This window comes from Harpia harpyja, chromosome 12 (assembly GCF_026419915.1).
Source record: "Harpia harpyja isolate bHarHar1 chromosome 12, bHarHar1 primary haplotype, whole genome shotgun sequence".
NCBI lineage: Eukaryota > Metazoa > Chordata > Aves > Accipitriformes > Accipitridae > Harpia > Harpia harpyja.
In genome coordinates, this window is record NC_068951.1 from 40,355,155 (window position 1) to 40,414,972 (window position 59,818).

Here is a 59,818-nt window from a genome sequence, read left to right on the forward strand (position 1 = left end):
TCATCAATGATTTCTTTATTTCACGGCCTGACCTCTATGAGATTTCTTTAGGGTGTAAAGCAGCAGCCTGGTTCTACTCAATCTTCTGGAGAGCTCCCACTAGGTGGCACCGACTATCTGACAGTCATTTTCTCTCCACCCTGCATATGAATTTCCCTTGCTTTGCTCCAGGTCTTCTCTCCCTTTTTGCAGCATTTCCAAACACTGAGCTCATCGGTTTTAATAACTGCAAAAACAAACAGCTCCTGGGATCTTTTTTCCTGTCCTTACAGTGCTGCACGGATCCAAGCCAAAAGACAAGCTATGCTTTTTCACAGACAAAAAGATCAATTTCCAATGTCATTTCTACAGCTAGTTCAAGAACCTTACTGGTATAACCATTAATTACTTCTTTCAGGACCATCTTCATACAACAAGTCCTTAGTGGTTCTTTACTTTGTCATCCTCACTTACATGGGCATGCATAATAAACCTAACCTCTGCAAGAATACCCGTTATCCCAGACAGACTGATGAGCTGGACAAACAGGGAAAGCTGTGAGGAAAACCGATGTGGCAGTGACTGAGAGCTGCCAGCAGGCATTTATCTTCTGGTAAATGGGAGGAGGGGGAGAGAGTCCTACACAAAACCCTTTGAAGGGAACTCAAACAGAAACTGAATCTGGCAAAATGTGGCTCAATGAGCTTTTGGTAGCAAACAAAAAAATACTACTTCTCTCAAGAGGAAGCAGTCAAGAGTAATTCCTCACCAACAAGACTGAAGTAATTTTGGCTATCTTGGGCATAAAATATTCACAGTGCACAAAGATGAACAATTTAAAACACAGTGAAGAGTCGTACTTCTATCAGCAAAATGGAGAAAAGGTTTGCAAACCTGGGGACCGGAATCATCGCATCTTGTTAAGGTGTCCAGTCATGTGCATTGAGCCATCTGAACACCAGGACCATGTTAATCCTACAGCAGCTCACGTGGTAAAGAATTCCACTCAAATTCTTCAAGGCATTTGAGCTACCGGTAAGATAAATACTTGCACAAAAAGTAAACGCTAACCAAAAAAACAACCAAAAAACCCCCCACACAATGAAGTACTAAAGACTGGGGGAAAAAAAAAACAGGGGAAATTGCAGAATTTTCTGAAACACAAGAAATGAATAGCGTTTTCACTTAAATTAAGAACTTCTTTTCTTTAGCAAGAGCTCAGTGAGTTCCTAGATAGCCTTTTACAAATTGAGGCCTAGACACTGCAAACAAGTACGTATAAGTGCAACCACTCCTACCAAATTCAACAGTGACACTTGAAACACAAAATTTTACAAATCTTTCAGAAGAGCTTAAGATTTTTCTGACAGGTCCTTCTCATATTCAGCTATTTTATCCACTCCTCTATACTCTTTTATGTTCCCAAACAAATCTGTAAAATTCCTTTGCACTGGAACTAATTTTAGTTTGTAATGTAAGAGTAAAGCACTTCCAAGACTAACAATTAGGACAGATAGTCATGCTTTGTGAGACAAGCCTGCACATATTTTCCTGGTGTATAAGAGCAGCAGAAAAGGTAGAAGTAAATAACTAAAATTAAAATAAAACTACAATCCAGGGATAATCCTGTAACTGACTGGAAAAGCAGTTTCTATTTCTGAGTCTGGCAGGCCATGATAGTATCACTAATGGAGATGGCACTCCTATGAAGATGAAAATGAATGTGAATATGGCTGTTAAAGTCCTGAGTCCATTTTAATCTCATTTAAAGTTCTTTATCTGCATTTCTTCAGATTTTATACATAAATTCCTGAGTGCTTGTTTTCTCTCCTCGAATTAACTCTGCAAGTAAACAGTTCTTTCCAAACTTTGCTTAAAAGTCTCCATTTCAGATCCTTAAAAAATCACAAAGATATCATGGATATAAACATCAGTGAAATGTACATTAGTTCATCAGTCACTACCTTATCTTACAGTGCAATGATAATGGAAACAATTATGAAGACAAGATTTCTCTTTTCTGGAAGGCCAGACAGTTTTACAGCTGTAGGATATCAGACCCTGGCTTTTATTCAGGTGCTGGAAAACCAAAAGACTGTGAAAAAAATGGACAAGTCTGACAAGACTGGAAAAAGCAGGGAATGGAACAATTCAAAATTCACTGACCTATTTACTCCTCCACCTGCCATGGCCTCCAGTCTGGACAGCCCAATGGGAAATGCACCAGGAAAATGTAATCACTGGGGATTACTCCATGTATCAGAAAAAACAATGTCTCTAGTCAGTGTTCCCAAGTTCAATATTTTCCTCTAACTCATAAAATACGGAATGCAACTGCTATCTTTTGAAGCAGTAAAATGGGGAAGCCCACTTCCCTTGCAGAATTTTTCAGCTAGGACACAGGATTCCCCAACGCTTTACCGTGCGGAAAAACCACCAGGCTGATGTGCCCAAACCGTTCTTATGTTTGCATGGTGCTCCCTAGAAGTTGGATTTTTCTCCTGTTCCCACCTCACTGCAGGCACAGCCCCATGCCTTTTATGTGTAGCTGCCCATGCTACAAAACACATCCACCTGCCCAGGGCCAAGTGAGCGTTATTGTTGTTTGCATTTCACTTAGTGGTTCAGATTGATCTGTAGTAAAAACACACAGAAGCAAAATACACACAGATCCCTGTCTCAGAGCACTTCTGTTCTATGCAAATAACATGCTGTTAGGTAAATGCCTAAAGGCTCAAATATCCAGCCCCTTAATCCTAAGAGCATTCGTATTATCATTAGCACCCAAACATTATTATTTTTCTTTATTGTAAACCACCATCCCTCAGGAACACAGGGTTTCCAATTGCAAATTTCTTATAAGGTGGATCATTTGACCATTGTTTAAAGTCAATTCATGATTTAACATGGTATTTAAATGATTTGGGATCCTAATATTTAAGTGTTTACTATCAGTTTTTATGGTAGCTGTCATGTTAAGAACAATGAAGCATGTAATGGTATGAGTTTTTTTCTGGGGATTGCAGCAAGAAGCTGATCAAATTCTAGTGTTTCTTAGAAGTTGTTCTGCCTTGACAGGCAACTAATAGCTCCTGGAGTACTGCCCCTTGAAGTTCATCTGTGGTGACTGTATGGCAATGATGTAATGTACGGCAATTCCAAGTGCGTCCTCTATGACACACGTATAGTGAATTTGTAGATCTGTGGCATACATAGCTCCATTACTTCCCAGTCCTATTAAAACAACTGTACATTTTAGTGCATCTGCTTACCTGCATTAATTATTTACAAAGGATAATGTTTTGGAGCCAGTAAAATGACGAGACTATTTAAGTCAGGAAGCACCAGAAACAAGATATTCAAAGTCAAAGTGTAGTCTCCTTACTCATCTCCACTAGTAACCACATTTTCTCACCTAAGTATGGAACGCTGTTTAAATTATTCTATGTACCTATGCAGAATTTTCTGACCACGTGTCTTCCCCATTCCTACCGTGAATGCTGAGTGATTTAGAAAAATGTATCTTTATATGCATCGATGAGGTAGAAGTCAGTCATCATCTACTGTTCTACAGCCAGAACTGAGGCACCAGAAAACAAATGTCAAAGCTGTGTTAACTTTGAGTGTCCAGTTTGGGATACCTTATGTTTGATTTTTTTTTTTCAGAATATTAAGTAGCACAGCACTTTCTATATTAAAACACAGCTCTCCTTGTCCTCACCTCAAATTAGGACATCAGCAAACAGAGTTCAACCGATTACTTAAGCTGGACACTCGGACACAGGCAGCTGATAGGTCAGCTATAAAAAGCCCAACTTCCCCGAATGTCACAAAGTATGACCTCGGGCAAGGATAAATTCAATTTTCCCAGGAGCATTCACCTCTTCAAGTCCAACCTCTTTATTCCTTCAGTGTCTGACCACTAATAAATGACACTGAGTGTTAAAACAACCTTTGTACGCATTAGTAAGCTTCAGTCACTGGACAAAAAGGTCATTCTTGCCTAACATCTGCAGCTGGAATGTACTTTGTAGCTGGAGAGGTAATAACATATGCATTGCCAGTACATTCCTTAACTTCTGGCAATCAAATGAATGGCCTGTGACTTGTATGGGACAACCTTCACTGTACATTTCCATCACTTTGGATCCCTGATCCATTGATTGGTAGGATTTAAAAAAAAAAAAAAAAAGACCTGCTGCCTGATCTATTTAACTGCTGTGTTCATTGGATCATTCTGGAAAAACTCGAAGCTGTTCAATGATCATTTTCATTAGAAACTGGTATCCCTAGCTACAAAATAATCACGGAATCAAGCTTAGTAAAACTGACAGCGAAAAAACGGAAGAAAATACAAGAGAATTACATTAAGCGGAGGAAAACAAACACAGGAGATAAAAACCCATGTAGTTCTGTGATGTCCAAACTTACTGAGGACTGGCTTCACACATCTTGTGGTTGTCAGTAAGAACCCATGTCCCAAAGAAATGGGGTATTTCTAACATCTTTCCCCTGAACAGGTTCTCTGTTACCCGACAGAGTCTGAGCACGTGTAGCCTTTCCTTCTGTTAGTGAACTTACAGGGTTATACTTCATAGGTTGCTCCTCTAATTTCTCAAAACCTATAGGAACTTCATTTTGCTCAACATTTCTACAACCCGGTTAAATTTGTCTGAAATTGGCCAATGCATTGGCCAACGGCTTGTACTACAAGGTGCAAACTGACAGACGGTTTGATTGCACAAGCCTCATTTGCTTAGGAAATTAAGCTAAAGATGATAAATAGGTGTGTATAAATGCCTGCCCATGAACTCCCTGTTGCAGCCTCTGAGCATGCTTCCCATGGTACAACATGGCTCAGAAAGCACTTATCCCCCAACTTTTCTGATTATATCAGTAATTTATTCAGTGATCAGTCAAAGTAATGTTCCTCTCCTAGCAACTAATTTAATGCTTTTTAATATATTACAGTCTCTTTTAGGTCCAAACCTTTCTATTTTGGGACTTGCAATTCAAATTTGCCGAATAGCTTTGCATAATAGTCCCTTGTTCCCAATAAATTCCTCATTTTAACTCTAATTGGTTTGCTCGGGAAGAATCACAATTTACATGAGCTGAAGAGGAGATATATCACCAGCTATTACTGAATATAAGTAATATTTGATTAAGCAAAAGGAGATACCAATTTGCTTTTTTTCTCAGCATTTGTTAATGGTACTGCCAATTTCTACAAGCAGATAAAGTACATTTACAACATAATCAATTGAATGCATTTGGAATAGGTATAAAATAACATCTATTCATCATAATGATAACCCAAAGTGACCACCATATTCAGATGAAATTGCTGGTTAGCCAATTGTTCTCCAGCACAGCGATCAAAACTAAAGGCGTAGACTGGTTTTACGAAAGGCAACGTAAGCAACAAGTGGAAACACAAGAAATTAAATACTTTGAATAGCTGCAGCACTGAAGTATAAATCACCTTCAGTGATTTCAAAGTCTCAGTCTAGAAGTAAAGAATTGTCTCATTCTACTTAACTGCGGTCAGCCTGAGGAGCCTGGTAATGCAAAAATGCACTGGACGTCTCTGAAGGAGTCCAGGAGAGGAAGGGAAGCTGGAGTTTGGGTGATACTAAGAAACCTAGTCCCTACTGGGACTACTTTGTGAAAGAAATGGATACTATAAACCTGCATGAAGACAAGTCAATTTGAAACACTCATGGTTTTGAACAAAAGTTTTTAAATAGAACTTCAAGAACTTCAGGAAGCTTCTTAAAGGCAAGGGAAAAGAGTATGATTTTTTTTTAAAGTATCACTATTTCAAAGCAATTACAATTTCTTCCTGAGTGTCTAACTCATGATTTTGAACACTTCAGTCCTCAAACGGAGAGCAAGGCATTCTGTTAAATTAAAAGACAACGAATACAAATTTGAAATACATTTAGATAGAAGTCATACCAGCTTGCGGTACTGACTGCTATTAATTACTGGTATATGTAGAATATTTGAATAACAAATTTTAAAGCCTCTTTGATGTAGTTTTTCTTTTAAAGCCAGAATAATGCCTGTGAAAAACACAGATCAATGAGTTAGATATTTTTCGAAAAAATAACTTTGGAGTATGTCTTTGAATTTTTTGCTTATTATTACTTCTAGTTCAGCTTGAGTCTTGGTTGTGGGGTGGGTTTTTTTTCCTGTAATAAAACACACTAGTAGAGAGAACTCTAGTTACGCTAATTCTGAAATCATGCCGATTAAGGATAAACGCCGTAAGACCTGTCTCACCTTTTTACGCACGACAGTGGCATTTGGGAGCACTGCGTTAGCAGAGACAAGCTCTGCCCCTGAGTTAAGATTCACCAGCGGCCTGAGCTTGGAGAAGGACAAGGCAAAGAGCGGCGAAGGCCGTGACGCGCAGTACCTCTTGGGTGCAGCCAGCACCCCGAAACAAAGGACGGCCAGCGACCTACGAGAAAAATAAACGCGATGAAGAGGGTAAATAAATCAGGTGCTTGGTTATAAAAACAGCCTCTTTGGGACTTCGCCTTCTCAGTACGAGACCCCCCCCACCCCCCCACGAGCCGAGCCTCCCGCAGGCCCCCGTGGGCCCTGGTGTGGCTGCGGGGGCCGGGTGCCCTCCAGCCGCCACAGGCCTCGTCGCCCCCCGCCCCAGCGGCTGTCACAGCTCCACACGCCTCGTCCCGCAGCGCGTCCCACGCCCCCACTCGGCCTCCCCCCCCTCCCCGGCTCCCTCACACGGGGGCCGGGCGGGCACACGGGCCCCGGCCGCCGAGGGGGACCGCCCCGCCGCCACCCCGGCAGCCCCCCGCGCCGGGCCGGGCCGGGCCGGGCGTGAGGAGAAGAAGGCGGGCGGAGGGAAGCGAAGCGCCCCGGCCGGGCGGACGGACGCGGCGGGTACCCAATGCGCTGAGGCGCTGCCGCCCCGAAGGGAGGAGAGAGACCGGCGGTTGGGCCCAATGAGGCCGCGCCCGGAGCGGGACTTCCTTCGGGGATCACCGCGGCGGGGGAGCCGCGGCGGAGCGGAGGTGACACGTAAGTGCGGGGCCGGGGAAGTTGCCTTTGTTCCTCTCAGGATAGCGGCGGCGGCGGAGCAGCCACCGGCCGGGCGGGGCCGGGCTGGGCTGAAGGCGCCGCCTGAGGAGAGAGCGGGGAGCCGCCCCCGCCGCTCCTCTCCTCCCCTCCCCTGCCTCAGGCCGGGACAGTCAACCGGTGGCCGCCCCCCGCTCCCGCCGCCGGAGGGGCGGGCAGCACCGGGCAGCCTTGCGGCCGCAGCATGCGGCTGGGGAACCCGCCCGGAGCCGCGCAGAGTCCCGCCGGCTCCGCTCCGACGCGCAGGGCCCGCACGCAGGGGGAAGCCGCCCGGGGCGTCGCGGCCGCCGCGGTGCCCAGGGGCTGAGGCGCTCGGCCGGCTCCTCCCTCCCTCCCTCCTCTTCCTCCTCCTCCTCCTCCTCCTCCCGGCGCGGGCCCGGGGCCTCCGATGCCGCCGCCGCCTCGTCGTCGTCCGCCGCCTCCAGCTGCCCGCTGCTAAAGCCGTGAGGGGCGGGGGCCCTCGGGACCCCGCCGGGGACATGGGCAACGGGATGTGCTCCCGAAAACAGAAGCGGATTTTCCAGACCCTCCTGCTCTTGACTGTGGTGTTCGGCTTTCTCTACGGGGCGATGCTCTACTACGAGCTGCAGGGCCAGCTGAGGAAGGCTGAGGCCACGGCGCTCAAGTACCAGCAGCATCAAGAGTCCCTCTCAGCTCAGTTACAAGGTACTTACCTCGGCAGGAGCCTCTGCCGCCCTTTCCTATGGCTTGCAGAATACCCTCCTTCCTCCTCTGGGGAAGTCTGGGCTCCAGCTGTCCAGCCTCTCGCAAAGATTTGCTCCTTAGGCGCTTCTAACCCTTCTCTCCCTCCAGCCTGTGGGGTTTTGATATCTAACCGCGGGTAGGAAGCATCCTGGCCCTGCTGAAGTCAGTGTGAGTTTTTGTCGCGGACTGCTAGAGAGCTCGCGTTCCCCCTCGCTCCCACACATTTTATAGAGTGACTCTTATTCCCAAAGGACTGCGCATCACTTTGGAATTCCCGGTATAAACGGAAAAGGCAAGCGTGCTGCCCACCGCTCATCTAACGGTACAGACCACGTCTAGTTGTGGGACTTTTGCGTGCTTCTCCGTTGTCTTAGCAGTATTAATTTTATCCTGCCGAGAGAACATTCGGCTGCAAAAATGCAAGGCTGCAGTTCCTGGGCAGCATAAACCTTAAATAGCTCCAGGAGGGAGGAGAGGAATATGCTAATAAAGCATTTTTTTAAAGGGTAATTTGAAAGTAAAGTTCAAATAAGTTATTTGGATAAGGCTATTCTATTGCTTTTGGCATAACTTTGAATTTCTTGGCTTAAAGGTGCCACATAAATACAGATCCTTGTGTATCTTGGTTTGAGGAGGCTCCAAATATGGGCATCCTGTACTTGAAGATGAAAAGATGCCGATGTCTGACATCTGCGTGTCCAGAAATCAGATGCAAAGCAGCAGGTGTATATGTGAAGCATCAGTGCTCTAGGAAGTGCAAGACCTCGGCGCCTCTCTAATTGTCAAGTGCAAGGTTATCAGGTCAGCATATACAAAGTCCAGAGCCAACTTTCAAAACTCTTTAGAGTTTTATTTCTCAGAACTCTATAAATCAAGAATAAGAGTGGTCTGCTGTAGCAGCTGTAACAGTACTTAACTTCAGGGTGATCTTCAGCCATACTTTTCCCTGTGAAAGCATACATAAAAGCGTGCATAGAAGCATACAGTTCTTATGCAGAGAGTGCAGAATCAGGCTTATGCTGTTAGATTCTTATAGTGATTTGTTACTTGAATATGTTTAGCTATGATCTGAGACCATTGTTACTTAGTATTTCATTTTCAGGACATTTCCAGGTAGTGCCGTGGAAACATTGGACAGAAACCTTCATTTTAGTCACAAAAAAGATGTAAATGTTTGGCCAGGAGATGGGTATGTGGCAGATGGCTAAAGGGCTACTTTTGCTAGTCTGTATATTTGCCAACAGTATTTGAAGAGGACACAGGAACATCTTGTTCTCAAGCTAAAATTCAACAACTTAGCTTTTTCTGTTGCTCTGGCTATACCGAAGAGGAACATGCAACAAACTTTATCCTAACACAGAAGAGAGATTCTCTTGATCAGATTATATCGGGTCTGGACTGTTAGTTTAAACTTTCCACATCTGAAACATTATTTTGAGTAGCCATCATCTATCCCAGCAAGTTCATGGAAGCAGCAGGTAACTAGTAGTTGATAAATGCGGTGACAGTGCTGCGTTTTATATAAGTATTCTCTTACTTGTTTCAGTATAGCAATGAGAAATGTAAAATACGGACCAGAATCCAAAAACATTAATACGTTTGATTATCAATCAAGCCTATTAAGCAGGAGATGTTATCTATGCTAGTATGGTAGCAGTAAACCTTGTTTAAAGAAAAATAATTACTAGCAATTAAGTCACAGAATACAGGGAAAAATACAAGTAACAATAAAATTGGTTCTTTAAATTTGCCTGTATTATGGCAATAGCTAATATACCTAAAAGAGGGTGACGCTGAGAACCCAGAGAGACACTAAACACAGCAGCAAGCGTTAGATGCCTAATCTCCCACTAAAGTAAATGGAAGCTATATGCCTAAGGACTATAGAGGATTTGGGCCTAGTGTGCTAGAAATAAACTTTTCTTACCTGTCTGTCCCTGTACCTTTAGTGACTCTTTCTGGGATTGCCTTCCCTGTATAATTGCTTGGATTTTTGCAGTAGGAGTTTATTAGTGAGGAGAACATAGATAATTCAGAACCTGTGCCTATGCGCAACTCACCCAGAGATACGCAAGCACCATGCTAACTGATGATGTACAACACCAAAACCATTTCTGAACCTTTCCTATTTAACTCTTGATATGGAACAACAGGAAGAAGTTTTCTTTAAACACGAGACTTTGAAACAACATAAAATGCTGACAGAAAATCCTGTGTTTGCAGGTGCAGTATTTGACTGCACTTTGAACTTTTGATTTTAAATGGCCTGGATTTTAAATCAACAATGTTTCTGTTGCCAAAGAAAAAAAAAAACCTCTAAGAATTTCTAGGCTACATCTGTTTGCTGTCCTTAACAACATGAGAGATTATTCTTTTATGAGAACAATAAAATGCATCACTACTAAAGCAGTGCAACTTACCTTTTCCATGCAGTGTAATCAGTTTCTCTATAGATACTGGTCTGGAGGTAACTTTGGGGTGTGGAGTATGATAGGAGCACTCTGAAATCTTTTAAACAGGAACCAGTTAAAGGGCAAGGTCACTGACATCGCATTGCCAGGAGGAAAAGAGGGTGCAGTATCAACAGTGGTTGATTTCTTAGTGTTTACAGCTCTCTTCTGGGTGATTAAATAAGACTTCACAGCTCATTAAAAGCTGAGGAGAGAACTGAACCTTGGACTTCTACTTCCTGAACAACCGTTTCAGTAGGCTTTTATTGTTTTAAATAAAAAAAAAAAAAGGCAACTCTTTAAAGTTGATCTTTTGAGGATCCTGGAGCTGTATTGTGCCAGGCTAGCTCTGCGCCTGGAAGGCCAACTGGATTGAAATGCTTGGATGACAGTGAAATATCACCTGTTTTCTGAATTTTGGTTGGGTTTTGTTGTGACTGTTGGTGCCTATAAAGACATTTGTTTTCCTGTTTGTACACAGAGGAACGCTCTCAGGGCTTCTGGGTGAAACTTGAGTCAGTTTGTGAAATGCTTAAGGATCATAGGCCACTCCTAAGTTTATGTATAAGGTCACAGTTTTCCACCTGAATGCCTTTGGTCTGCCCGAAATCTTAAGAAGGATCCTCAGATGTAGCTTGGAGTGCAGCCTCCCTTCGCTTACTACTGTCCCCTCTACTATTTTTCTGTCTTTGTACATACAGTTTTTTAGGTTTTTCATCTATGTAGGTGGTAAGAACCTTCTTTTTGGTACTTGCCAGTTCTTCATGCCTGAATGAGCAGCACTTTCTGTTTTTGCTTGAAAAGCCAGTCGTCTTAGATTTTTATCTTTCTCATTGACTCGTTTTGCTCAAACGCAGCACATGAAGCAGGCTAAATCTTCTATATATGTGGGAAAATAGCACTCTCATCCACCAAGGGAAAATGTACAGATCACTGAAAAATGGTGCAGGAAGAGGTCTCAAAATCATTTAACCCATGCACCTGAACTGAAGAGGGCTGCATATGACTGTGGTTGTAGGGAGTTCTGCTTTTTCTGGTCTTCACAGCTTCAGCTACTCAGCTGAGGAGTATTTGGGCCTCTTGAAGTAAGACCAGGGTGCGAATGGAAGGATGGCAGACTTGGGGAACATGGTAAGAACAACCGGCTTGGAGAGGCTGGGATCTTAAGCTCACCTCCTTTAGACAGTTCACGTTGTAGAACGTTTTGTATTTGAAAGTGAAACTTGCCACAAAAAAGAACGTCAAACTTTGGCATTTTTATCTCTTTAACAAAGTTCTGATGGGCATGGAGAAAGTAGGGCTGCTTTTGTAACCCACAAAAGGAATACCAGAGGCAAAATTTAGAGATGACACAAAATTTCTTGGCTGCTAAGAAAACTTGAAGTCATTCATATCTATAAGGTCTTTCATAGAGAAGCTGATCTTCCCAGTAAGCCGATTGTTTTTAAATCTCATTCTCTGAGCATTATATGTTCAAAACATGAAGATAATCTTATTTAGTATTTCTTAAAATGATAAAAACAAAATTTGACACTCTTTGCCTCCTACAAAGGTGCGTCAAACTGAGTCTTAAATTATCGGCCATATAGGAACAGACTTCAGTTGCTAGAACAGAAATGCATTAACAGCTGTAGATGAACCTGATCGTATCTTTGACTGCTTCAAGGTTGAATGTATCTACAAATGTCTTTTTAGCCCTTACAGCTTCTGTCTTCTCATCCTCTGGGTATTAAGTAACCCCTTGTGTACATTTTAATCTGTTTAATCTGTTTTAATCCCTAATCCTAATAGCAGCCTACATTTAGTGCCTTTTACTACCTTAATTTTCTTGCTCTTTATCTTGGAGTCTTAACGAATCTGGTGGCTTCAGGCAATCTCTGTGCAGTCTGAGACCATACTGTAATCTTGGGAGCCAGCCAGCAGGGACTCTGGACTTGAGAGTTCAGAGTTTGTCCTACTGTAGACAAGGTGTGGGTTTCCTCAAAGCTGTCTGATCCAGTGCTACAAAGCACCAGCTGAAAAGCAAATGTAGAATTCCTCTGTGCCTGTTGTGCCACTTGTCCTAAACCGAGGCCCCTCCTTGGAGGTGACCTGCTAGAGGTTGATCAGATCTATAGCAGCTCTATGTATAGAGGCTTGCGTAATGCATCATGGTTCACAGTTCACATCACACATCACTAGATCATACTTCCGTGTAACTTTATTGGTTAATATTTATTATGTCTGTCTGCATGCTAACTACATAGATGCGAAAGCTGTTCTTAGTGAAGTCCATACAGATGTGGATGTACTTCACTATCTCACCCCTCTTTTAGAGTACTCTATTTAAACTTGTACCATAAGTTGGCAGAGCTAGGAAGAACTAACAGTACTTTTGATGGCTTATTTTTCACATGCGTCATACAAGTAGAGCTACATCTGTGCAGCTCCTGTATGGTTTGGTTGTTCTCCATAATAACAGCAGCCTGAATTCCTGTCATTCCTATTGGTTTCAGATTGCACGTAACACTACAGCGCTTATTTTGATTGTGTTTTGTTGCTATCTGAGATCTGAAAGATCTGTGGTAGCACTGTAATAGTAGAGGTTAGTCCTCTGTGTACTATTGGCACGTGGGTCTACTTCAACACCAAGTACAGTACTGCAGGAAATGGTGAATACAGCATCCCTAATTCTGCTACCTGGCTTCCTGAAATGGTATGCTTTGGTTTGTAACCTCATCTAAGAATCTGTCTTTTGTACTTCCATTCACATTTTCCACTGGGTATTTAATGTTCTAAATGCTTAAAACACATTAAATGTTTGAAATTATTTGTGCAAAATTTTAGTATGGAAGATCTATATGTTGTAAATGTGTATGTATATATGCATTTGTACGTACATATATGTATGTATAAAATGTATATTTTGATAGATATATGTCTGTTTTGCAGCTCAGCCTGAAGATTTTGGGTTTTCTGGAATTACCAACGTTTCTCAATAATCCGGGTACAGAAAAGGTGCTAGAGCTTTGTTTGGTTCAGTTAACTCAGGGAGCTGGTTTGTTACTTCTAGGTCCATAGTAAGTGAGAGTCCCAGCAGCTGAATTTTATGACTGGAAAAACAAATTGAGCAAATGCCCGTTTTTTGGTTTTTTTTTTTTCATTCCTGTAATCTGTGCCCAAGTACCCTTCAATCACTTTCCTTGCAGACGTAATAATTCTAGGATAAATTTCTACCAGTGCTGCAATGTTACATCTGCACCCAAGTTGGAATCTGGGCTGAAGATCACAGAGCATGTAGTCTGAAGGAATATTAAGCAGCATGAGGTAATAGGGTGGTTTTGTTCCCTGGGTTTTGTTGTTCCTTCTCCCCAGTTTAATATTGGGCCTGGTAGCTAGCAGACTGATGGAAGATAGAGCCAATATCCTGGAACTATTTGTTACTGATGATGATTTAAGCCTTTTAAAGCTCCTAAGTGATTGATCTGTCTGTGATTATGAAGACTTTGGAGCTGAGAGAGGAGGAGGGAGGCAAGATGGGTGGATGCTTTGGTGAGTTTGCATTCTGGCTTCTTTGACAGTCGACTTCTGTCACACGTTCCTAGCAGGCAAAGGTTTGACAGAAGCTTCTGCATCACCTAAAACATCATCAGCTTTGTTGGAGGGAGACCAGTAGAGAGGCAGAGGATGAAACTGCCACGGTCATGATCTGACAATTGTAGCTGCAAACTGAGCCAGAAATCCTGTAGGCAACAGCGTAGCTTAAGCAATGTCTGGCTGTGCTAAGCACACAATGTGGGAAGAGTCTTAGGAGGGTTGTGACTTTGCAATTGTACTGACAAAACTTTGAAGTTAATATCTGAGAGTTAGGCACTCCTGGTGTGGAGATTGTTGGTTTACTGTTAAAACCAAAGCCTAAACAACAGAGTGGAATTGCTTCCTTACTTCCTACGTGAGCAAAACTGCTTGAATTCTTAAGTTTTAAATGTGATGTTCCAAACGCATTGTCTCATTGGGCTGGTTGTTTTGCTGGGCAGGGGTATGTATGTTTGGGTGGGGCAACCTTATGAGTAAGGTTTCCACCCACTCTGAGATCTGAGTACACATTATAGCATCTCTTACATAGTGGTGAAGATATTGCCAGCAATTTGTGGCTAATATAGTTCACTTTGCTCATTTTTGGAATAGGATCCTTGCATAGAAAAAGTAATTAAATCTGTCCTGCTGAAAGTCAGGTGCTGTTTTGAGGTTTAATGGTAATGAAAGCTAAATAATTCAGATTACTGAAAAAAATGAACTATGCAGAACAACTAATTAAGGCAGAATCTTTTGTTAGGTGATTTTTCTTGGGATTTTTAGGATTCAGGGCATGAATTTCTAGCCGTGTTGGAGCCTAAGGTAAGCACTTAAGGAATTCAGCCTTTTTGGATGCTGTTCCTTGTTTAAAGAAGGGTCTTCTGAGCTGGATGCAATTCTGATCTTTTTCTGGTGATCTAGCATAAACCAAACTTCCCGAGATTTTCTACTATGTATCATTCATTAAGAAATAAAAGAAACTGCAATTATTCCACCTCTTCCTCTGCATTCCACCTGCCCCCCCGCCAAGGTATCTGAAATTAGCCTAGTGTCTTATTTTCCTGAGGTGACTCAGATCCCTGAATTTGGCAGTCATTTCCAGGGCTTAATTACAGAGATGTTGTGCCTGCTTGTGCTCCTGGAGGGCATAGTCTATTCCTATCCATGCCATGACGCTGAAAAATGCCATTTTCAGTGTTTCAGTTAATCTGTCATACTTGGATGCATATTTTGAGGTTTGACAGTGATATTCTGTTACCAAAAAAATAAATAAATTACGAACCACTAACTCAAACTATTGATTTCTGTATGCAGTTTTTCAAAACATACAACTGGAGGTGACTCCAAGTCCCCTGTGTTAGAGTTCTTGAGAACTAATTTAAGGAAGTGGTTTAGCAGTTTTGTAAGGTGATAACCATAGCTATTACATCAGTTTTTGCCATATTCCATTACAATAAAAATGCAGATGTATGTTTCAGTTAGGAGAGACCGTTAAAACAATGTGTGTGTGTGTATATACAGATTACGCCGCTTTTCTTGATTTTGCACTAGTTTTTTAATATATATATATTTACATAGATCCTAACACCATGTAGATAGAATCACGAGACTTCTGCATAAAATTGAAAAAAAGGCTAAAACAATTTTTGAGAGAAAGAACAGGCCCTTGTTTCCTGGAGCTGAGAGTGGAGTAGACTCAGACATTCAGAGATGATGTGAGAAGGAAACTTGTCTCTGCAGCTCTTCTGAATGTTTGTGTGTTTTCTTCAAAATGATCTGGTGCGTCATGGCAAAAATGGCAGAATAATGGAGGGAAAATCATAAAAAGAAAAGGGAATGAAATTATTCTAGAAGTAAATCTGCTAACCTTAAGAATTTAAGTCTAAAATCACTACACAGGTTTTGTTTGAACTATTTGCATTTATCATCACTTCAGAAGAAAATCTTTAGCATAGATAGGTGTATAGAAAACAGCATATGCAAGGTGAGATGCTAATCTGACCCAGCATGTCATAACCGCGGGTGGCATCAAAGATTGGAAGAAATCTTTTGTGGAGTGCGCAGGAAATCTTTTCTGGGATGGAAAACGTCATCTCTTTCCTAATAAAAGTCATGTCTGAAGCCTAACTGTTAGGGATTAAATATTTAATCGCATTTAATACTGCTTCTCAAACTTTTATTTTTAGCAGCAGCTATTACAGTTTACTGCTTCAACATGATAAATACCTCCCTATATCCCAACATATCTTGCAATTTGTTTTTAAATCTCTTGTTTCCTAGAGGTGTTATTGACTTCTGAGAAAGGGAGTACATGAGGCAGGGTGGAGTAAAAGGATCCTATTAAATGTAGGTGTTTACTCCCGTTTAGAAATTAATTTTCATGTCATCCTTATAATTGAATAGAGCTGACAACTATTTCTCAGAAATATAAGCATGTGTTTCTGGGGCGAACTACATCAGTGTGCCAAACTCCCTAGCATTCCCCCATTTCCAGAACTGCAGTCAAAGCAAAACTTTTAAGATCTGCAACACTTCTCCACGTTGTGCTTCAGATTTCCTCTTTGCTTTTTGAGGATGCAAAGCTGAAGGTTTGATAAGCATGTGAATATTCTTATATGCTTATCTGAACTCTCCACACATTCCAGAGCTTTTTGAAGTTCTCTCATGATTCTCTCTCATGGCTCTGATACCTTGTCTAATCTGTTACCAAGCTCTGCAGTGTTAGTGTGGGGAAAAAACCCTTGATAGAAAGCAAGTTTCATAGAGAGCATCAGTGATAATTCTTGTCCTGGGCAAGACACCAGGGACTGAGTTGGAGTTTGTAGAGCCAAAAGCAGGAGTCTCAGAGCTTTAGTTAAGGAGTCAGCTATGAGCTTTAATGGATTCCCAACACTCAGTGTCATGTCAACTACCAGGATACAGGTAATTCCAAAATTATTCTTTGGTTTTTCAGGTATATTCCAACTTACCCAGAAAAAATTCCAGTGTTCCAAGATGGAAAATACTACCTAAAAATGCACATAGTCAGTTCTCTGTTATCTTTGGGTAGATCGTATGTAGTTCACGGCTAAACTTTGACCTAAGTGCAGGCACTTGATCAGTCTCCGTCTACAGCTCCGTGTGGAGCTGTTTTAGCAGCAGTGGTGCATCTCGTTCGTGTAGAACCACTCTGTGCATTGGGAGCACGGTGCGGCAGGACGTCGCTCTGGTGTACAGCTAGCTGCCTGCACTCAAGCTAGTCAGACCCAAATCTCCATAATTTGCTCAAGTCCCATTCTCCAGTTGTAGTTTCTTACTGGAGTACTGACTAACCTATTAGAGGAACAGGTTTATTTTAATTGATAGGCTATTTTTGGTGCAGGATCTTTGAAAGCAGCAGATGTTATGCTTTCTCCTTGTGCAACTGAAATCAGTGGTAGGTCTATGACAGACACTACAAAAGCCCTGAACGTGAAGATCCAGGTATTAAATACAAACTTCTCTCTTAAAATTATTAATACTCTGAGCAACATAAATGCCTAGTGAATTAAGTCAAAGCAGTGGTTATTTTTAAGCACAACTGCTGATGCATGGTTTAGTTTGCTAGGAGGAATTCTGCTCTTTTGCAGTGACTGGCTGTAATTTGACAAAGCTATTACCTGATCATTCTTCATGTGAGTAAATTGAAAAGTGTAGGAGTTTGTTTTAAAGTAAATGTAATTGTCATGCAATGCTAGTTGTGGTTTTCAGTGAGCAAAATGAGAGCAGTCCATCCCTGCTGTATGTAAAATTGTTCCATAATTAAGCCAGAAAAATGCTTGTTTTTCACATGCAATCAGTTTCACATTATGTTGGCTTCTATTTCTGCCCTTTTTGTATAAATTCAAAACTGAAAACTTCAAGGGTATAAAATATGAAACAGCTTCAATATTTTGTTCAATATATTGTAAATGTATGGTTTCTGTAATGTTATTTTCTTGCGCTATACTTAAACCACAGTTTTCCTAGTCTTTATTGTGGGAATACATCCATTGTTTCTTAGATGTTTGCAATATCACTGGAATATCCATTTATTGCTAAACTCTCAATTGAGAGTCTTTGAAATAGATGGAGTATATGCTGTGACTATATGGGTCGTACTGTGGTAGGGAATCCTGATACTTGTCCAGGAGCTACCCACAGTTTGATAATCTGTTTCTGATAAGATTATTAGTAGTGAAATAGTGGATCTCCTTGTTTGAAGCCAGATTCACTGACTTAATCTAACACAGAGCTGGAAGCTTGGGGAAGAGGTCTTGTTATATTAATAATGTGTTCTCACAGCATGAAACGTTAGCATCAGATGAGTCAAGAAATATCTTCTGAGATCAAAATTTTAATTATTGTCATTGGACTACAAAATCTATCCTACATGCCATATTGAAGGGATTCTTCCTTGGCTCATGGAAATGCTTTGCACTCAGCAGAAAAGCTATTTGCATGGGTTCACATTTTAAATGGTTCTATTTGCAGTGACAAGAATTGGAAATTATCTGTATTTTTATAACAAGTCTATGTTCTACAGACCTTCGTAGTGTTACTAGAAAAGTGCCAGTGTGGCTTACCACACGCTGCTGGTTCAGTTCAGCTCTGCCACAGTCTGTGAGAAAGCAACATTGAATGTTGCCAAGACTACTGAAATCTGCTGGTTTTAAATGAAAGGTATTACTCTAAGCTCAGAGAAAGATTGCAGAATTGCATAAGAAACAATAACATTGAAATTAATAAAATTTCTTGCATCATATATATTTAAATCCCAATGTAAACTTAATTTTCCAGTATGTAAGATAGTGGGAACTGAGGTATTTTAGACTCTGGAATCATGCTTCTGGCAGACCAAAATACCAAAGTAACACAGCTGCAAAATTGCTGGTAATGTAAAATAGGAGATACTTTCTTTTAAATGTACAATAATGGCGTATTTTGCTCAATAACAGTTTTACTGCTTAGATGTGCAAAGCAAAGATAAGAGGAAATAACCATGACTGTTAAATAAGCTTGCTTTCATCACATCGCTTGACTCCTGTGTTGCAGTTAACGTTCGGCAGTGGTCAAGGTGGTGTAATCTTCTGAGAACCTACAGGGCATCGCACCCCCCGCCCCCCTTCTCCTCCACTTTCTTTTCTGTATGAGAAAAATCTTAAATCAAGGACTTGTTTTAATTGGGATCAATTCAAGAACTGTTAAATATTTCCTTGTTGAAGGTGAGAAGGGTGTTTTAACTAGCTGTGATGTTACCAGTTCTGTTTCTGGGCTCTGCTCTTTGAGACTGGATCACCTTTCTGTGAGTTTGTTGTTCTTTGTTCATTCATGTAGGTTACATTATATAGGTAACTTAAAGAATAAACCGAAACCTGCAGTTGTTGCAGCTTTGGAATAGTGCCTATTAGCCATTAGATGACCACTGTACCATTCTATTAAATACAACATAGAAACGAAGTTCAAGTATTTGTGCAAAGATCAGTACAAAATTAAGAACTTACCCTAGGAACAAATTATTTGTGAAGTTGAAGTGCCCTGTCGGTGCATCACACCAGTAGGAATTTGTCAGATTCCTTATATAGGTTCTGCCCCCCAGCTGGGAAACCTATAATAGAAAACATGATTTTTAGTGTATTTATTTCTTTGAGAATTTTGCTCAGACATCTTATATCCAGGTTGGTAGTGAAGAAAGAGAAATCCCCTGCTGTAGTAACAAGAGCCTTGTAGTTTGGACTCTTCTTGTCTAGGAAGTTCCTGACTGGTGGCAATAATTTATGTTTATGGGAGATAAACTCCTATATGTACTTAAAAATCTGACCTGCAACCTACTCGCCAAAAGAGCAAGTGAGAAAATATGGAAGTCATGCTTTCTTAATAATTATTCTTCATCAAAATCTTCATTACGTTGCACATTATGAACTTTTATCGGAGAAAAACATTGCTGAACCGACAAGTAAATGAAGTAGAAGGGGAGAGGTGTAGGAAGAAGTTTTTCTTAGTCCTTTTTGGCCATCTGAAGGGCTATTTTAAGAGCTTGCCAGCTTTGTTCCAGTATTTCAAAGGTTAGCCCGCAGAAGGTAGCAGTGAGGATGCACTGCCTGGGAGGGATGTAGAGACATTGCTTGAAAGTGCAGGGTGAAGACAGGAAAGCCGAAGCTCAGCAGAGATGCAATTAGCTGGGAAAGGTACAGAACACTGCGGTCCCTAAAACGCAAACTATTGCATTCTCTTTCTCCTTTCTTCCTGCTCTCATGGGTTTGTTGTGCAGGGGAGCTGAGGAAGGTAGGCTTGCAGAGAAAGAAGTGAAATGCAAAATATTACCTCTGAATCTGTTTGTGGTTTAGTCTGTTTGCCAAAAAGCCTATTTCTGCCCCTGATTGCGTGGGAGGGGAAACCCATTATGGATTTTCATTTCTGTCCTGAGTTGCTATGCTACAACTACTGTTCCTTTTGCAATGTAATTCAGCATTCACAATCTTTGGTGCCTAGATAAAACCATTACTGTAGTGCTGCCATTTTTTTTTCCTCCTCTGAAAGCTTACTTGCTGGTGACTTTGTGAATATTCATTACATGCTTGTTTTGTTGCAGAGGATGTTGATACATTAGTTCATCTTGACTGATGCCCTTGACTTCAGAAGATAAATAGCAAAGTAGAGATAGGTGACAAGGATTGATTAGCAATCCAGCTCCTAAGCCAAAACGTAAACACTTGTAGATAAGCCAGTAGCAAAAGAGCCTGCAGAATACACCTTGGTGGAATTAAGAACACATTTTAAGGTGCAAGAGGAGTTTTCTGTGGCTGGTAAGATACAAGTCTTTATTTGATGCTTCCTGTTAAAGGCTTATGTTCACCAACGGTTTACTTCTCAGAAAATGAGTTTCCTAGTTTTGAAAAATCACACATTCCATTAATACAAATTAATAACTCTTTAAAGGAGTGCAAATTATAATTTGGACAGTGAAATGTACATGTGTTAAACTGAGCTTGAACCAATATAATTGTACATTTGCAGGAGTTTTAATTAATATCTTTGCTTTACTGCAAACTTGGTAGGCTATTTCAGAAAATGATCCTTCAGTCTAGTGAGTGGTGAGGAGAGGGTAAATAGGGACTGATGTGCCCCATCACTTGTGAGAAACTAGATGTTCAAAACACAAGCTGAATGAAATGCTGCTTTACTGGCAGCTAAATGGTAGGACTTCCTGCCAGAGGATATTGGATGTCCTAAATACACATGGATACAACAAACAATTAGACAAATTAATAAATGTAAAATCGATTTTGGTATGGTGTACACAAAGGACCTGCGGGCACCTCGGACAGTCTTTGGGAGGCATAAATTGCTGGGAGACAGTGCCAAAGAAATACTGTAAACTCATTGTGTAAATTCTGTATTAGGCATCTGCTCTTGTCAGGTCTTGAGAGATGGCACGGTTGGTCCGTTGGACCGTTGATATGACCAAGAGCGGTTGTCATACCGTAAAAAAAACTAGAAATAAGGTTGTCTCTGCTTTCTGTGATCAAACCTGGAGCAGTCCGTCTCCTGCCGTTCCACCCAGAGTTCCAGGTCACTGCCAGTCATCACTACTGCTCTCTTATGAACTGTACAAGCCGGCACTGCCACCAGAAATCGTTACGCACCCTGTCCCCGGCTGTTAGGTCCTGCTGTCCCATCGCCCACAGGAGTGAGAGCGAAGGGAAGGACAGTACGAGAACAAGCAGCAGAACCACCTCTTCTGGTAGCAGTGTCAGCTCAAAGGGCTTGTAGAGTTTGGCAAAGACGTCAGAGCATCTTTTCAAAAAAACATACGCATTTTTTTGTAGTCAGTGACCCTGCTGGAGGGGACAGTGACACACCGCATGCCACACTGCATGACTACTGTTACCTGGTCCGCTGAGGATGTAGCGGGTTTTACTATGAGTAGTGCCCCTAAAACCTCAGCTTTTGCTGCTGTTGTTGCTTTTTGGTTGAAGCGCTGTACGCAGACCACTTCTTCATTCATCTCTAGACTATCGTATGGGTATTTTGACTCCATTAAAGAAGATGCATAAATGCATTTAAAAATCAGTGAAAATTAAATTTTACTCTCAAACTGACATGATTTCATGATGAGCAGTCTCATATACCCTAGCCTTACAGAGAAACATCCAGTTTAGCTTTATACTTTAGCTATCCTAGCCCTTCAGATGATGTCTTTTGTTCTTCCTGCCTTATCTCCTTAACTGGGGCATGAAAAATCCCTCAAAACCGCCCCAAATCCTCCTCAGATTACATGGATATTGTGAGTACAGGGTGCTTTAGCATACATATACTTGCTGTCAGCGCATGCTTACTAAGAAATACAGGACACTATACCTAAGCATTTAATTGTGCAGTCTGTGGGTCTTCAACCGCACTGTGGTGTGAAAGGCCACTGTTACCCAGGCTTTACAGAAGAGAAGGTTGCAGAAAACTGAGTTGTCCAAGTTTTTGGAAGAATTTAGGAATGGATCTCAGGTTCTCCGTGTCTTAGTCTAAGCAGCCTGTCTAGTGTACTTCTGCACCTTTCTAAGCTGCCCTGCTCTTGTGCATCTCTCTTCCCTCCTTGTGACAATTTGTTTGCTGCAGGGATTTACGCTGGCAGTAAGGTTGTCCTGTCTTATTTCCTTGTCTCTTTACAAACAAGGCAGGAGAGAATGAAAGCATGGGAAAATGTGTACCTGCATACCTAAGAAGGAAAGAGGATTTGGTAGCTTTCATGTAGATCCACCATCGCTGACTGTCTCTGTAAACAAATCACTTACATGGTTATCCCATTCTATGTTTATGCAATGGAAATAACCCAGAATTCAGGATCAATAAAGCATGCAAAACAGAAAAAAAGTTACCGTCCCAAATGACACAAACAGTCCTTTATCCTATGACCTCATTCCACTTGTATTTTCCTGGTACATTCTGTGCCAATGCTCTCTGGGGATGCTGGGGGTGGGTGATGTTTTATGTATGTATTACTTTTAAAATGAATTGTGTACAAAATTTCTCTTTTCAGTTGTATATGAGCACAGGTCAAGATTAGAAAAGTCATTACAAAAGGAAAGGCTTGAACATAAGAAAGCAAAAGAAGGTAAAAAAGTGCTTTTCACTTTGACATTTAAGATAACTTGATTACTTTAGAAAGTAACTTCAGATGTATTTTGTTCCATTTTAAATGAGTTACCAATATATAACACGTTAGCAGGACCACCTTGGCAGATCCGTGGTGGTCTTTTTAGTACATCTCTTTAATTTATTTATTTTTTTAACTCTTGAAAAAGTATTCATCATTTTAGTACTGTTTACAGATCACTGCAACATGGCATAGTATACACAGAGAATATGTATATATCGATGTACATAAACCTAACATGTATGTGGAGTATGGGCATGTGTAAATCCTGTTCCAGCATGCTGAAAATTTAAAACTTGTACCAAAAACATGGGATCTTTTCCTGCATTCCATCAATGTGAAATTAGACCCTGAATCAGAATTTTTACACATTTTTAAGGGTAAACACATGCTTACATTCTTTTTCCAATTAAAACTAAGTTCTAGGTGTGTGTGAGGGGGAAATGTTGGCACACATTGTATTTCTTACACGTCTGCCCTCTATGAAACTTCAGCAGAATGCAATCCTCTGAGTTCTCTCTGAGTCTTTTGTTATGTTGAATTCACTATGATTTTCAGAGTAAAGCCTGAAACTTAGGCTAAACTAAGGCTAAAACTGAGAACTCAGCCGCTGAATTAAAACAACTACTTCAGCAGAGATTAAGAACCTGTAAGAAATTATTCTTACTGTGCAGTTCTCGATAGCTTTCTGGTGCCATCTAGTGTAGAGCTGTCCCATTGCTATGCAAGGGTGAGTTGGCATTTTCAAATCCTGAAAAGAGGATCAGGGAATGAAAGGGGAAATTTTTGTTTTATTTAAACTTAGTCTAGACTTTCACACTTCTTAAAGTACATTTTTTTTATCCTAATACAAGAATACACGATTTATAAATGTCTTTTTACTTTTGAATGATGCTACTGGGCCTCTACTGAGAGAGTTCACATAACAGATTTAATTACCTGTCCGTAGTCTTGAGCCTGTACCCCCTATATCTCACACTAAGATATGAAAATATTTTATGAAACTATGAAACTCTTTAATGAAAATATTTTGTCAAAATTTGAGCATTTGGTTAAACTCCCCGTAGCTTTTTTTTTTTCAAGATCTTTTGGAAAATTGTAACTGCTTAAGTATTCAGCTCTTAAGAGAATTTATGTACGCAACAGTTATGTTATTTGAGTACAGATTCTAATCTTCGTCAGTTTTTTTAATCAGTATTTTCCCTTTTATGTTGCAGATTTTCTTGTTTATAAACTAGAAGCACAGGAAACACTAAATAAAGGAAGGGTAAGCCATCACTCCTAGTACAAGTTTTTAATAGTTGATGCTATTTGCGTCGCAAGAAAAAGGAAATACTTTGCAATTATAACTGTTCAAAGGAAGAGGTCTTACAAAATACTAATTGAAAGAGCTCTCACTTATCCCATTTCTACTCTGCATGCATAAGTGCTCTGCAATTCCTAATCATTTGAGCTGTAGTAGGAGGTATTAATATCTTTCCAGAAAATTAATTTAGAAAATATCCTCCTGTTTATATTATGGTAATTCAAACGTAATGTTACTATTTTTAAGGGGAAGGGGGGAATAAGAAGGCATTAGAAATCTTCTTGTAGCCTAGTCCACAGGGAAAAGGACAGTGACAACTTTCTAACACATGGTCTTTGAACTGGCAAGTATAAAAACATCAAGAAACTTTGTTTTATATACCAAGTGCCAGAAGGAAAGCTGTATCTGGCAAAGGACTGAGAGACCTGTAGAGAACTCTTTATAAAGTGAGTAAATTAGGATTTTATGGCTTCTTCATGTTGAAACCGGGGAACAGTTTGAGAGCTGAGTAACCCAAGTTAAAATACATTGTTGCTGCAGTAAGCGCAAAGTGTATATGCTTGCTATGTTCCAAAGCAAGTGGAGAGATTGATTTGTTTCCTGGGGAGTTAGGTCCCTTGGCTTGTGACTCCTAAATAACTGCACGTACAGAGGTTAGAGGAATTGACAGTATTGTTCTGTTTAACACTAGTGTTTTTATTTTACAGCAAGACTCAAATAGTCGATACAGTGCACTCAGTGTACAACACCAGATGTTGAAGGTAGGTAACTGAGAAACCCAGTTTCACAGGACATTGGTATTCTGCTGTGTCAGGGAGATACAGCCTCACTGGCTTCTGGTAATTCGCTCCAGAATGTCAGTACATCGATGGTGCCTTCCTCTTACAACAGTACCGTTAAAAGATGATTTACTGCAGTTTTTCTTAGTCAGGCTTCCCAGTGGGTAATTTAATCTTATCAAATGCAATTACTTGTATGGTATGCTGACTTATCAGACTTTACATAGTTTGGCATGTAAGGAATTTCTTAGACACATTCAGCAGCTCCCAATGGGACAATGCAACTGCAGGGTGAGGTGACATAGCCCTAGAACAGGAGACTGCTCATCACAGAGATCATTCTGTGTTTGAGAGGAGCTGCAATATGCATGCTTTGAATAATAAACTTCTTGTTATGAACGCTTCCTATTCATCTGGACTTATTTAACAAATTGCCAAAGACAATATTAGCCAGATATGCAGATACAGAACTGTTCCAGTTTCCAACTTGGTATTTGCAGAGTCAACATGAAGAACTAAAGAAACAGCATGCTGACCTTGAGGAAGATCACCGAAAACAAGGAGAAGAGTTTAGCAGAACATTCAGTGATCACAAGGAGAGATACTTGCAGCTGCAGCAGGAAAAAGAGCAGGAGATCTCTAAGCTGAAGGGTAAATGCAACCTGTATCTGGCTGTCTATATTAAAATGTGTATTTGTCATTGTGTTTTGTGTGATGTGAGACAGAAAGGCATCATCTCTGTTCTCACTAACAGGTCATTCATGCATCTTATCCCTCCTGATAAGTTACGTTTTCTTGATGATTTTCTGTGGCCTCTTTCTGAATTCATATGTGCACTTTGTGTTTCTATCTAGACTAGAGAAATAGTAAGAAACACAGCCCTTAAAAGCCCATCAACTGTCAGAGGATGGCTTATCCAGTCTTTCATTTTTAGTTCTAAGACTTGTATAAACCTGGAAAGATAGACGTGCCTCTTTGCCTTTCATTTACAAAAAAGGGTACTCTAAGAATGCCACTTCTATCAGAGAGTTAATTGTGCCTCTTTATGAAGTGACTTTACATACCTTATTTTTAGACCTAATTTTCTCATATGTATCAGCTTCTCTGAAACATGTTGCATCTGTGTACGTGGATGATGAAGTATTAATTTTTTACTCTTGGCGTCCAGTTTCCTATTAAAGAGATTCTTTGCAGTTTGCGGACCTCTTCAATCCTAATTACACAATTGCATAGAACAAAAGGATGAGGCTTTCTCCATCAAGGGCCTTCAGCCACTTTCTGCTGTGTGTCACTAACACATGAGTGAGTTAGTTTTGGAGCTGTCTGCCGTTTTGTCTGCACAGTATTTTGCAGGCAGAGGCTGTGTTTATGGGTTCTGCCTTGGCACCACACCAATGAAGTCATACAGCTAGCTCTTGGGCTGAGCTGGATTGCTGCCTAGCAGCTTGGAGTGTGGGAAGAGCTTGCCTGTGTCTGCTTGCAATATTCCACATCAACATAATGTAAGAAGTGGGAAGAGAAGCCCCTCTCCCTGGTCCCAGAATGTAAAGCTTTTTAAGTATGCTGGCCATCTGGGCACCTCTTCCAAAAGAATAGCTTAGTCCTATGACATAAAATTCTCACTCACCAGATGCGATGTGGGGGAAGAAAGGAGGGTGGCTTCCTCTCTGCCTTTAAAAGATTCAGATTACTGTAATGAATTTTGCCGTCTGCAGTCCCTAGCGTGAACAGTGATGCATAATTCCAGTTGCAGACTGGGGGCACTAATATGAAATTTTCTGCTTGAAAATGTAAAGCTTTTTATGGGGCTGGGGAGAGATGTAATGTAAACAAACCATACAATTACTCTAATCCATTTTTACTGTAGCAATTGTGTAGGACTTTATGTAGTTTGTGTTATAGTCTTAATTTTGGCCTTTAATCTAGTAGTATAAATCTGACCGGGTTTAAATTCTCTATGTAATTTCTTTTAAACAGAATCCCTGTATAACTTACGGGAGGAGAACAGACAGTTGAGAAAAGCTCACCAAGACATTCACACCCAGCTACAAGATGTCAAGGTAGGCTTTGTTTTGAGGAGAACTTCCAAGACCATTAAGAAAAGAAAAATTCTCCCAAGTTTTAACAAGCCAGAAATGGGCTATGCTGAAGACTTGTAGTTTCTATTATGTGGCAAAAAGGAGAAGAATATGGCTGAACTGGATTTCTTGTCTTTTGCCTGCTGCAATTTAGGTACATGCTCTTTTTAAAAACAAAAAAAAAAAAAAAAGAAAAAAGAGAAGTATTTAGTATAGAAATTGGAATTGGAAGTTTGATTTTGCAAGTTATGAATTGTGTTTTGGCAAACTAAGTTTGCTGAAATTAATGTTTTCCAGCTCTTATTTTTTTTTTAAACATTCATCAACATCTACTCCAACTTTTAACTTTATTTGTTAAGCAAATCCTGGCCTCTGAATTTTCTTTCCTGGCGTGCTCGCTTTCTCTGTCTAATATGCATTCCATGTTAAATAAATAAATGCTGTCATTCCAACTCAGGATTTTCTTTTCGAAATAAATTGAATTATCTTCCTAGTTCAAAATTCCCCCAGGCTACCTAATTTACCTTTAGAATGAACTTTATGTGAAACATGTAATGTTCTTCTTTTTGTGTAGCAACAGCATAAGAACTTACTCTCCCAACACAACCAGCTTGTAGTGACATTGGAAGACCACAAGAGTGCACTAGCTGCTGCACAGGTCAGAAAGGAAAGCAGCTTCTACTGGCTCTAACCTTCCTAAAACTTGTTTCTCCTAGTTCAGCTGACTGTAATGTTTTGCATGTAGCCTTTCGCATGGGGAATTTGCAGTTAGCGCCATGCTGCACACTGCAGGGAAATGCATGAGTTAAAGGGTTGCTCTTAAAAAGAAGCTGCAACAAATCATAGGGCTGTCAGAAAATAAAAAGCTGTGTTATAGGCCCAAGAATGCATGTATTACTGATAAGAAGAGTATCTCTGCTTCCATGAGAGCTGTCAAATACCTTTCTTTCTCTGTCTTCTCTGATAGAACTTCTCTTAGTTTAACATCCCATACTCTGACATTCACATGTATCACTTATGAAGACCTGGATGCTGGTATAGACCATAAAGTCTCTTTTTGTGTATGACTGGGAGATTTATAAGGCTGTATACATCAGTGCGACAGAGGTAGAGTATATATGGAGGAATGTAAACTCCAGGTGGAACTCAAATTAATTAAAAGGAAGCAACAGCATTACCTTTCTTGAATGTCATTTTCAAGTGAACTAACCATGAAGTGCAAACTTTGCTAGACTATTGCAGATTCAGTCAGGTGTGCCAGTACAAGCTGCGTGGCCCACAGGGAATCTGAAAGCAGGAGTAACGTTGGAGCAGAGGAAGACTATTGGTGAAAGATCAAAGGGAAAGGCAATGAGGCAGTGTGAAGTTATTTTTATTCCTGATGAATTTTCTTCATTTAAGTATTTTCATGGTCCACAAAATCATTAGCAGCATTAAAAGCATTGGATCTTTTTTTTTCTGCTTGCAGTGCATATCCATATGTGTAGATATTCAAAAAACAGGGCAAGACCAGGAAGGTCCCTCATAGACTAAATATATGAAGAATCTTAATTTCCAGTACTAAAACAGGCTGGCAGCTACTTTTAAGCTCTTCTCCCACTGGCCACATTAGCTACTTGGTATGTATTTGCTAACATCTGAAATTCCACAAGGGCAGATGCAGGGTCTGATTTAAGGTTCACCAAATCCAAAGGGAAGCTCCATATACTTCTGGCATTGATTCAGTTCTTTAATTAGAAAACCTGTGTCACACAAAGCCTTTCTATCTGCAATCAGAATGTGGCATTTATCATATAGAGAACCTTTCCTTCAAGAGAAGGGTCTTGCACATTCTTTCAGAACAGAAGGTATGTAGCACAGTTGCATAGTTTCTCCTACAAACCAGCTACAGAAAGTTCACAAGGGATTATTGCTTAGAAACACAGCTCAATAAATGACCCCTCGATTTCTAAGTGTATCCTAGACATTAAATATCAGTAGTCAATATTGCACTAATGAATTTGTCATTTGAATCTTTAAGGCATTGTAATCTTTGTATTCTTCCATAGCTCAAACAGCCAGACAGATTCATTATATTTTTTTATAAACCCTGTCTTTCTGCCAGTATTAATACCTTTTAAGCTATGGCCTTGAATCACAGTGTTCAGCTTAGCGAGTCGTGCAGCAGAACGGAGTACTTGAATTCTGATCTGGCTGTGTGCTGTTTAAATATCCTAGCATATTAGTGTCTCTGCATGGTCAGTGAGTAGGGGGGGAAAAAAAAAAAAAAATCAAGAGACCTGCTTATTAGTCTTATGTTAAGTAAATACTATTTTTTTTCCTCTAAAATTTCTTGTTGGACTCTCCAGCAGTTAATCAGGAAGCAGAAGTATCCCTCTGGAATGACAAGAGTAATTACTGTGCATTCTGCTTTGCTTTTAGGCCCGTCTGTTTTAATGGATGCCATAGTCTTTTGAAGATGCTTCGAGGTGCGTCTAGCTTCGGAGCTGTTATGCATTGCATCATGTCAATCTGTAGCACTGTGGATATTGTTTTGTATGAGTATTATGCATTGTACATCAATGCATCATGCCTGTCTGCTGTACTATTGATTGCTATGATACCACATAACACACAAAATGACATACACAGTCACTGAGTGGAAACTGTAGCCCTTTTTTAACCTGAATTTTAAAAAGGATTATGAGATACACCTCTGACTTCAAAATGGGTAGTAAACACACCCACCACCTCCCCTGGAGCAACAGAGAAACCCTCTCATGGGGCACCACCTTTTGTATATGCAGCTAGTCAGCTTTTATAAATCCTGTCCATCTCAAAAATTTTACTTTACGGGATAATCTTTCTTGTACGTCTGCTGCAGAGACAGGGACTGGTGTACCAACCAGTCTGGATTCTCACACTGCAGTTTAGAGCTTTTTGAAAGTATCCTGATCTTGTACAAAGTTAAACAGCAAATCAAATTACAACATTTTACTATTGCATTTCAGAAAGACTTTAGAAATGTACATTTTCTCTCTTCTTTTTCTTTTTTTCCTTCTTTTTTTTCCTTGCTTTTCACCAACAGTGTACTATGACTTCCTTTGCCTCAGTTCTGTACATTGGCTGTTGTCTTGTGTAACACCTGTCTAAATGTTGAGGATTTGGTGTTTTCATAATGTGTATATATACTTTAAAACTACTGTTTCTGAAAGAACTGCACTTCTTTCTACCAGTAAAGGAGAAGTTGTGGTGCTCTCGATTTCCCTCGCTTTAGTCTGCCAGGCAAACTGCATCATCCCCTTTTGACAGTTCTCCTGCTTGGCATGAATAAAACAAATCTTCATCTTTGTCCCACAGAGATTTTTCTAATATACTTTGTATGCATGTGCACTTTGGCTGAAAAGATCATGATGAATCAATGTTATCTAGCGTGTGGAAACAACCAATTTTAAAAGCTTCCGTCCCTTCTCCTCCCTGATATTTGCTCTAATGTGAATATTGAGTCTCTCTACTATGTGTCTTGCCAGCAAGTTTACTCCAAGGTGACTACGTTTTGTTAAGAAATTGATTTGGACACACTATAATTAATGTGTTGACTTTAGTCCCAGGTGGAGGAATACAAACAGTTGAAGGACACGCTCAACAAAATGCCAAGTTTCCGACAGCCTGAGAAGTTAGAACGACCAAATGAGCAACCAGACGTGCGAGCACCGTCTCCCCGCAGTGACCTCCCAATGCACCATGAAGCTGTGGCTGAAGAGCAGAAGGAGGTATAAAGTACTCACTGGCTACAGAAGCTATAAGAAATGGTTCTTATTCAGCAAAATACTAGCTACATGCTTAAGTTCCAATAGAAGTGTATGTTTAATTGTACATGTTTTTCAGTTCTTGAGTGAAGTAGTAAGGAACAGTTTAATCTTATTGAGTAGTGGAAAACTATATTCATGATGACCTTTTCTCACATGACTATAAATGCACTTAAAACTGATTTATGTAAGCTGTTTTAAAAAGTTGCTAAAAATCTTAATTTTTTGAATAATAAGTGGTCTCTCAAATTTTAGATGACTCGTGGAACAGAAAAGTTTTAACAAGTTCTGAAGAAATTGCCTTTTCACATGTTTTATAAAGTTTCAGTGGCACACTTAAGTCAGTATATTTAAAATTGGCACACTATCCATTGTTCAAAAAGAAACAAACAGAAGTTGTGGGTAAAGTCTAGAAGTTAAAATATTAGTTGTGGTTTTGTTTTACAAGAGTTCTTGGCCAGCAGAACTTACAGGAAATAAACATACAAAGCTTCCTTTGTAGATATGGAATTGTAATGGTTTTGTTCCACTTCAGATAAAACGAGGCTTAATCTTCTTTGTGATGCAATTCTACAACACCTTTCATAGGAGGGGTAGCTCGTTCCAAAGCAGGTATTTGGCTCTCCTGACAACAGCTTCACTACTGCAGGCTGGAATAACCGCATCCATATCTGGTCCTTGGCTCTCTTGAAAATATGAAATCCATAATATCTTCTGCACACATAATCTTGTGTATGTTTTGCAGAATGAGAAGCCAAAAGAGAGAGAAGAAATAAATACCCAGGAAAAAGACGACAGAGCTGAGCCTTTTCATCTGCAAAGAAGAGCTAACGAGGGCCGGCGTGCCAAAGAACTAAATATTCAGGAGCAACAAGAAGCTGGAGAGGATGATGAGCAACGTGTTGATCAAGTTGAAGAGGAACGCAAAAAAGAACTTGAAGAGGAAGAAATGGAGCAGGCAGGTCAGCCTGAGCACTTGGAGGAGGAACAGGATCAAGTACCAGAAGAGCATGAGTGGAAAAAACAGGAACAGAAAGAAGAAGAAACGAACATGTTGGGTGATCACCTCCATTCAGAGGTATGGAGCTCTTTTCTTCTCTACTAATTTATTAGATTTGCTGTTTAAATGGAGGCATCTCTTATCATTGCTGGCCCTGTATTACACTTGCCTATTTCTAGGTAAAAATCAGTGTCATGTTTATAGAAAATTTGGGATTCAAAGCACTTGGATGCATAGGATTCAGGCTCAACTTCAGCACACACATACTGCAGGGCTTGCCAAATGCAGCTTAATGAACATTAATTCTGCTGATAAAAAGCAACAGATGGAAAAAAAGAGCAGTCAGGTTGAATCCCATCTCCTACTTTAAATTTGAGGCCTGTGGTAGCTGATGGGAAGACGACAGAATGAGACTTAGCTTCAGCACTTTGGAGAGCTGTCCTGCCTTACTAATTTGATGCATGTCAGCAAATTGCAGTGTGTTTCCTTGTCAGATACAACTACCTTCTGTAAACACATTTCCATCTAAACGTTTGCTGTCATTTGACAGGAAATTTTAACTGCAAGATGAACATGACTAAAATAGCCAGGGGAAATCAGTGCGCAGCAGTGGCAAGTCTTGGTCTATGCAGCTCTAAATAAAACCAGCAAATCCTGGATTTACATTCTAGATCAGATCTCCAGTGGAAAATACATTTTACTGATCTCAGTTTAGGCTTTGCAAACACTCTTATAGCAGATTAATTGTATAACTCCAGTGTGACGAGAAGCCATTGTTGAAGAGATGCAGTGGATTACAACAGCAGTAATAAGTTAAGCTGTAAAACTAGAGTTAGTTTTAAGTTACTGCTGGCTGTAGAAAATGTGCAGTGTCTCACTTAAGGCTCAAAGCAACCCCTGCTGAAATTACCAGTTAAATCAGTGGAAGCTTATTCGCTGTCTTAATTGTCAGCCATCAAAACTTCCTTTTACTGGTAATACATTGGGGCATTTTATTATTATTGATGTGTAAGAAAAGCATGGCTTCTCCTAGCATCTCCTCTTCTTTCCCCATGTCCTCCACAAACATACCAACACTTCCAGTCTGTGTTCAAAAAAATAATTAAATTTTAAGCAGAGACAAGAAAACTTAAAATAACTTTGCTGTAATTTTGCCTACTGCATGTAGCATCTGTCTTGTCACAGGTTTCTGCATGCTTGTTTCTGATCATTGAAATTATGATTAATCTATGACTAACACATTTCTTTGACAGATAACGTCAACAAAAGCTGTAACAAAAAGACATAAGCCAGCTTATGAACAACAACTAGAGCAGCAACAGCTTGCAGCCCAAAGAGCAGAGGAAGCAAATCAGCTACGAGAACATCAGGAATCGCTACACCAGCAAAGACTGCGAGGACAGCTATTACGGCAGCAACAGCTTCAAGAAAAAGAGCTTCAACTGCAGAAACAGGCAGAACAAGGAGAAAAACTCTATAAAAACCAGCTAAGGTTAAATCCTTCTACATGAGTTTGTCATGCTCTGTGCTCTAGGTTTTATGGCTTCCACCATACCGCCTTTGAAAAGAGGGTGGTTTAACACTATAAACCTAGACTGCCCATAAACTAAATTCAGTGAGCCTTATCTCCTCCTTTCCAAGGATAAATCTGATTGCTATTTTAAGGTTTTTTTCCTCTTGCTATGGAAGCCTCTGAAGTCTGGAGTAATGAGCGTACATTGCCATGCACCTCCTTGGGAGAGGTTAGGGGCTTCTGGCATACAATGTCCCTTGTCTTAAAGCTTGCTTTAAATTAGTAATTACTTTCTGCTAAGCAGCAATTATGATCTCTTCGTACTGAGGAGCTCCAGCATCAGATATGCATTAAGTACCTAAGCTAAAGTTCCTCTTAAATGTGAGATGCTGTTTTTAAGTAATTCCATGAGGACTTTCTGGACAAGAGTGACTAGCGTTATTTGCACTGTAGAGACAAAAGCATGATTTCAGGAGAAACCAACACCCTGTTAGTGTCATAAAATTATTGTGAATGCAGTTACATTCATGATATTGTAGCTTCTACATGCCTTTTACCCTCCCTATCGTATTCCCTTATGCTTAGTTTAAAATTATTAGTGACAATTTTTTGTCTTTTGGAATCTTAAGCCCATTGAATTTTCTTTGCTGAAACATTGAAATATTAATTATTAACTTGACCCATGTTCTAGAAGGATTTTGGTATGAGAGCACCTTTCATAAATTGCTAGTCAAAATACTAGTCCTGCAAGAACAACCACACAAGTAAACCCCTTTGAAGATGAAAGCTAAAACTGCATATTCAACAGAATAACTGATCCATGTAATCTGTCTTTAAGACCTTTTATCTGAGAGGTTCTTTGCTTTCAGTTCATAGTATTTGTGCTTTGATTATGGAATATACCAGCTTAGGAGTTTTGAAAATACAAAGCAGATCCCATTGATATATAGAGAAATACAAGCACAGAAGTTAGTATAGTAGGACAAGAAAGTCTTTGTTCTATGAAGTTTATCTTCTTTCAGGAAAGGTGATGTGAAAACATACTAGGTAATAGAAAGCTAAACTGGCACCCATTCCGGCAGGAGCTGGGAGGGGCAGAGATGCAGTAGGATGGTTTGTTTATTAAAGCAAAACCACACTGTTTTGAAACCAAAATGATGTATTTGCATTTAATTTTCTTAGCCAACAGGCTCATTATGATAACATGGACCATGATATTGTACAAGGGGAAGAAGAGCAAGGTATTCAGGAAGAGGAAGGAGGTAAGATAAAATGTATGTCCCTACCCTACCATGTTCGCAGGTTCCCTGTGAGATTTTAATATTCATTTCATACCCAGTTTGGATTCAAGTGAAATATAAACTCACAATTTAAAATCAGAAGCTCACATAACACTGGTTGAACTGACTGAAATACAGGAATTACTAAAGATCATATCCACATTCCTGAAAGGAAAAGTGTCCTTGTGATTGAGCTGCTAGGATAGGGCTTTGTGGATCTTGGTTACATTCCTGGCTCTGCCTATGATTTTGATTGATCTCTTCAAATTGTATAATCTTTCACTGTCAGTATCCTACTAGCAGTAAAACAATTCTGTTAGCATTATATGTTTAGGTAGGCTCTTTAGGTAAAAGCTGCCTACTGCTAAAAGCACGTATGGAAGCTAGTATATAGGAGGCTCTTAAAAAGGCTAACTAAAAACTGCTGTAATACAGTAATAATGTCAAAAATTTGTCAGCTTATGAACGTGACAACCACCACCAGGATGAAGGTGAAGATGATGATCAAAATAATCCAAATGAACAGCAAGAACCAGAACATCAAGAAGAAAATCAGCAGGCTGATGAATCAGTGAGTATGAATTAAGATGCTATGGATTGCAGTCGTTACTGAAGTGAAAACCCAGAAGTCTCATCTAACATAATTGCACGTTACAGAAATAAGATGAACCAGAGGTCTGCTAGGAAGACAAGTTTGACAGTTTAAAACTACATCTAAGATCTATTTAAAGTTGTCCTTACTGATTTGGGAAGAACTCAAAAAAAGCTTCCTTGTTGGAAGGAAGTTGTTTTTCTACATTCCTTTGATCCGTGCTTTAGGTGGTATAAAAGATTTGGACTTAGCTGGGACTTGAACAGATAAACTTGGATTAAAAAAAAAAATAACAGGAGTAACTCCTTGGTGGTCAGTCAAAAAGAGAGGTGACAGTATTTTTATGCTATGAGTAGTTAAGAGGGTAAGAGCCAACAGAATAGCCACTGAAACCAGCTGGAGTCAGTACAGAAGTGCAAGATCTTGAAAGAAGACATACCTCAGCACTGAACACAGCCATGATATTGATTGCAAAGAGATCTGGATGCAGGAGATTCAGTCCTGCACCTTCCCCCAAGTTCCATCTTAGTTGGCGTTGTGGAACATAAAGCATATCATCTTTACTCCCTTCCCCCTCAGCAAATTAGAGTTGTATAGTAAATATTTCTAAAGGATCTTTAACTTGTCAGCTATGAAGATATCAGAAATGCTTTTACTGAATGATAAGCAGAAAGAAAATGCTCATTTTCTGAATGGCAAAGTATGATGAAGAGCAAGTGTTGTTTTCTTTTGTTTTATTATAGACATAGACAAGGTCAATATTGCAGGACAGACTGGTACAGAAAGGTCACATCAGCTCTTTTGAGCCCTGAGCATTTAAACTCTTATCTTTTTTGCACCTGGTCTTATCAGGCATTGTTGTTGTCAGATAGTCAGTAAACAAAAGGAGTTCTACAGCCTATGTGAAATAAGTAATCAGATTCAGTCCGCTTTCTAGCAGATACCCATACTGCAGTTCTGTCTGCGTTCAGTGCTGAAGTACTTTTTCTTTCAGGAGCTGACACTTGTGGATTGGCTAGGGTTTGATCTACTGACCCCTGACACCTGTAGAGAGGTTCCAGCTGGTTTCAGTGGGTGTGGAGTTGGCTCTAACATAGCTCATGCTAGGGGTAGCTTTCAAGTGAAATGGAATTTGACTGTGAGATAAAAGTAAGTATTTAACATTCACTTCTGAAAATTACAGAAGGCAGCCATGGAAGATGTGAATCCTGCTGATGACCCCAACAATCAGGGAGAAGATGAATTTGAGGAAGCTGAGCAAGAGAGAGAAGAAAATCTACCAGATGAAAATGAAAAGCACAAGCAAACCAGTCAGAAGCAAGGACATCCAGGAATGGAAGAGCACCTAGTGGTCAGTAAAGGGAAAGGAAACATTTGTAGGTTCTCTTTAAGGACAGTTTAGCACAGCTTGGTGAGAGAACACTGAACTTTGACTTCTAAAGATCTCTTTTAAGCCATACTCCTGGTGATACACTGGTATGTCTTTCATCACTAGCTCCAGTCAGTGAGGTTCTGTAGTGTCATAGTTCAGGGCCCGTGTTTTACCTTCACACAAGCCCCTGCAAGAACACCCATTCATACAATCATGTCTTTGCACAAATCCCTTCTGTGCCGCTTCCATGCCATCAACGCTCAATCAACTGTAAGCAGTGGCATCACTTTCCTTCTATGGCCATTCCAGTGAATGCTGTGCATTTCAACCATGTTTAAACTGTGAACTCCTCCAGGGAGAGAGAACCTGTATTTTTATGTCATTAGTCTTTAATGGTGTGACTATTTCATTGTCTTCCTGCTTAGTATGGAAAGTCTTGCTTTATTCTGTGAAGTGATTTTTATTATAATCATTCTGCTGTCTATTTTTTAATTTAGGGCAGTTCTAAATCATGTAGCCAGGCTATCATTAATGCTAATGAAAGCACTATAACTTCTTATGCTATTATTGTTACTTTAGCTTTACATAAAGTTTTAGTTCTGGAACAAGAAGCTTTAACCTTCAGTCTTCTAAAGCTAATAGGCATGCACACAGAACTGAATTTTTATACGATCTTTCTGCAGATGGCAGGAAATCCTGACCAGCAGGAAGATAATGTGGATGAACAATACCAGGAAGAGGGAGAAGAAGAGGTAAGAAAACAGACATAAGGCATATGTGGACTCAGGTAGCATAGCACATCTCCATTCATGTTCAACGTTGGTATCTTTTGTAACTGCAAGATGAAGCCAAATCACTTTGCCTGACTTCGTGAAACCTAGGAAGTCTTTGCCATTACTCTGCTGTCCACTTCTGGACACATCTAGTATTACTCATATGCTGCAATCCATTAGTCTTCCATGCAACATGGTATTAATTGTGCAATAATTGAAAAGATTAAGCCATTCACAAAAGGAAAAATTCCTGAAAACCTCAAGCCCTCTGCAGGTCTCTAAAAAACCCCAACTTTGCATCTCTAATCGCACACTGCTGTTCTGGGCAAACTGCTTCCTTGGCCAGTTACTTGCTCTTTAGCTCTGACTTTGATTTATCCTGCTAAGCAATCCAAGTTCTATAAACCCCTACTATTCGTGGAGTCAAATAGTCAGGAAGCTCTTAGCACATTGCTTTGAACTGGAGGAGAAAAGGAGGGGAAGGGACTTTTTCTTTTGAATGTTGAATGGCATGCTCATTATGCATGTGCTAGCATAAGTTGCCCTGCAGTTCTTCAATACATACCTAATCAATTGCTATTTTCTACTTCATACACAATGATTTACAAAAAGCAATAGAAACAGCTACTCATTACTCCCTTATGGGGAACACTTTGTCTAAATTAGCTGGTACACACTTAGAATTCACCAGTTCAAAATACAGTAGCTTAAATCAAATCAGGTCATTAGGAACGGGGAATAGTTGGCCTTTGGCAACTGCTCATTGGCTTACAGGAAGTAATTTAATACATGTTTCATAAGGGACTATGACCAGCATGCTTACTGGAAGTATTAAAGAGTGAACAGTGATTGAATGAGCAATCAAGAAAGAGTTAAGATGCTGTAATCAGGAGTAGTCTCTTTAGTAGGTAGACTCAAATATTATACATTGCTGTTGTTCAGATCTTTCCCATATATCGCTCAAAGCAATCCAGGTTTGATGGCTGCCCTTCTGCTGGCAGCAATACCTAACCTCAGAGAACTTGTTCACAAGCAGCCTTGTCTCCGGTCCAAAGTGATTGCTAAATATACTCTCCTGCTACCGATGATGTTGAGAAGGCTGTTGCTGCTGTTGTTCAGGAGAAGGTGATAGCAGCTGCTAGAGGCAGGGAGCCCTGTCAAAAGCAGCAGTCTCATCCTTGCTCTTTGTGGCAGCACTGAGTGGTGAATGCTTCCCAGCCAGGTGAAACAGCTTTTTTTTTTTCCCATGGGGACAGCTGTATAGCCTTACAGAAGCATCTTACCCAGCTTGCAGGACACCATTTGGAACAGATATGCATAACAGCATTGTCCAAAAGAAAATCAAGTTTACTTCAAAAAGCATGCCTCTCTCAAATCCATAAAGGGACATGGAAGCGAGGGAGAGTGCTGACATAAAAGAAGTGCTGGATCAAGATCTGAACACCTGGAAAACAGAGTCAGTGTGGCCTGCTCTCTTCAAGGATAGAGTTGGAAGAGATTATTCTTCACTCCCAGTCCCCCCTTGCTCCTTTGTGGTTTTCCAGGAGCAATTAGCAGAAGGATCACTCAACTGCTGGGAAAATGTGGACAAAGTTACCATTACATACCTACCTTGCATCTCAGAACTGAAATAGTTCTAGGAGTCCGGGGGGGGCGGTGGAAGTGTCAGTAATGACTCTTTGCTATGTCACAACAGTCTTACCATGAAGGACAAGGAGAAGATAATATGTATGTAAAGTTAAAACATGGAATGGAAATCTAAATGTGTTAGCTGTGAAAATTGTAGTTAAAAGTTAAGTACGGTCTGAGAGGAAGCAAGTTTCCCAATTGTTGGGTGGTGGTTTGTTGGGGGGTTTTTCCTCCTTTAACCTCTCCATGCCCTCTCCTCCCTTTCTTTTGAATCTTCATTCTGTGAAAGTGTAGCTGTGAAAATGTGTACATTTACACCACAGGCTACTTTTTTAAAGGACATTAAAATACACAGAACATGTCTGTGCTTTGTAGATCCAGGAAGATTTGACTGAAGAGAAGAGACGAGAACTGGAACGCAATGCTGAAGAGCCATATGGTGAAAATGATGAAAATGTAAGTACTGTGTAAACCCACAAACTCGGTGACACGATTAAACACTTAACATAACTGCAATCATGTCACAGTGACATTATGTAATAATTGTTGTAGCTTGCTTTCAATCAAAGACCTTAAAATTTCATGCTGTCCCAACTTCCTTTTGCTCATCCTTCCACCCCCACATCAATTCTTGCTGCCTGGAGGACTTTGAAAAAATCTTTTCCTGTTTCTGTCCATCAGCACTAACAACCCCAGCTGACAGTCATTTTTCCTTTTCCTTAACTTCATCTCATCACCCTAAAATAAACTATAAGGAAACTGGCAGTTGCACTGAATCTGTGTTTTGGGTTTTTTTGTTTCCCCCTGCCCCCAATCAGGCAGATGAAAAGAATAACAGAGGGGCAGATCAAGAAATACAAGAAGAGAACAATCAGAAAGAAGTTCATGAAGAAAATTATGAGGAGGAAGAGGAGGAAGAGGAGGAAGGCCGAGCTGTTGCAGCAAAAACTCGCAGACGAGGGGAGATGTAGTCCTCTTTTTTTTTTTTTAGCACACAAGTTCCTGTGTTTTGGTTTTTTGGTTTTTGTTTGTTTAAAAAAAAACACAACTTTTTTAGGATATTTAATTTCCAAAAAAAGTTTGTTTTACACTTTTTACTTTTCTATTAGATGCTCTCATATGTTTATATGAATATGGTATTTTGATACTCTAGCTTAGGATTTCTTTTCTATTAAAACTGTACATAAACAGACATCATAGGTTTAATTTTTTGTAATGCTGGGCATGTTTTATAAAGGCCATCTTGGAATACACTTTTACTTTGTCCAAGCCTGACAGAGGTGTTGGGTCTAATTTCAGATACATTCAACACTTGAGGGAATATATCTAGTGCCTAAACCCAGTTGACATTAGTCACACCAACTCTCATTGTCTTCCTTGACACAACTTTTATGACTAATGGCTGGCCACACTACCCGTCCAAGGCACGATCTGCAGTGCTCGTAGAGGCCCAGGGGTAGTTTCATTCATTATTATCTCATGAGATTCTTCAAATCCTTGAAGATAAGCACATGCCTAGCAATCTGCAGGACCAGGCCTTTTATGGTGCAGAACAGTTATAAAATATGCAAGTTCTACAAGCCTTCAAAATACAGCCAGGTTAACAGCTGTTAATTTTGGCAGCTGTTTATATACAGTTAAATTATGCATTTATTTTAATGAGCATACCTAGGTACTTTAATTACATGCACTACATAGCAGATAATGCAAATGGTGGTATGCCGAGATGAGATGCGAGCTAGAAACCAATTTAGACTTGAAGATCCGTTATGCCAAATCAAAACACTACAGCTGTCACATGAATGAAGATTTACAGAAGGAACAATTTTGTTGGTCTAGTTAATGTATAAAATGTTTGACCGGAGAAATATAACTACATCACCTCAGTGACATGCTTTCTGGAAACTGTAGAAAGAGTTAAGGCACGTTAACTGAGTTGACATGATTGGTGCAAGATGTTGAATTAAGGCCTTTACCTTCTTTTACTTATTTATTTTTAAGTCTATGCTGGAAGGATTTCTGTGTCCCCTAGTGTGAAAATCAGACTAGAGACTAATCCTACAGAAGTTTTTTTGAACAGCAAACATCTCTAGCACTGCATGCCAAAACGTAAGGGGCAGGGGGGGAACCACACAAAAATTGTGCCTTGGTAGGCTACTATGAACATAATCACAGTGCATGAATATATACAATATTTGTATTGGTACAGACCCTAGTTATTTAATATATGTTAAAAGGAGAATGGGAATCTGGATTTCCTAGGCTATGCCCCATTGCTGGAAATGAGGCGCACAGTAGCTCCCCGTGAAAGTGTGTGTTAATATATAAAAGGAGAACATTTGAGATTTTTTTCCCTTTTTTTAATGATGATGCATAGCAATGTTTTTAGTTTAACTTTTTATATGAATGTAATTTAATTCATTTTTCTACTAACTCAATTATATTATGTTTTATAGTTGGTTTCCATTCTTTGCAATTTTCCTAATGTCCCAGACATACTGCTTATGTTTCATAGGGATATTTTTGTCGGCAAGTACTTTGGGTTTTCTAGTTACCATAAATCAGATTTACCTTATGTATAAAAAAAGTTTACGTGATACTGTAAAATGTATAATATGTACATAATCTTCAGAATACAATTATTTTGGTAAATTGGCCTGTATTTTTAATGTCACAGTTGCAGTATTTAATTATTTGAGGCATAATAAAACTTGACTGCAGTCAATAAACTAGAATATAGTTACTGATCTTTCACAAGTCTGATGGTTTGTTGTAGTTACCCTAATGATGTGTTCATACTCAACAGAGCACAGTGGAGACGGGCAGAGAGCGGGAGGGAGCTTGGAGCCACGGTGGCATTTTCAGGGAAGTGGAGCAGGGTAAGGACCAACATTAGCACTAGTGGCACTTTTAGCATTCTGTAGATGTGCTCCTTAAATCATTGTTGCAACCGAGGTCCTTCTCCAGCTAGGGCAATAACGCATCTTAGCCTTTTTTATCAAACACGGGTCTGTGAAAGAGGAGGAGGGAGAGCCCAAGCCCTTTTGTGCACAAGCTTCTCCCACAAATGGGACCCGTTGTCCTCTCTCCTGCCCACCCCATGGTGGGGGAAGCCATCCCTGCTGTCCACGTTGGGCCCACTCAAACCGGGAGAAGAGCCCTTCCTCCCTGGCAGAGGAAGACTACTAACTCTGAAGGTACAGGTACATACCAGAATACAAAGGGCTCCGTCTTTTTCACAGTATCTCTCGCACCTATAGCAAGCCATACACTTCAAGCATTTACATTGATGCATACAGCATTGCCTGTGGAGACACGGAGAACACAAGACTCCGTTCTGCCCCACTTACAGTGTGGAAAAAGCCACTTCCAAAGTCATCTGCAGGTACAAGCGACCTACCAGCACAGCATCTTTGCACCAAAATAAGCTGCTGCTTACTTCTCTCCCTTTGCTTCAGCAATTTGCTGGCTGCAAATGAAATTAAACAGGTGCTCGCGTGTTCTGCTGGCTTGTGGGCCCTGCTGTTGCCCAGGCCCCTGGGCACAGAGCATGTTTATTAAGCAGCTTTGACAATGTCCTTTTGTTTACTGTCAGGCTGCCGGGCTTCACTTGGATAACTTGTGGCTGCAGCAAGAGCCCAGAGAGACAACAAAACTCTGCCCAGAACGAGAAGCTGCAGAATAAGGGCTCCTATTGTGCGTTGTACGAGCCAGTATTCACAGCGGATGCAATATTTACTTCAGCAAGCATAACAAGTTCACATCTAACATGAATAGGCCAAGAAAGTCTTAATGAAAGCCTGTTCTGTCCTTAATCAAGGGCCTATTCACTTCAGACAAGAGTTACTTGACTGAAGATCAACTTTCCAAGTAAGACTTCAGGCTTGGCTGACAATAGCAGCGTGTAATCTCCGTAACTCGCCCCAGCCACTGCTCTAGCAGTGACGGGTTGTGCTTTCCCACAACTCCCCGGCCAACGTTGCTCCCTGCCAGCGTCTCAGGCTTGGCGTGTTTCAAACCGCAATTCCTCGGTTCTTCCAAGGACCTTTTTGCAAAGGCTAAGGGCAAACCACGCAAGACCTTGCCCGACTGCCTGCTCTGTAGCTGCTCAACCTCAAACGATTCTGACCTCTTTGCCCGACACGCGTCGCTTAGTGCCAGACCTTGCGGTCCCATTTGGTAGATGAGCTGGTGGTGAAGGCGGACCCATGTGGCTGGTCCTCATTGCCATAGGATGTCTTCTGGGATACAGGGAATGCTGAATGCTTTGCTAAATCAAGGAATTAATGCGTTCATGTGACCTAAAAATAAACTGGAGATGGTCCACTGCTCCAGCCTTGTGGGCGTACAGAACGAATGGCAGAAGGAAATGCTCTCGGTTTTACTGCTCACAGAGCACGACTCCCAGCGTGATGCTGTGGCAAAGAGTCTCCCACACCAACAGAGTGAAAATACAAATTCAAAGGGAAAAGTTACATCACTTCTGGATTTGGCAGCAGCCAGACAGCTATTGGCGTACTATGACCAGGTCTAGCAACCACTCATCAAAATATTGGAGACCGTTCAGGGAACAGGGTGCAAATAATGGGAAAACTGGGCTTATAGAAAGAAAGTTCATGCTACAGTTAGCTCGGGAAAGAAGTGATCATGGGCTAGGAAAACGCACAGAGGCAACCACCTGATGAGACAGGGGTCCTCAGCCTCCCAGAGAAAAGCAAAAGAAAATCCCACAATAAAATTCAGGCCAGAAATACAGCATACATGTTTAGTAATGGAGCTAATCAGGGATTGCAGCAATTATTTTACAGGCTGTGATGAATTCTTGATCACTAGACATCTTTTAAAAGTCTTTCTAGTTCAGCCCCAGCTTGGGCATCATGAGAGAAGTCCTACTGCCTAGGATAAATTGAAAGGTCAGTCAAGAGGATCATAATAGCATGCTCTAGCCATAAAATACATGAAGCAATAACACTCAGTGGAAAAAATAAAATCCAGTGGAATTCATTCTGTAGGTCAGGAAATCTTCCAATGGATCAGATACAATATCTCACCTCAGTAAAACAACCGCTCCTTGCCACATCGCCTTTAACAGCTCTGGGTACATCAGGGAGTGTGAAACCACTTGCAAGCTGAAAGCCACCACGCACCATCAGGGACCTTCTCAGCACCAGCGTGCAAACAGCACACTTTGTGTCCGGGTTTTGTCCAAATTATGAAATGCCAGCATGCTAACCTATGGCTTGATCTAACCCAGGCTGAAACGTGAGTTCGATAGCTGTACTTTAAAGCAAACAGAAAAAAATCACTGTGACTAGGAATGAAACACACAGATACACTTGTCATTGCAGTACAAACTAGTTTCTGGCAAGTTTTATCCCCTTTTGCTGCAGCTTTTCATGACAAAGGAGCTGCAGAGCAGTCATTGCTAAAAATGACCTTCACTCAGCTTTTCAAGTCTGAGCACATAAAATGTGTTTACTGTGTGCACAGAACTTCTTACTTAGCTACATGCAGAAAATAAATTATATCATTACAGCCAAAATGTTTGCAGGGTGAAGGGAATGAGAAACCCAAAGCCACATATCCAGAGCAAGATAAAAAGTTGCCTCCATACACCTGACACATCATCAGCCTTCAAACAAGTTTCCTTTCCACAGGTCTTGCTTTAATAGTTCTTGCTGGTTCAAATGTAAAATTATTCATTATTTTCTCATCATTGTCACTTCTAAAGGGAATAAAAACCCAAATAACTTTGCCATATCTACTAAGAAAGTAATTTTAAATTTTTATTAGAAGTTCAGCATATTAAAGGTATTTATCAGCTCTGTTATAGTCAGGGATTCAGCTGACCAGATTAGCAATGCCTCTGCTTGTTCCTACATGCTGAAATGCACAATGGAAAATTCACAGGCATGTTGTTATCATTAACCTATGAATCCTTGAAACACAATCATTGCATTGTAATAAATATTTTCTTCTCAAAGCTTCTTCTAGCTGCAGATCTCAAACCATTGTAAAAAAAAAAAGTGTTAAACCCTATCTTAGAGAAAGGCACAAAGGCAAGGCAGCGCAAGAGGTTTGGAAAAGGTTTTCAAGAGGAAACCTGAGAACAGAGATTAGATTGGGCCTGAGTTTAGCCCCGGACTCCTGCTGTACCTTCTGATCGTGATCAGAAATATTAAACCGTATCTTCCACATGTTTCCAGGCACACAGCAAAATGCTTTTATGACTTCAAAAAAATATTTTGCAATAGACTTTTGACCTGGGGTTGATCTCTCACTATTTTAGTCTTCTAGGCCTTGCTTGTTCGAGTTCCTGGCCTCACTTTGCATCACCTCTGACATCAGCTAGGGCCTACGTGTTTCCTTAGCTCCATATCTACATTTCAACTACACAAATTAATGCTCCACCAAAATTTCAGAGGTGGCAAAACCATCAGGACATTTTTTCCATCACAAGCGCTATGTACGTCAGCCACGTAGGTGACCACAGCATCACAAAATGCCTTGAAAACACTCACGCTGCCCTCAAAGCCAGAGGAGCAGATCCTCCAGCGAATGTCCATCACAGAGCCAACTGGCTAGAAAAGCTGTCATTTTCAGAGTTGCCTTTAGTGATTAATTGACACGATTTCCAGCGTTTTCATAGCCCTACAGACTTTCACAGGATGCCCACACACAGCTTTGCTGCTTCCAGTTGGGTAGGAGTCCCCTTCCCAACCAACCACACCAACGTAAGAATGCTGCCTTGCTTGTGTATCTGTGCTAAACTTGTCCATCACTAGGTACCACTTACATACAACAGCTGGGAAATACGGTCCTTTCTCCTCAGCGCTTCTTTTATTTCATAAAATAAACCATTACTGCCTGCAGAAAAATTCAGCCAGTTCCATTCCTGCTGCCCATCACCCTACCATGGTCAGTGCTTGATTGAACTGAAACAACTTTGACTTCCACAAACACGCAAGTCACAGGCACTGGTAAAGCTTTTGAGGCAAAAAGAAAGGACTCAGACTGACTACAGCAGGAAACAGCTCAGCCCTTAGCGCTTACCAGAGATTTCTCCCCTGCCACCTAAACTCTCAGTTCATTTGTTTCTCCATTTGAAAATGGGCCTCCAGAACAGCCATCAGTCACCCTGAGCAACGAGCACGCTCATTTTGCAGTTCTGTGGGCAATGCACTCGATCATCACGCGCCGCACAAAGCACGGGCAGTTCTGCATCCCTCTTGGGTCACTCAGCCTTTGCGATTCCCTGGTCACGTTTTATAAGGAAGTGCTATAATGGTGCTTTTTAGGAACGACACTCTTCTGCTCCAGGCTGCAGGAAGAAACAAACATCTCCCTGCATTGAATACTAGAGAAAAATCAGTGTCGGCTCTGATCAGAGGTACACAACAAGCTGTTCTGCAATTCCTTGATGGGTTTTTTTTTGTCCTTTTCCAAGGGGGAGAAGGCAACTGTAAGGATGTGCTTGCCGAAAAACCTTCTGCGTGAAGAAAAATTTCATGGCTAATGATCAGGGTTGAGCTCTCGGTGTGCCACAGGTCAGAGCCTAGCTGTCAAGCAAGCCACAAGCATTGTGATAAATTAGTTACCGTTTCCTAAATGTTTGTAGGGTCTCCTCAAGTCGTCAGCATTATGCAGGAGGCTCATGCAAATCTTCCTCGTGCAGAGGGCAGGGTCAAAGACTGGAAGCAGACGGCCAGGGCTGGCCCAGCAGTACCTCCTGCTGGGGACAGCGATGGCGAGAGATGTGGCTCCACAACCTCTCTTTTCTCAAACAAGCAAAAATATCTACCAAATAACCTGCTGCCATGGAGGCAGGATTAGGGGATCTCATGCCTCAGTGGTCAAATAAATTGGAAGGTCTGCCTTTGCATTAGTATTTCTCTAAAGGCTGCTGGGTTTTACCATGAATTTGCATAGCGTCCAATGGAAACGTGCCTCTCCTTATCAAGGATTTTGGTTTATGTCACCAATAAGTTAGCACAGTTTCTCTCCTGAAAGAGTTCATATTCATGTCAAAGCTGACCATTTTACATTTGTCCATGGGTGCAATTAAGACCTTAACTATGAATTGAAAGAGATAAAAAAGGTGAGCTTTAATGAAAGGTTAAACTTCACAGGGAATTTTATACTGCCTTATGTCAAGGGAACAAAAAAAGTCCTAGATGGCATTTTGGAAAAGGCAGCATCCATAATTAATGAACAAATGGTATTGTTAGCTGTTCATCAGAATAAAATAGCCAAAGTTGTGCAAAAATGAGATTATGAAATTAATTCACAGACTACTTGGGATACATTATTCCACTGGTGTCAAAGAAAATGGCAAGACCTGCAGTTTCTCCCTGACCTGTAGAAAAGACAAGCTCAATCTTTCCTGGCAGGAGCTGCAAAGTAACTTTCTAAAGTAGTAATCGTGGTGAATAACCCAGGTCAGCCCTGTACAAGATACTCCTGATTGCAGAAGCCCCGAGCTGTTTGTGTACAGGAGATATTGCAAGTTGAATGCAAACAGCCCTCCCAGTGTTACAGGCAGCCAATTTTCCGGTCATTTATTGTGACAGGTGAGAAATGAGATGGCTCATATACAGTAAGCTGAGATGGTTTATAATACTAAACAACGTCCTCGCACCCAAATAAATCCTACCTGGATTTAGCTTTGCTAGTAGTTTTATACTGTAATGCCAAAGAATAAAAAAAACAAACCAGGATCTGGGAAGACATAGAAGGGATCAGAGTACTTATTTAGAAGTTGGTGCAGAGCACAAATGGGAGGTGGAGTATTGCCAGACACCTTGGCACACCTCAGAATGATCTATTAAAAGCAATAGTGGTGCCAAAGAAAACTGCTGTATTTCAGTCACAGCTAACCAGGGCCTGTGCCAGGAAATTGATATTAAAGAAAGATTAAAGGAGTTTTCTATTTCGCCACAGGAATAACCAACAGGTATTAGAAATGAACATATGCAAATGCCTATTACAGCAGCTACACCTTGGACAGCTTAAGAGTGACCTCATGGCAAGTATTGGACATCGCAGTTGTTTTATCAGCCACAAAGGACAAGCATAATTCAGCACCAGCCGTCGTGCCGGAGCACCTCTGGGAAGCGGGGGATATTGAAGGGACCCGAGGGGCTGTGCAGAAGTGGAATAACTGGAGCCATAGCCAGGGTTACCGTGCCAGAAAAGGCGGAGGGATGAAGGACATAAAACCCACATGACACCAGATTTCATTGGCTCTAGCATCCATGGAGCAATCTGAGCTACCTTGAAATTATACAGGTATGTATAAAGAATATGCAGGTATACAGAAATATATATTACATTAAGAAATAGTTTGCACCAACTTGTGTCTACCTGAACTTTGGGCAAAAGGCGCCTGCAGATGAGCTCAGTTCCGAGTTTGCAGCTACTGCCCTTCTCCTGCAATCTGAGTTAGACCTTTATGAATATCTACTACGTACCAGCCTCTTCCACCGACCGAGCAATAACGTTATGTGGCACAGAAGAGGCAACTGCACTCCTTTACACAACTTGGGCTTCCAAATGCTCTAGAAGACATGGAAATGGTTCCACTTGTTTTACTGATATGTCAGATGGCCATGTTATCGTATTGATTTGCTTGTAAAATTAGAGAAGGTGGTGCGATAACTAAAAATGTTGAGATGTTTCCAATCTCAAGATCAGTATTTTGATCAGTTTTAAAATAAATTTGTTGAAAATAATGCTGTAATTGAAGAAAGTCTTCGCAGAAGTGTTATAATTCAGTGATAAATGAGCAAAGCCACAAACCATGTTATTCCTGAAAAGCCATTGACATTTATTCTGGAGAAAGTTTCTTTAAAATCAGAATATTAGACAACCCGATACCCTTCTGCAGTTTGAAAATACTAGAAGAGTTACTTAGAAAGGAATTTCACATTGGTGTTTTTGTACAGAGGTTCATAAACCCTTCCAGGAGAGATATCCAGCTCTGCTAGTCTGAAAACCGAAACACTAAGAGATCATGTGGGTTATTTGGTGGTTCCATTACAAAGCAAGGTGACTTGGTGCAAGTATGAGGAAAGAATATGTCATAGCTTCTAGCCTTGCTTCGATTTTCCATATTGATTTTGACTGTAATGTAATTAGTAGTTCACCAGGTTATTCTGCATGGTGGTTCCACACTGTCAGACATTCCCCTTAGGGCTTGTCCTCACAGCAAATGTCATTAAATTCACAATTTACCTTAGTGCCTGCTACACTCCCTGTCCAGACAAACCTTCATGCCACATTGCTTCAGTTAACACGAAGAACTGTTGGCCTACCACTACTTAAATGTGACACAGCACCGTTTTCCTGTCCTGTCTCAATCTGGTTTTATTTATACTCTTTAGGTTTCCTGCCTTTAACAGTTGTTCTTAGGAGGACTGGGTTTCCACTTCTTCATGTAAATGCACACAAACAGCACTGCTACCTCAGGTCTTCCCCTTATGTACCAAGCTGCTTTGTTGAGTCTTATGGATTGAAGCCCTTTGCAGGTAATGTCTCCATTAGATTAACTTAAACTCAAATTTTGAGCTGCACATACCTAATCCACATTGTTAGTGGGCCATCTGCAATATCAGAATTATAATCAATGTTGTAAGGAGTGAAGGAAAGAAGTGAGCATTTTTGTCTCGTTTAATAGCAAATGCTTTGCATCTCCTGAACTATAAAGGTCATAGTATGGAAAAAGAAGAGATTATCTGAAATTCCTCTGTATCTTAGGAAACTGCTAAGGATTCATGGATAGTTCAAGGAGCCCTGGCTTTTCTAGAAAGTACCTTGGTTCTCTTTGGTGTGCTACAGATGTGGATTTTTTTTTTTTTTTATACCAGGTACAGCATCATAGATGCATGGATGAAGATCTAGGATGGGTTGACTGTATTTTAAGCATCGGGGGGGGAAAAAATAAAAGATCACCATTGGTCTTTCTATAGGGCAATCCCACACCTTGCTCAGTTGGTTTATATGAACACAGGACAACTGCAATTTCACAGATTGCCAATTCTTTGTGATTCACATTTTCTATAGCCAAATACACATTTACACAGAACCTGGTCTGCATGATTTGCTCCTCCTGCATAGTCTCTTGCTCTGTTCACAGGCAGCTGAATTTTGCTACCACATGCCTCTTGTAGAAAGTAGTACTCATCTTGAGTAGAAGTACAGAGTCAGGTTCCAGCTGTCAGAAGTTTTTGTTTCCTCGCCTCCATAAAATGGTATTTTTCCTTCTGATGCTGTTTTCTTGGGATAGTTGTGCCCAGAAGCCAAAGCAGCTGCCAGGTTAGGTTTCCAGGGGACCCTGCAGACCCTACCTGCCCGTTTCTATTTACCATTCACTCAGCCACCAGTTAACACCCCATCCGTACAGCCACCCAGCAGTGCCTTACCATTGCAAGCCTGGTGGGAGCACTGGGATTTGTAACACGACAGAGTGCAGCCCTTCCTCTCTGCCTCCGAAACCCACAAATTTCATCACAGTGAATGCACACAAGGAAAACACAGCGAAACAAAGAAACAAAGCTTCAGCCCTCCCAGGAGGGCCTTGGTTTGTTCAGTTCCTTCTGATTTCATAGGGAGATAAAGGCCTTTCACATTTTTGTATTACCAGACCCGTATTCAATAACTTAGCTGCCAGCGAGCAAACTGCATTCATCCTCTGCAAGACAGGACATACATCTAACTGTCAGAGACAGAAAATGCTAAACTTTTACTAAATTTTCCCCATCCCTCACAAGATCTAGGCCCGTACAGGTATCATCTCTTGCACAGTACCGATACAAATTGATTGTTATATCATCCTTTTTTATACAAATCATTTACTATGTTCTCAAAAAGTGACATAACACTTCATTACTTCCCATTACCAACAGGTCGCAAACATGCTAACAGCCAAGGTAATACAACACCTAATAAGAAGATTAAGTAGAGAGGATTTCTATTTAATATTGTATTAGCAATAGCAGATACCTTCCCTGCCCATTCTAACTCCCTCACAGGATACAATGTCCACACTTGTAAGGGAAGCTTATTGACATCTGATCAGTCAATAAATCTGTTCTTGTTTTTTAATGACCCCAAGAGTTGTTTCCACATGCTCACGTAATCTTACCAACAATTTACCCTCATAAATTAGTAATTATCTTTAGAGCCTTTTAAACCCTAGAACCTGATTTAGCTCCTCTGCAACAATTCTCTTCTAATTGTAAATCAAGACTTAGCGCAGAGCAGGATTAAGCCTCACCAAACTGAACACAGCAGTGCATAACAAATAACTGAGAGAAACAGAGACAAGAAGACTCCTTCTGTGCACAAAACCCCTCTGACATCTACAAAGAATAGCAAAAAACCTTCTCAAAGGAAAAAGGATGATCCCAGAGTTTGGACACTAGATTTGGGATAAGTGGGTTTGAGTCTTTGTTGCTAAATCCTGCACATGATATTTGCAATTAGTTTCCCTTCTGTGTTTCAGTTTTCTGTCTGTGTAAATGGGGAGGACAGCATTTTGTTATCATACGAGGACTTGATCAACAATATATTAAAGATTCATATATAAGTGCATTAAAGCATCCATGCTATGCTGATGTCTCCTATTTAAATACTGTAAAAAGCTCACTGGGCTCTTGACTGAACCATTCAGTGAATGATAGGCAAACAAGAAACATCCAAAAAAAACCCCACCAGAATTACATTCTGCTATGAAACACAGGCAACTCCTATAAAAATCAATGGGACTGCATAGTAGTAAATTGCCGGGGAGATGAGCTTTATTTCATGGCTCATAAGTGAAAACGAATCCCTAACAACCTGTCAGTCCTGAGAGCTTTGCCTCTGGGAAGAGCTGGCTTCTCGGGTGCTGCTGCCACCGCAGCCTCCATCCCCTGGACCCGCTCCTTTGGGCAGCTGCCCCCCTGCACCAACAGCCCTCTCCAACAAGGAACCACAGGCTGGAGCATTAGCCAGAGGCAGGGATGTGCTCATATGGCGTCTGGTCCCCAAAATACTGGGAGATGGCAGAAAACCTCTCAAACCTGACCCCACCGAAAGCTGCAGCGAGGAAGATGCTGGAGCGAACATCGCATCGGTCGAGCTGCGCAAGCGCCTCTTTAAACCAGGGGTTTTAGTTTTTGTGTTCTGCTCTCTGCCTAACAACCTTATGCTTCAAACAAACAAGTTATTCACTAACAACTTGAAAGAAGGAGGCCCTGTGAGAGAAAGCAGCCAGCCTGAAAACAAACAGAAAAAAAAAAAATCTATGACAAGGCTACAAATTGAAATGGGAGCAGGGCTCCCACATGCCTTGAAATTTGTGTCCTGGTCCAGAGCCTAACCAAAGGCAGAAAGATGCAGTGTTAGCTAGCTGGTTTTATGTTAGGAAAATTGTCAACACATGGCAGTCATCAAATCAGATTGGCAACAACTGTGGTGCTACAAAATACATTACCAGAGGAAAAGATGCATATTGCAGAGACATGGACTTCAGTGACTGCACTGTGCTCACTGAACTGGTAGGATGTCTGAATTTGAGGAAAACGCATGTTAATATGCAAGATGTCCTGCAAACACGAGTAGCTTTGCTGCTCGCTTAGCTTGCTGGCAGACCATTTACCTACCCTTGTATGCCAGAAACCTAGCATGTGCCAATAAATTCTCTCTTTTTGGATTACCATACAAATAACTTGTTTTGATGCTGGCTGTTCACTTAAGGAGCATAGTGCCATCCTCCAGATTCAACAATAAAACCCAACAGGGGATCTACACAAATCAGCACTTTGTGGCCGTATCTAGAGATAAAAGTCTATGGGAACAATAGATAAAAATCAAATAAATTGTTGTTTTGTTTTTTTTTTTCTCCTCAGAACCTCAGGGATTTATGCAGTCTCAGATTTAACCATTGCCTCCTACTTCTTCACACAAGGACATTAAAACAGGCCTTTTTATCTGACAGTGAAAAGCATGAACTCCTGACACCTTGAGATGACAAACCAGCCTAAAACCAGAGTGTATTTTCCTTCAAGCCAAGTTCTTCACCTTATCCTCTCCTCAGCTACTGCCCTTGCCTTCAGCTCCCCCCTTCAAGCTGCCAACCTCCTTACACAACCCATGTCAAGCAGGCACTTCCATCTCTCTCTGCCCAATCTTTCAGCTATTTTCCTCTTCCATAGTGGCTTTTTTCCCCCCCCGATAATGATTTCTTGCTACCATCCAAAAGACATTTAAATCTGTTTTCCAAACTCATACAGCACAATAAGTTATCAGTAATTAAATTAGTTATCAAAGGGCTAATAGACTTGTTCCTTCAAGGGCTAAATTAGTTTTATCATACTTTATCTGGAAGGGTGAAGTTTTAAAAGTGTACTCTTCCAACAGGTTTTGTTCCTCATTATGTATACTGAAGCCTATCTTCAACAGCCACTCAAGGGACCAAGAAAAGTCAGCTGCTCAGCACAGATGGCCTTGAACTAAAGGTCAAAGAAAAGAGCATGAAAAACACAGAAATACTTTAAAACCGTTCTTGCAGACAGTAGTTGCTGGCTGGAGCTACCTTTCTCTATAGGCTTCACTGTCTTTGAACTGCCTTCTCAGTATTACTGCATTCAATTTAATTTTACAAGAGGTTTTTTTTGGTTTAGCTTTGCTTTGTGTTTTAAGTGGGATTTCTGGTATCTCTCAAGAAAGGAAAAAATATTTGCTTCATTGTGAAAGGATTAGGAAATATGGACAGCTGAATTTGCTAAGACATTGTATAATATTAAAGCAGCCTGGACTCTCCATTATACAATAAAAACTTAACAACAAAAGCCCTCAAAAACAGATTATGAGAACTATTTTTCCCTATATATAACATCCTGATCCCCACTGGCAGCCGAGTGGATGAAAAAGCTATACTGGACATTATTACATCTAGGAAAAACACTGGGTAAATACTTATTGTCTGAAGTCCCTTTCAGCTTGTCAACTGATATCCGGGCAAAATGGAATATATCGTTTCTTTGGCATTACCACTTAAAAACTGCTGTCAAACCACAGCTTAGTGCTGCACTCTGTGCAGTTTATTTCCAATGCACTCATTAACACAGAGATTATATGAAAACAGAGATCCCTGGTATAACATATTGAATCTTGAACTTTTGTAAGACCCATCAGTTTGTGCTACCAGGCTAGGCAAAGAAACCTTTTGGGTACAGGATCATCCCTTACCTGGGTGAGGCTAGACCAGACGACCTCCAGAGGGTTCCAGTCCAACCTGAACGCTCCAGCAACATGACATCCACCACAACCTCCCTACCACAAGCATTAACACAAACTTGCCTTGTCCTGACCACTATATAATGTATTCCAGCAACAAGATACACCTGTGAGGCAGGCACCAAACCCACCTGCCTTTGGCAAGAAAAAAAAGATGCTTGATTACAGGAGGAGCGCAAACAAGCAACAACGGGGCCATTCATTAACACACACCCGAACTGAGGAATGGAAATATTGATATGACCTTATCTGAGGTGGAAATTAGTGGGTGGAAACTTCAATTTCATAATTTTGTAGGAAGAAATAGTTCAACAACGCGCAACAGAAAGAGTTTGTGATAGATACATGGGGTGCTTTGAGGAACTGAATGTGCTCAGCTCTACAGTAATTGATTGTTGGCAGTTCAATATCTGCACAGAAATGGCACCTTGTGAGTCTAAAGAGAGACCTTTCAAATGAACATCTAGTTAATTTTAAGAAGCACCATAATAAAGAGATTTTATTCCTTTGGGCATCCTGTGAAACAGAATTCTTTGAGGCCTGCAGGAAGCCTTGAAGAGTAATTTCCACAATTCAAAAAATCAGCACAAAGAGGGAAAAAAGCACTTTGAGCCCAAGGCCTATGGCCAGCTACCTCAGATAGGCTCTTTCAGGCATGCCGGACACAACAGACTACATTTTTAGCAAAAAGTCAACAACCAGGAGACCCAGAATGGCTTACGGATGAGAGGAAGAGCAGCAAATTGCACCTGATTATTACTGTCAAAAAGTTCAGTGTTTCTCTGTGAAATCTGTGTTTCTTTTGACTGTAGGTCATTCCAGTGAAAAAAAAAATCTTTTTATTTTACTAATTAATTTTAACTTTTGGCAGTTGCACTGCACTTTATTGGCCAGGGTCTGATGGCTGCTCTGCTCTCTACAATTCTTATTGTTGGATAGTTCAGGTCATATTATTTCGCCCAAGACAATATTAATTGCTGTGACAGTTCTCAGTGCTCATACAGATATCTATCTAACAGCTAAGCCAGTAATTCTGTGAATATCTTCTCTTCTAATCAATGGGCTTTGTTAAAATGGGATTATATACTGAAATGAATACAAGGAGATTCTATAGTGAGTAGCTAAAATTAGTACTAAGGGAGTTACAAAGCCCCGTGCTTCAGGAATGAACCACGTACCGGCTGGTGACAGGCAGACTTGCCTTTCACCTATCTCTAGAAAAGGACAAGAGCTAAGCATATCTGAGAAACCCTATTCATTTTCTTTGAAAGTTTGCACCTCGGCTCTACTGCAAATAGCATACCATCTGTATAGTCCTATCTCAAATTAAAGGGTGCGTCTCCAAGTAAATTAGAAAAACAATTTATTTTCAAGAAAGAGATGAATTACGACTTAATTAAAACAACACGAGACGGCTGGAGAAGGAAGGATGAATTCAGACCAGTCCTAAGGGAACTCCAGCCCTCTCAGCACTTTGAAAGAAGACATTCGCGTATCATACATCATCAGCACAAGAATTTCCATTAGTTATCCCCAGGAGGCACAACTCTCCGCAGGTAGATGGCTTCACAAATATACCTCTTTACCACAGCATACTTCCCAAGCACAGAAATCACTCACCTCAAAGTCAGGTTGTATTTAGAAACAAAAAGGAACAGAGATTGAATGGGAACACAGCAGCAGTCTGCTTCTGAAAGATTTAAAGTCGCGGCAGACAGAACAAAAGATGTGCCACTTGCATAGCATGAAATGCAGCCGTGAGGTACAGTGCAGTAGCCAAAGAGGGTGTTTCAGCATGCTGTCCCATGTTGGGAAGCAGACAGTACTCTTGGAGAGTAGATAAATGCAAGGAGAGTGTTAACCTTCAGCAGTACAGAGTCTTTCAAGAAACTTGCTTACCAGCTGCTTTTCTCCAGCAAAGTCACATTCAGTAATTAATAACCTAAGCTTTATGGCCTATGAAAAAGTGTATAATAATTAGCTTACCTTGTGTAGCACCATGTTGTCTCCTTATTTGTTTCCACTCGTAGGTTGCTAGTTGTCCTCAGACTGTTAGGAAGAACTGAGGCTTCAGCAAATCTGCGAAGGCTGGAGGAGCAAATCACAGCTAAGTCCAGTGGGGAAAGCACTTCCACAAAACAAACTCAATCTCAACGATCCCCCCTTTCCCGGCCACTCCATGCACACCCTAGCCCTTCATCTACTCTTTTTTCAGGGGCTCTAAAGTTCAATTCACCAAGTTTTACCTTGTTAGGCAGAGCCCACAGATGTCTTGGTCCACTGGCTGTAGCTGGCTATGCTTCTTCTCTGGGCTGTATTTATACGACTGTCACCCGTTGTACTTTGTGGGAGGCTGTCGACCTCTGTCCTTAGCTTCCCAGAGAGCCTAACAAAAACTCTTCCGACGTTAGGAGGGCTGCCTTATATCTGGAGATAGCTGCATGGGCCCCAGACCTGGAGGGCAGCATATTTTTTAATTTACAGGCAGGGGAAGGAGGAGAGGGAGTAACAGGAAGACCAGTAACAACTGGAATATGAGCACATCAGGAGTCCAGCTCACTTAATGATGGGCCTTACAGCATCCATACTGGATTCCTGCCCTTTAGAGGAATCAGGCACATGGAGGAGATATGCTTATAGAGGGAGAAATGGCTTTCATTTATACACAGATGTTTATAATTAGAAACAGAAACCAAGATTTTTGTTTTCTCCTAATATTGTCATGTAATACCTTTCACTGTAGTTATTTTTAAAAATACCTAGCTTCTTTCAGAGATGACTGTTCACATACATTTACTAAGCAAACAACCCCACCACCCCCAAACCCCCGTCCTTCTCTTGCACTAGGAACTGCCCTGTCTAGCTTGCACATGCTTTGAAGTTGCTTGACGTTACATACACGCACACATTTATTATGTCACATTATATTTTGCTGTGAATGTAGATGTTTGGGATATCTGGGGCTTTTATTACTCATCTGGACTTTTTCCTCTGGTAAATACAACAGAAGACATTACCTTTCCAGCCGTGTTTATAGTTCTAAACTTGAAGATAACTGTGCACTGAGCACTGCATCAGTCACAACAAAGGCACCGCAATACGTCTTCTAGACCACCGAGGCATTATCTTGTAAAGCTCCTGCTGAAATGTGCCTCTTTAGCTTTGTTGTAACACCGCATTTCCAGCCCTTGCCCGGGCTCGGTCCTCTCTTCCCAGTCTGTGCCGTCCTTGGCCATCTGCCCCTCTGGTGTGTCCCCACAGCCCAGCTGGTTTCTCTCCAGCACAAACCCTCTCACCAGCCCTCTCCCGCTCAGGCTCCCCAGGCACAAAACCTGCCTCGGCACTGGCCCGCCACTACTACTTCAGCCATCCTGGCATCGCACTGAATCGGGATGTGAAGTTGCAGAGCTTAAAGGCGGATTTTGGGCAGACTTAATTATGGCCTTTTCAATAACTGGCAGACATCTGTGGTGTAAATAAAGCCGACTAGAATAAATGGGATTATATCCGCAGAGAAATTTGTCCTGGACTTATTCTAGCACCTTCAAGCTGACAAATATTAGGCACCAAACATAATAATTAGGCACTCTGTTACTGTGAGGTTTTTGGTTCAGAGTGCTTGAGTGTGATACTGTCACAATAAAAAACTTAGGGCATTTTTATCTCATCTTTGTGGCATGGGACATGATAAGCACTTTGAGCACTTCCCTCTATAGAATTAACATTATATTCCATTTTCTCTACCACCGTATATCTACCCTTTTGAGCTTAAGCTGTGATTTTATAGTTGTATTTGTTGTAATGTTTAAAGAAAGACAATTAAAAAAAAAAATAGCAGAGGAAAACAGACTGCCAATACTAGAAGTTAGAACCAGTGGTAAAACTTTAAGCCGAGTGAAGAAATGCAGCAGGTATAAGCTCCTTATTCTTTCTCTTTTAGGCACTGCTGATTTCAAATGTCCTCCAAGCTGAACACATTCCTCTATAATGTTCCCTGATTTAGACATCCGTCCTCATGAAGAATTCTGCCTTTTAAAGATAAATAGGGATACCTGGCACCGAAGGGATGTCATTTGACTGATTTCTTTAAACCCACTGAACTTCTTGCTCCACCAACAATTTCGGTTTGCCTACATGATACCAAGCACACCAAATGCAGTGGTAGACCTGAAGGTGGAACTGGGAGAAAGTGCAGGGCAGGACCAGAGACACGAGCAAGGAAAGAACAGCTAGGTCTGGGAGGCAATGGAAGGCTTGCAGCAGCCTGAGCGACCAGAGACATCCTGGGCTAGAGTTTCAGGCTCGTGGGAAGCATTAGCCCAACATGGGGGAGGTCTTTGCAGCCACAAGAGCGTGACTGAGCTAACACAGAAAAAGAAGCAAGATAAAACCCAGGAGAGTAAAGCTCCAAGGTGCGTAATGCTGAGAAAAGGTGAGAGCTAAGTACTGACTGGAAAAGGGTTTGGAGCCCTGGGCACCGATGCAGTCTCTTGTTCTTGAGTTCAGAAAAATGGAGCTTTGTACATTTTACACAGAAAATTAAAATTGCATCAGAGAAACATCTGCCTTCATCATCCACGCCACTTAGTACGAGCATCCTTAAACTGGTTTAGTGCTCAGGTTGTAAAGAGCAATTATGGCAATCTATTAGAAACAAAATAGACTGTATGTAGAGTAGGAATGGGAAATATATTATGTTAACACATAGTAAAAACAAAATGATCAGTATGAAAACAAAAAAAAAAAAAAGGCTTGGGTTTCAGTCCCCAAGGCTGACTGCACCGTTTCCTGTAGCTTGACTATTCATGAACTTTCTGGTCATTCCCAATTTGTTACTGTCCATGCTTGTCTTGTCCCTGTTACGGTCATTACGTTTATTGTTATAGCTGCTTTTATCCAAAGCATATGTTGTCAATGGCCTTCTTTCCTTATCGTCAGTGCTTTCAATTACTTAATGTAGCATGGTACCTGGCAATTCCAAAGCAAATGTATCTTGGATGATAGATTACAAATGAAAAATAAATGCTCTGGGACATCTTAATAGCTTATTTCCACCCATGCTTCCTGCTAATGTGCCTCTGCATGTCTCATACATGTATCCAAACAGACCAAAACATCAGACAGTATATTCACTAAATTCATTTTTTCTTTTAGTGCTGATAGCAAGGAAATAATCAAAAATGCTGAAGGTTCTTTATTGAACAGAAAAACTTAAGTGGCAGCGATCGAAAGCTGCCTTACATAGACCAGAAGGTATTTGATTTTAATCAGCCAGGAAGGAAATGGTAAAACAAACAAATACACTCTGATCTTCAAAAAGAGGTTCTCCAGGGAAAGGGGAGTGTTCCGCTTCTCAAAGGTTAACAGCCTCATAGTGCCCTTTTCAGTAACCTGATCCCTGATTTGTGAGTAGTTTCTTTCCTTCCTTCCACACAGAAGAACAAAGCTGTGCTTCTGTAGCTTGGAAGTAACTGGAAGT

At 40.8% G+C, this 59,818-nt stretch overlaps 1 protein-coding gene across 3 annotated transcripts; it reads left to right on the plus strand.

Moving 5' to 3' along the window:
- The first annotated feature begins 6,944 nt into the window (after positions 1-6,944).
- On the plus strand, positions 6,945-41,817 carry GOLIM4 (golgi integral membrane protein 4). Of its 3 annotated transcripts, none has more exons than XM_052803679.1 (16): positions 6,945-7,035; positions 22,834-22,908; positions 24,168-24,217; positions 24,964-25,017; positions 25,536-25,686; positions 27,013-27,095; positions 27,688-27,771; positions 30,698-30,865; positions 31,647-31,979; positions 33,155-33,393; positions 34,597-34,676; positions 35,153-35,265; positions 36,470-36,637; positions 37,342-37,410; positions 39,436-39,516; positions 39,879-41,817. In XM_052803679.1, exons 1-16 carry the CDS (start codon positions 6,960-6,962, stop codon positions 40,029-40,031), a joined length of 1,977 nt encoding a protein of 658 aa, XP_052659639.1. In that variant the 5' UTR covers positions 6,945-6,959; the 3' UTR covers positions 40,032-41,817. The 3 variants fall into 3 exon arrangements, with proteins under 3 accessions (XP_052659639.1, XP_052659637.1, XP_052659638.1); XM_052803677.1 differs by lacking the exon at positions 6,945-7,035 and adding an exon at positions 7,116-7,758; XM_052803678.1 differs by lacking the exons at positions 6,945-7,035; positions 27,688-27,771 and adding an exon at positions 7,118-7,758.
- The last annotated feature ends 18,001 nt before the right edge of the window (positions 41,818-59,818 follow it).

Excerpts from the sequence above, each read along its gene's own strand:
- GOLIM4 (XM_052803677.1), top strand. The coding sequence starts at position 7,572 with ATGGGCAACGGGATGTGCTCCCGAAAACAGAAGCGGATTTTCCAGACC. Across the intron at positions 31,980-33,154 it reads GTGATCACCTCCATTCAGAG|ATAACGTCAACAAAAGCTGT; the intron begins GTATGGAGCTCT and ends TTTCTTTGACAG. Across the intron at positions 36,638-37,341 it reads GAATGGAAGAGCACCTAGTG|ATGGCAGGAAATCCTGACCA; the intron begins GTCAGTAAAGGG and ends ATCTTTCTGCAG.